General features: G+C 40.5%; 3 protein-coding genes, 1 long non-coding RNA gene and 2 pseudogenes across 4 annotated transcripts; 4 read left to right on the top strand and 2 right to left on the bottom strand.

The window, feature by feature from the left end:
• The first annotated feature begins 39,655 nt into the window (after positions 1-39,655).
• On the top strand, positions 39,656-43,057 carry fdx2 (ferredoxin 2). Its single transcript, XM_034082531.1, has 5 exons — positions 39,656-39,849; positions 40,186-40,237; positions 41,166-41,272; positions 41,363-41,450; positions 41,567-43,057. The coding sequence occupies exons 1-5, from the start codon at positions 39,663-39,665 to the stop codon at positions 41,721-41,723; spliced, it is 591 nt and encodes a 196-aa protein (XP_033938422.1). The 5' UTR covers positions 39,656-39,662; the 3' UTR covers positions 41,724-43,057.
• A 301-nt stretch (positions 43,058-43,358) lies between these two features.
• LOC139433813 (uncharacterized) lies at positions 43,359-45,300 on the top strand. Its single transcript, XR_011643205.1, has 3 exons — positions 43,359-43,506; positions 44,031-44,080; positions 44,678-45,300. It is a non-coding gene; the product is annotated as an uncharacterized lncRNA (long non-coding RNA).
• Positions 45,301-49,279, top strand: zglp1 (zinc finger GATA like protein 1). The gene is made up of 4 exons (XM_034082443.2): positions 45,301-46,006; positions 46,090-46,202; positions 46,740-46,833; positions 47,631-49,279. The coding sequence occupies exons 1-4, from the start codon at positions 45,507-45,509 to the stop codon at positions 47,761-47,763; spliced, it is 840 nt and encodes a 279-aa protein (XP_033938334.1). The 5' UTR covers positions 45,301-45,506; the 3' UTR covers positions 47,764-49,279.
• A 792-nt stretch (positions 49,280-50,071) lies between these two features.
• On the top strand, positions 50,072-51,603 carry LOC117446290 (forkhead box protein D2-like). Its single transcript, XM_034082399.2, has one exon. It carries the CDS (start codon positions 50,168-50,170, stop codon positions 51,041-51,043), a length of 876 nt encoding a protein of 291 aa, XP_033938290.1. The 5' UTR covers positions 50,072-50,167; the 3' UTR covers positions 51,044-51,603.
• An 8,130-nt stretch (positions 51,604-59,733) lies between these two features.
• On the bottom strand, positions 59,734-64,553 carry LOC117452639 (sialidase-2-like; annotated as a pseudogene).
• A 1,781-nt stretch (positions 64,554-66,334) lies between these two features.
• Positions 66,335-71,418, bottom strand: LOC117452645 (sialidase-3-like; annotated as a pseudogene).
• Between the last annotated feature and the right edge of the window lie 671 nt (positions 71,419-72,089).

Here is a 72,089-nt window from a genome sequence, read left to right on the forward strand (position 1 = left end):
AAAATGCCTTGGTGATGACAAATGAGCCTCTTTTAGCATGGATGTGCTACCTCTGAAAAGATGAACAGTCACTTAAAGTTTGTCCATGTTTTTTTCTGTTCGCCTATAAATCAATTTGTTCTAGTCTGTGTTCAAATGTTCTGCAGCAGAGCACAGTATGTGTGGTTTGGAAGAGGAGGATGGGAAGAGGTTGGAAATGGACTTGGAAGCATCGGTGTGACAAAATGTAGTATATGGCAGTGTTGTGTGGGAATTGTTTGTCTGCTTTACAGTCCATTATTCTGCACTTCCGTTCTCACCCAGGCCTCGTTCCCACTTTCTCCTTTCTCCCCCACATCTCTTCTCTGCCATGTCACCTCCCAAATCACTCATGCCTTCTTTTCGCTTTGCTTATTCCTAGATTTGATGATGTCGTTTGAGAGCCAGATGCGCAGAGCAGAGAAAGTATGCAGGATCTGAACCTCCTTCGGCTTTTTATTCTTCATACAACTACTGCTGTCACTGTTCATGTGTACAACACATGCAACATTACGAGGGCCTCTAAGAGATATTGTTCGAAAGTGTGTGTTTACTGTCAGCAGGCTGTTGACCCTGCTTTAGAGCGTGGCCGTTTGGAGCAGCTACTTGTATAAACACTTTAGCATTCAGGTACAGTCAGCTACATCTTAAAAACTTTATTCAAGGATGCCTTTCAGCCATTCCCCTGTTTCTTTCTTTCTACAACCTAACTTTGTAGTGCTGTATCCTTTTTTCGTTATTTCGTCAATCAAGAAACAAATGTCTTAGGAATTTAGATGTGCAACATTGCCATCAGCAGGGATAGCAACTGAAACAATGAAAATATATTCAGCAGATGAAAAGACAGACAGTATTAGTCTGTAACAATCATTTTGAATAAGAGAAAAAACATTCATAGGATCTTTCTTTCCCTAGATTAACACGTCTCGGTCCATCTCTGCAGTATTGCGTCGGTTTGTGATATTTGGATGAGTTTAATGGAAACAGAACACAGATGGTGACCCAATCTCCTTCCACTATATAGCTAAGGACAGCTGACAATTTCATGCCCATTTCTTGACAACTCAATTTTGGTATCTATGCTACACAGAACAAAACAAGGAAGTCACAAAATCTCCATGTGTCTCTTAGTTCAAATACCGTATTAAGTAATTGAATGTGAGAATCACATTGACTCAAAGGCTATTGCTCCCTGCTACTTTCTACTATTCCTATATCTAGACATACATGTCATGCCTGCAGGACATGGAACAGTGATTAAGTGAAAAAAACAGATTACATCTTGAGGCCATGTTTGTGTGTTTTTCCAATTGGGATCGCTTGTTTATTTTGGTTCTCGCTCAAGCATTCCCTAATTACAGATGTGATTTTCCGATTGGTTCTTAACTAGTTTATAAAGATAAACACTTCTTTGTGAGTGACCTACCAGCTTTCTGCAGGAAACTCAAGGGTGAGAGAGTTTTCTGTGATACCTTTAGCCCACTTAGGAAGAATTGCATTTGTTTTTCAGTAACCCTGCCCCAGGCCAGAGAGACAGGTAGAGTCATCGTCTACGAAAAAACAAAATGTTCTCAGGAAACAAAATGTAGCAACAGTATCCATCAACTTTGACCTCAAGCCCCTAATGGTGACTCCTGAGAGCTTGTTTTCATTCTTTACATTTACCTCATTCCCTAACCAGCACCACCCATTCGTGTAAAAACCCCTCATCCAAGTCTCAGGTGTCAGCGTCAGAGTCTTTGTTTAAAGATGTGACCACTTGTTTTCCTCTGCGACCCTCTGCTTTGGCTCTTAAGGGCCGCATTAACATCAATTTGCACAATTAAACTAGAATGCGTGAAGAGTTAGCACGTTGCTGCTCTTAAGCCAAATGTGTAATTGAGCTAATAGCAGCTGTTTGGGCCGGATCTTATAACACATTCACATGTTCCATTAAAGCTGCTCTCGGGAGCCAGCGGTGGAGTGACTGGCTCCAGATGTTGTCCGACAAAGTGAAAAAAGCCACACAGGATACAAAAGGGGAGATGGGGAGATGAGGAGATGTGTTTTCTGTCAGAAGAGAAGGATGAGAATCGTCCCTTGTGAGTTTAAATACCCTAAAAGGATGCATATTTGTACCAGCTCTGAGTCTTATGGGCTGCATTTAATCAGACAGACAAATCCTCCTGAGCAACAATGTCCTCTTAGCTGTCCAAATGATAATCGAGTCATGTTTGTGGTGGGAGGATGTAAACAGCTAAGGTTGATCAAGGGAGACTCTTCTATCAATGTGATTTTCCTGCTCAAGATTTATTGTTGATTGGATGTTTGTTTAGTTGTCTCTGTGTGTGCTTGTCTCACAGCCATGTCCTACGGTGATCTGATCAAATTTATAAATGTCCGTTGTTTGTACAGAGACATTTTCCTCTGATTAGCAGCATGTAAAATGCTGTTGCAGATAAAAATTCTCTCCGAAGCGGACAGCTGTGTTCACAAGGGAAAGTCAGTGTCGTCACCACTCTCTTTATGCAGCCAGTTCATGTAGAACGAAGGATTCAAACTTTTCCCGCATGACTCAGGATTTCTCTTTTCCAACTTTAAGACTTGGAAACTCAAGCTTACTTTGATTCCAGTTATGATTTAGATGATTGTTCATGCATTTATTTCATCCTGCTTGAATAAGTGGATGTCAGCCATAATAATATCCTTTCACAAGCAAATTTACTCAATTCAGTCACCAATTAGTATATCGTCCTGCCGGATTTAAGCTCTGTGGACTTTATAGACACCTTTTAAAAAGCAGGCCTGCCTTCATTACATTTTTCCATTTGTATGGCGGGTTTGTAGTATGTGTGGTTTGGGTCATTTTGTTTTATTACTTTTTATGCACTTCATATAGTGTACTCAGTCCAGTATCCCTAGAAATTATACACCTCATGACTTGCTTTTAATGACAACATTAAGTGTTATAGCAGGAGGTAGTGTGCTCTTTATGTATAATGGTGGAGGGGTGTTGGTCGGATTGGGGGATGGGGGTGTATCACGGCTAACATTAATTCAGGAGTGCATTGTTAATATTTGCATTTTGATCTTTCCTTTATTCAACTGTTTTAGTTAATAATATTTGTCTTAGGTAATATGTTTACAACATGAAATAATGTTGGATTTTGCAAAATTGGCCGCTATTGACATTCTGGCAAGTTCATTTATTAATGCGTTTCAAATTCACCTGCATTGTGTTTTGCTTCTTCATCAGTTATTGGTGGCGTTACTGATGCTGGTTACCTCGGGGCAGTCTTAGGGCTGATGACAGCTCATCAAAATAAGAGAGAGGCGGTGCGATAGAAATGTCAGTAACTGAGAGGGAGGAGAGCAGCACTGTCAAACATTTACAGCTATTAAGATAACACTTTATTTAAAGGAAAGTGTATGTGTTGGGCTATAAATATGATCATGTACGTGTATACTTTACATTACTGATGTTTCCTACCGTCTAGGCACAAATAAAAGAAGGAATCAAATGGTAGAATCTTAGTTAATTTAAATATTACGTAACGTGTTAGAAACCTGCAATGATAAAACATGTTAGAAGTTAACCATATGTTTTGTGAGTACATTTGCAATCTAAGTAAATGTCTTCATATAGCTGTATTAATGTAATAAATAAAGGATAAGAGGTATTGCATGAAATGGAAATACTCCAGAAATGTAGTACATTTTGTTGCTTTCTGATGCAGAGCAAAATAAGGCCCCGGCCACACGAGGACGAAAACGGCTAAACGCATAGGATTAACGCAAACGCAATTGCAAAAAAGCTTCCGTCCACACGCAATATTCACCGGATAGTGTCTGTCCACACGAGACAGCTCCGTTTAGCTCCAACCGCTGGAGAAGCTGCAGTACATATGCAGGAGCCTGTACGTGGCGCTGTAACTTCCTCCACAAAAGCAGCGAAGAAGCATGGTTGTCTTGGTTGCCCTTATGTTTATTCTCCGCGGTGGGGGCCGAGGGAACCGGGCAGAGTTTTTTACCAGTCAACGTGTATTAAAGTTTAAATCTTCCGGACAAAATTATAAAAGTGCCGGTCAAAGGTCTTCTTTGTTATTTATTGAGCTTTAAAAGAAATGAATAACGAATCTATATAATATAATAATAAAATACACGGAGCCTCTCTTTTTCCTCCCTCTCTTCGGACAGCGTCAGTGTCTGTCTCATGCAGCAGCTGATCCAGTAATGAGTGACCCGGCCGACAGTAAAAATAAACATATTTATAACTAGTTTAGGGAGTTTGAGAGGTGTCTCCGTCCTGTCAGATTAGACTTCACTCGCGTTTATGTCCATATCGAGAGAAAGATAAATAATCTGAATTCAGTGTGCAGTTTACTTTGACGCGGGGGTGAGCAGCAGAGGTGGGGAGAGGCGGGGCTATTGCCTCATCATTATCAGAAAATGATCGTATAGGGCAGGGGTGGCCAACCAGTCAGAGGTTAAGAGCCACATTTTTTCTCTGTTACTGCAAAGAGCCACATCAAACACACAGTCACTGATACCGCTTGTTTCAGTTTTTTGTTTTCTGGAGACAAGATTTCAACCACGTCACTGATGCATTTTGTGGCATTGGGATATATTTTTTAACTCCTCTGGAGCAGAGAGAGGAGCTGTGGATTATTGTTATTGATTAATGCATCAGTGTTTCTTAGGGTCAAAAACACTAAACTTACAACTTAAAATGAAAGAGTTTAGTTTATTTAATAAAAGAGCACATGTTCAATGTGAAAAGTGACAGTAGTTCTAGATTATTTGCAATTTGGTGCTATATATATATTTAAAAAAAAAAAATGATATATATAACACCTTGAATTTCAGGGGGGGGGGCGCGGGGCTCCGTTGGCGGGGCGCAGCGCCCCTCCAAGACAATGGTAGGGGAAACACTGGATAGTGTTTAATCAACGATAGGTTCCCCCCCCTCAAAGGTGATTGGTTCACTGAATTGCAGGTATTATTGTGATTGGCTCTTGGGCCACATCAAAATTAGATGCGCTGTCATCCTCTCATGACACCACACATACACACGTAGGGAGAGCCGGGACGAAAGTAACACGGGACGAAAGTAACGGAGCGATTTTATCCGAGCCCAAACAACTTTGACCGGCCAAATTACGTCAGAATTATCAGCATTCAATACTTAACAGACCTACTAAATATCAGGTTTAACTGTCAGGAGTAGTGTTGTCACGATCTCAACATTTTGGTTTCGATACCAAGTCAAGAATTGCGATTCCGATTATTTTTCTTAAAAAAAGGGAAACAGTCTTAAATGTAATTATTGTGATTTATTTCACACCAAAACCATAACACAAACTTTTAAACAATAAGAACAATAAATAAAAAAATGACAAGAATTCGTATTAAATAAAATTAATACATTTCTTACAGACAGGCTCGTGGTGTCCGTAGACTTGCCCTCACTGTCAGAGATATAGCTAAAATACTTCCAAATTTCGCTTCTGGCGTCTTTTTTGTCAACAAGCCGAGGCGCAGCGGCAGTTGTACTCCCACTTGCAGCCATGCTTCTCGTTTTCTCACATGCTCTGGCAGCTAGCGCGTGCACGAGAGAGGGGAGAGACTTAGAGCGTGCTTGAGAGGGAGGGAGTGGGACTGCAGTGCAGGGAGTGGAAGCAGAGTGCTGACACACACGGCTCTTATTAAAACGGCGCTTTCTCACCGGAGTACTTTCCCCCGTCATTCTTAAAGTACCGATACTAATGAAACGGAGGAATCGTAACGTTTTTAACGGCAGGGTATCGCGGTATACCTTTCAAGTATCGGTACACCGTGCAACACTAGTCAGGAGTCAGTGTCTCTCCCCCAAACTCACACATATAAAATTCGATATGAACTGAAGAGCCGCATGAAACTAGGCAAAGAGCCGCGGGTTGGCCACCCCTGGTATAGGGCGTACACACGGAGCCGTTGGACCCCCCCCGTTCTATCCACCTTTGGACCCGTTATCATTTCCGCAGTCGTTTAATGCCGTATTCGGTCGTCCTCGTGTGGCCGAATGGTCTATATGACACTAAACAGTAATGTAAACGACCGTTTTCGTCCTCGTCTGGCTGGGGCCTAAAAAACTTCACAATTTTCATTATTAAGATCCCTGAAACCCCTTAAGTGTTAAAAAAGTATTGCACAAACACAAAAGTGACTCAATTCAAACCAACTCTCTGTCACAGAATCTTTTCTACACAGTGCTAGTTTGGAGATTTCTCCTGTGTCAAGTAATTTAGTTTTTATGAGCCCATCTTCTCATCTGTTCTTCGTTAACACTGGTTGTGTTCTCTTGTGGTGATGGTTTATGTGGCTCTGATCTCTGGAGCTAACTGCTCCTTAAGCAGTCAACTCATCTATAAATCTAAAATGTTAAGCAGATCTTGAATCTAGAGAGGACTTTTGCCACATCATAGCTTAAGTAGTAGGTAATTGAATAAATTGGAGTCTGGGGAGTTTTTTAATGACTCAGTCATCAGGGCAGCATTTGTGCTAAACGATGCTTATGTGGTCCATCTGCTTTCTCACTGTAAAACAAGTCCAAGTTAATGAAGAACTGAATGTATTGTATTTTCGATGTAAACATGAACTGAGACAAAGGAAAAGCAGATGATCATCTTATTTCAATCTCACCGCCTCTCACACGCCACAACACACCTCTTATCTGCTTGGACAAACAGTGGTTTCTCAGACTTTGTGTAAACAAAGTAAAGCAAGATTAGCTAACATATCTGAAGCAAACGGCAAGTAAGCAGCAAAAAACAACAAAAGAAAATGCTTTGGCTGCCTCGAGAGACTCTATATAAGCTTTCAACCAACTGATGAAGACAGATGACCTGCCTCCTTCTTTAACTCCCTTAAAGTGTTTCACTCCCTGCAAGAGTAAGCACATTTTTAAGACAAAGTGTGTGTGGGCAGTGACACTGATCATTGATGACCTTTGTCTTACAATAAACAATGGAGCAACACTGTAATGGTGTCTCAGGATCCTTGGTTTAAATTAACAGTACTCTAAGTAATGTCATGGAATTAGGAATTAATGTAAAGTACATAACATGTTGGTGAGAGACAAGCAGCGACTCTCTCTTTAAGTGATGTCACATCTTCTGTTAATGAACACTTCATAGACATATAAGTGCGAGACTGCGAGGGGAGGGAGGGGGGGGGCATTCCTTACATTCTTCATGCAAAGTACTTTACTTTTCTTGAGGCTATATGTTCATGGTTAGGTTAAGTTCCTCCCCACTAACTCTTATCATTGGCAAACTGTTTGAAAACTCGAATAAATCACATGGAGTTGCGGCTGGTTTTAAACAGCATGACCCACTCTGACCACAGACCCTGGGTTTTAAGGTTTATGTCTAAGCGGTCAATTAAAAAAGATTTCACATGTCTCCTCACACTGTTGATGGGAAAGTAGCGGAGACAGATTGACATCTTTGACTCGAAAGGTCATAACCTCCTAGGGCTAAACCAAACGTCACTGTGCAGAGAGGTCAGATTTTTATCGAATACAGCAATGTCAGATACAATGAATATTAAGAGAGTAATTGGTTGGTTGGTGAGTTCAGTTTTCCTGTTGAAGCAACACCTTCCTAGAGAACTTATTTATGTGAAGTATTGAAGCAACAGAAGTTCACCAACACAGCCATTGGTCACTACGTCACCAACATTTCAGTACCACGACTTTTCTTTGAGCCCAGATCTTTAAAATATAGTTTTTCCTGTGCACAGAGCAACAACTGTGACATTGATCCCCATCATGTCTTGCTGGTGTAACCAGGTAGACAATAACCCTTACAGTGAAATTAAAACAAGATAATAAATATGTCATTTAGATAAGTGTTGTTAAAATATCTAGTTCATGCAAAGATAACGATTAAAAGATATTTCACAACGGTTTAAAAAGGGAAAGTGTAATACATATGCTTAAAAGACAAATGTATAATTATAAATATTGTGTTTTAAGGGTCAAGGGTTGAAGTTGGGAGGAAGTGAAGGCGGGAGACAGAGTGTGCGTGAGAGTGGTGGCTTGACTGACAAAGTCGCGGCACAGAGAGTGAATAAAAGTTGACACTTTATAGCAAATAAGTATGTAGTTAGTTTCTCAAGATTATCAACTCAACAGTCTTCATATGGATTCTTTTCTACATGCTGTTTGCAAGGAACTGATTACCTTTCTACTTCAAGTTTGTCCCAGAGTAATCCACGTGTGTGTATTAGCTCGTTAGCAAATGAGTGTTTGCATTCATTAATACAGTGAATGGACTCTTAAGGCCCTGACACACCAAGCAGTCACCAGAGAACTCGCCGACGCCGACTGTTGCGTCACCGTGTTCTCCTGCGTCTTGGCCATGTGTCGCACTGGAATACACCGCAAAGACTTCAGCCGAGCTCGTACGAACTGCGCATGCGCGAGTGGCAATAACTCTCCTTACCAGCAGGTGGCGGTAGTGTGTATTCGTCATTCAAAAGAGGCAACAACCGGAAGACAGAGAAGAAGAACAGACTGCGTGATCTAAACGGATCTAAACAAACAACAAATAGCGTGTGCGTTCCATTTTCACTCTCGTCCATCAAAAACATGTTCCGTGCGGTACTGCAACTATCAGCCATTGGAGTGTTGCTTGTGGAAGACATTCTCAAGCAACCGTTTCGCTTCTCATGCACTGATTCGCTAGCTGAACAGCCAATCAGAGTGATTTCTTTGTCCGACTGCCTATGGCCATGAAAGGCTAAATAAGGCGTGTCACGGCCGACGGTGCGGGACACACCAAATTGAGTTTGGGCGACAGGGCACGCTTCGTCGTCCGACTAACGAAAACGGCGGATATCGGCCTGGTGTGTCAGGGCCTTTAGCCACGTTATAACTAACTCAGCTGGCGTTATTGGCTTCAGTTCGGGGTTTTTCGGCATGAAAACCCTGAAGACCTTTATCAGTTTTGCTGTAAGTTGGTGACAGTGAGGAGTTTTGGACAATACCAGAGAGCACACCGTCGCTGGACACCTTCCCGCCACCGTTGATCGCCATCTGAGACTGAGGGATCGGTACAGCTGCAGTTTGGGGTTGAAGATGTAAGGTATCGCTCTGGTTTTGTTTCTCATTTGAGTGAAGAAGACAAATAGTTTTGACTTTCAACGCTCTCAAGCATCACATCAGGCCTGCAACGTGAGGGGTATTATTTCATTTTATTTGCCGGCTTGTGTGTGTGTGTGCTGAGTGAGTGTGGGCCCACTGAGTTAAGTGTGAAATTGTATTCAAAGGTGACCTTATAATATTTTGATATGATTAATAATTTCCAGTTAAAGGGATTATTCATCATTACATTACATTACATTATATTGCATTTAGCTGACGCTTTTATCCAAAGCGATGTACAATAAGTGCGTTCGACCAACAAAATACAAACTTGAAGAAAACAGAATCATATAAGTACATCAGGCTTCATAGAGCAAAAACATTTCTACTCAAAGTGCTACTCAACTGGCTTTAGGTAAGCCAGTCCTTTATTAGTATATAAGTGCTTTGTTAATAGTTCTATCGCTCAAAGTGGAGTCGAAAGAGATGAGTTTTCAGTCTGCGCCGGAAGGTGTGTAAGCTTTCTGCCGTCCTGATGTCAATGGGGAGCTCATTCCACTATTTTGGAGCCAGGATAGCAAACCCACGTGTTTTTGCTGATGGGAACTTGGGTCCCCCTCGCAGCGAGCCGTTTGGTTGATGCAGAGCGGAGCGCACGTGCTGGGGTTTACGGTTTAACCATGGCCTGGATGTAGGAAGGGCCAGATCCATTTGCAGCATGGTACGCAAGTACCATTGTCTTGAAGTGGATTCTAGCAGTTACCGGAAGCCAGTGGAGGGAGCGGAGGAGCGGCGTGGTGTGGGAGAATTTAGGAAGGTTGAAGACCAGGCGAGCCGCTGCATTCTGGATGAGCTGCAGAGGTCGGATGGCACATGCAGGTAGACCAGCCAGGAGGGAGTTGCAGTAGTCTAGGCGTGAGCTGACGAGAGCCTGGACCAGACATTATTGAAGGTACATTGACTGTGTATTTCCTGTTTGTTCACAAGTATACAGTAAAATAATTGAGATCTCTATTTCTAAAACTGATTCCAGTGTGATATTTGGTGATTTATATCAATAGAGGTATTTAAACTAATGTGTTTAAGGTAAAGAGTCATTGTGCTCAACACATTTAAATATACATTTCTTTTATATGTCACTCAGCTAAATTGTTCAGTGTGTATATGTTATAGTAGAGTAGACATAATCTAATACTAGCAAAGTTACAGTACTTAAAGGTGCTTAAAGGGACTCAAGATAACACAAAGGGTACATTGGTAAAATATAAACAGGATAATTTAAGAGAAATAAGACAACATTACCTTATGTATTCTTCATTGTAAATTAGATTTATTGAGTTAACGAACTCAGGGCCCTTCCCTGATTAAACTAGGGAATAACTGGGCTACACTGGCAATTTGTGAACCACAAGTTCAGCTCTGAGTCTGTTGGGTGGCTCACTGACCGTTGCCGTAAGGAAAGCAGAAAATCAAGAGACCGGTGAGCCAATCCATGCTGTCATCATAGATGTCTAAGATGCAAGCCGTTAAGCTAGCAAGTCCCACCACTCTGGATAAACAAACTGTGTTGTTCAGTCCTCCTCCTAGACAACTGGAGCCATTACCAGCCACCACAGAAACCCAAGGCTCTCTACTTATTAAAGATTGCCTTCATCCACGGCCGTTTTCATAAGCCTCTCTCTTCTCTCCCGCCTCCTCTCCATCCCTTCCTCCCTTTCTCCTCCAATCTCATTCTTTGTGGGTTTTGGGTTTGGCGAGTGCTAGGCGTCACAAAAATTGAGGCCCACTCTTTCTTTCACCCTCTCTCGATTTTTCTTTTTCTAACTAACCCCCTCTTCCTCCTCTTTCCCTCCTTCCTTCACTCCCTTTCTCGGTACTGGGCGTTCATGCTTAAAAAGAGGGGGGGCTTGCCAAAAGCGCGTGTCAGGGAAAAACAATGAGGGAAGGTTTGTTTGAGAAAAAGCACAGGAAGCCAAGATGTATAAACTTCAACGGACCTGTACCCCGGTAAAAAGTGTGAGCCAGCCAGAGTTGAGTGTGGTTTGTGGGTGCGGTCGACCAGGCTTTCTACCAGGAACAGAGTGATTTACCTCACACAGACAGAACCCGCTGAACTGAACACACACAAATTCACACAGACACTCACCAGAAGAATAATACACACACATTGGAATTCCAAATTCTCCATTTCTGTTCTCTGACTAGATTTCATAAAAAAAACGCGAAGTGTTTCCATGTATCTAAGTGCCTTCGACATGATATATATCCGCAGATACTTAATGGAAACCTGTCGGGATAGATGAGGGCGAAGGGGAAACACACACGCTTTTTACGACTAGTGTTTGAGTGTGGGAGGACAGATGGACCCCTGTAGATGTCAATGAAGGAGGTCTGAATAAGCCTTTGTTGATAACGGTGATGGACGATGTTCTCAGGCTCATGAAGTCGTAGATGGTATCTCTTTTATTCGAGACTAAAGAAGGGTCTGGGGGAGATGGGCAAAGCACCACACTCCATTCATCAAGTGAGGAGAAGAAGAAATAATAAAACAGAAAGAGATAGCAGTGTTTGAACATAAGCTGTGTATGGCAAGTGCTGCTCCTTACATGGGGCTTTCCAAAGGCCTTTCAACAGAGCAACATGAAACACATGGTGGAAATGGGAGTCCGGATAAGAACAAGAGTAATTATTGGCATGGTTGGAGTCAAAAAGTCACGAGGGAGTGCAGTCTGCGTAACTGGCATATCCTCCTGCTCTGTGGTTTAATATGAATCATTAAGAAGAGTTTACAGAGGAATTTCAACTACAGTTCTTACAGATGGTCTTTTTATTAGAGCTCTTGTACAAACTCACAATATAAACCTGCTAAAAGGATACACCGTGTTTTTGATCTGCCTGCTGCTCCTGCTTGCGTGCCGGGTATGGTGGCTCCACGTCAAGCATGCTTCATATTGTAAACAGATGGCAAAGCGCTGACCTCTCTTGTAGAGGCAACCAAAACCAAGAGGCAGAAACTATTCATCCTCTGTGAGGAGGAAACTTTTCAGTAAAAAATGCTTCATGAAAAATGCAGCTTTAAAAAAAAGGCATCTGCTCGTGTTTCTTCATACTGCGCTACATGAGTTTGACTGACAGCTCAGCAACTCTGTGTGCTATTGACATTTGGCACTAACACAGGAAAGGTCAGTAGGGAGAGTTTAAGGGGACAAAGTGCCATCATTAAGGAAACATGTTCCAAGACGGCATGCTGTTGGATCATATGTCTTTTCCTCAAATGTAAAGGTCCTCTATTATACTGTTTTTCTTCAATATATTATAGGTCTCAGATATATACAAACATGTCTCTGAAGTTTTTGGCTCGAAATACCAAACAGATCGAGCATTGTAGCATCCCTGTTTCAGCCCTGTTTCAAAAGTGCTGATTCTCTGTCTGTTACTTTAGATGAAAATAAGGAGCCACTCCCCACGTCCCTCTGAGAGATATTTGGTTAAAAAGAACACAATGGTGCTCTAGGAGGAGATTCAGGTGATAAGGTGGGCGGGGGGGTACCTTGGTTGGTGATTGGCTAATGGTTACACAAGCCAAAAAATCGTTATGACATCATAAAATGGCCAAAGTCTGATCAGCTAATTTTCAGACAAGTTTTTATATAAATGGATCAGGACAAAAAGTGAGCCAATCTTTTTTCCTGAAACTTTCAGAATCTCTTTACACAGAGGGAACACATGGTTATGTATAAAATACATGAAAAAGTGGATTTTGCACAATAGGTGACCTTTAAATAAAATGTGAATTGGCTTGTATGGAGCAACCAAACTGACAAAAAGTAGTTAATACCGGTAATCAAAATAACAATTATAAAATATCATTCAATATATCAATTAATAATATTGTTATTGAAAGAACTAATCAAGACATCAAGACAAGAGGCATGCATCTGAAGAAGATCATGTTATGAAGACACAAGCATGTTATCAAGTTTCACCAGTGAGCTAACATAGCAATATGATCTCAGAGAAATATGTGAAGTGACCGCAAAAAGAAAAGCATGTCCCCCAGCTTAATATCCTCTTAATGTGACACATTAAGGAGACCTCTCAATGGATTATGTGTTAGATGCAATGTTCTTTCCCCAGTTTAAATGTGTATGTTTCCCTGGGTCATTTATGTTGAACACAATCACCCACCTAGAGTAAAGAGGTTATACTCCTTTACTTATACACAGACCCAAAAACGTTCGGCCTCAAATTGCTGAGGGACAGACATTGACGTCTCCACAGTGGCAGAACAGATTGTTAACAATTCAAACAGCAGCCCTTTCCCTATTTTTGGATTTAAAATCTCGGGACCATTTTACAATAAGACTACCCTTATAAAGGGTTTACGAATAGTTTGTAATTCATTTATTAATTAGGTTGTGAACACTTTACAAATCATTAATAAGCTTTTATAAGACATGAGATAAACAGGGCACCTGTGACCGGTGGCTTGCCAAATAGTGAGCCCACATTTATCTACTGCTAAGTCTTATTGAAAATGGTAGTAACTCATTAATAAATGGGAATGTGTTTTACACTTTACAATAAGGTTCCCTTTTGGCAGTTATAAATGTTAGTAACTCGAAAATAAATGGTCATAAAGAGATGCCAAGAAACATCAAGATGGATGGGCAGAATCAACTCAGTGAACAACAGATACCAAGGATGATGGCTGATGAAGAAGACGAAGTAAGCTTAGTTAGCCAATATAAGGCTTAGTCATCTTGCCAAATAGTGAGCCTGAGTTGATGCATGAAAACTACGTTAGAACTGGTTTATAAATGGTTCTTAATGATTAATAAAGTGTTTACAACCTAATTCACAACCTAATTATAAACCCTTTATGAATCCTTTATAAGGGGTAGTCTTATTGTAAAGTGGTTACCAACATCTCTTACAAGAGGACCCTGGGAAAAAAACGAGTTTTACTTTGTAACTTTGCTAGCATTAGCTGGCCAACTAAAATACTTTAGTTAGCCTATTGGGTTTACACAGTAGCCAATACAGCAATACAAACAGTATATTACTGATTACACATGCACTGTCTGGTGTAATGTTATGATAAACTTTAGCTCTAGGCCTAGTGAGTTTAAGTTACCAGTGTTTTACTGTTATTAAGCTAACCGCTAACCCATCCACTCGATTGCTACCACACACAATAATTCTGCACCACTTCATTAGTAAGCTTGCATACTTTGTTATCATTACAAGCTAAAAGGGTTGAACATCGAAAACATGTTGATGAACATAGGAAAAGTTGAGAAATGATTGATGTGTCAATAAAAAAGTAGGACATTATAAAAAAAAGAGATTAAGTAAATAAGCCTATCTTTTGGATTGTTATTCAAAATATATATTTCATTATGGATCACACGGTTAACTATGCAAGCTACTAAGAGAGCCTAGGATATACTTATGGGGAGGAAATGCCTCGAGGAAAGTGAAAGAGTTATTTGTATGAATTCTTCCATGAGAGGGAATTTCCACAGGCTGGTGGGTTTACTATAGACCTTGTCTAATGGTATATCTTTAATGTCAAAGGAATGTTTGTACCTCCATTCCCTTTTATCTACACAACCCTGCTTATGGAGAAAACACCCATGTATTGCATCAACTTTAATACAAAAGTCGGATTACTAAATGGATTATGGTTAATGACTATGTGACCAAAGATTTGGCAGCCATTCTCTGTGGCTAGAACTTCCAGTAAAGATACAGTCATTGACAGTCTTCTTCATGTTTTTATTTGTTGAATTGATTGTGTATTTGTGTGTCTATTCACTGAATTATCTTTTGTACTTATTACATTTTAACTGTCTTTTTCATTTGATTGTGTTGTATTCTTTGTATTTTGAGATGGTGATCTATAAATAAATCACATGACTTAACTTTAGTAATAGCTAGACTGGTGTTTACATGTGTGCCAGTTTATTTTTGTCTCTATGAGGTAATGTGACCAGGTGTTTGTCTTATAGCTTGAAGGATGAGGTAAGGTTTATCGGGATAATTAAAGGACCCCGTTGTATGTATGTATGTATGTATGTATGTATTATGTAGTATGTATGTAGGTATGTATGTATGTATGTATGTATGTATGTTAGTATGTGTGTGTAGCAGAGGGGTTAGTATGATCACTCTCTGTCTGGTCTGAGTCCTTGTTTAGATGTCTGCAGCATGGGTGTGAGTGTTCCTATTCTTGGAATGCGCTATGACTAAACCTGCATTGTGCCATGGCTGGTGCTGCAGTGATAGACACGCACAGCAGTGTCTGACACACCTGTTATCAACACGTCACCTGCTGAAGTGTCTGGTTTTGATTCTATCACCCTTTTATGAGTGGCGAACCCAAGAAAATATACAGTATGCCTGTACGCATCCTCATTATGAGGTAACTACATATGACTCAAAGACCCTCCTGGATGTGGTGCATTTAGATTATATGAAAACATCATAGGTTTGATAGCTAGTGTGCCTTTACTGTATGATTTTAATGTTTGCGTCTACAGGAAACTCCTGGAGTAATAACTCACAACAAAGTGATGACAGGGATGCTGCTGCGATGCCCAGTGCAGATACACCATCTCAAGCTAAAGTGACACCGCTCACAGCTGCCCCTTCTTACAGGAACAACCGCACCAAACCGTTTCATAACTGCCAAGCCCTTATCATCGGCCCTGATTGTACAAATGTGTGTGTGAGTGACGTGACCACTGGTAGGAGAGAAAGTGAAGGATTTAGTTTAAAGAATTGCATCAAATGAAAAGGGGTAGAAGGTAGATATATTTGTGGCTTCATTTCCATAATGCAGACCATTATTCCTGTCCACACAGCGTGAATGTTCCTTTCAAAATAATAGTCTTTGTTTATTCAGTTACTTACAAATGATGACATCAGATGACAAATAATCATCTTGAATGTATAGTAAAGCTGTGGCGGTTCTGTGGATCATACCTCATGTAATAAAATATCTGTTTCATTAAATGTGGTTTGAAGCAGAATGTAATAAGAGTAAGAGTTTTGGTGCCAATTTGAACTAGATGACTTTCCCTGAGTTTGATTTGACCCCAGTTGGGCAATCCCTCTTCTTGTCTTTCACTCTCTCCTATCCATCTCCCTATAAATCTGTCAAGTCATAATCCTCCTCTAGCCCTGCACAAACGCCTGTATTTAAAAAAGAATGAGGGCTTTGTTTAAGTTTGCTTAAGCACTGCTTAAATCTTAAATCATCCCAGCTCTCTTATAGCTTGACGATGAATCTTCCCACATGTATTCAACAGCAGCAGAGCTCTTGGTACCGATTGAGTCACACAGGAAAGGTGCTTGAACAGTTTTAAGTACTTTAAAAAAAAAAAGAATTCATTAGAGAAACAAGCTAAGAACTAAAGATGACCTGTGTGAATCAGGTGCCAAATCCTGTATTAATTAATTAGTCATTTTCAACTGCAACATACCTTTCCCATACCCTTTATGCGTATTACAATGGAAGAATCTGTGTGTGTGTGTGTTGTGTGTGTGTGTGTGTGTGTGTGTGTGTGTGTGTTGTGTGTGTGTGTGTGTGGTGTGTGTGTGTGTGTGTGTGTGTGTGTGTGTGTGTGTGTGTTGTGTGTGTGTGTGTGTGTGATGTGTGTGTGTGTGTGTGTGTGGTGTGTGTGTGTGTGTGTGTGTGCAGGAGACTCCTTCAAGACTGGTCCCAGAGCGTGTCCTGAGTTGTCCCTTATCATCTCTGCGTGCAAAGATAAAACGGTGTAGCTCCAGATGATAACAGCACCCAGGGCAGGAGAACGGCAACCCAAACATGTGCGTTTAACATGCACACAATTCATGCAAAGAAAAACATACACAAGATCCACATATCAGATCCTATACTTTGGAAAACAAAATAAACAATTTACTATACACCACTATAAGTATAATGGTTAGGAACAAATATGGCTCTTTAAAAGCACATGATTTACAAAAAACATGGCTGTTCATTACCTATTGAAAAATACAAAGTGCATTTTAACTATTTCAAGTGTGGTGTCCGTCTTTGGAGAACACAACAAAATGTAAGGACATATTTTTCATTGTAAACGGTGGCTGACTTCAAGTTAAGCAACAACGAAATAAAAAATAATAATATATTTGAGCCACAAACAAAAGGGGTTCGTTTCTCGTGCTGTTTTGAGCCATTTAAGTCTGGGAGCAGCACTGATAACCTTGTTTAGACTGACTATTGTGTGTAGACACACATAACATAAAAGTAGTGCTTGTGTTTTGTTTGGTCATGAAGGGGTGGGGAGATCATTGGAGAGACAGGAGTGGAAAAGAAGAATGTGAAAAAGAGACAGAACGAAATACGCACGGAAAAGCAGAAATTATGAACTAAGTCTTGACCTGTCAGATAGAAGTATAACGCTTTGCTGCTTGGAAGTTGTAACAAAAAAAGAAGGTAAGAATTCAAATATAGTTAACAAAATGAAACAATACGTAACAGAAAGTCAGGAACACGTAAACCTTGATGCCACATGTGGAATGTGTTTTGTTCTCTTTAAAGTTACATTATTATTTTTGCTGTAGATTGTACATCCTTTGAAGACAGGAAAGCAAAGCACAAACTTCTGACTCTTCCGAAGTTCCTCCAGTAATCTGTTTGGTTCAGTCTATTGTCCTCCTGTCTGCACTCTTGGAACCTACAGTATAAGGCCAGACTTGTAGTTGATTTTTTTTGCAGACTGTGGATGTGTTTAAAGACAGAGGCTCGTAAAAAAAACAAACATATTCCATTGGACACTCAATCGATGAGAATAAGAGACCGTGTGAAACAGAGATGCTCACTTTTAGGCAAACACGAACCCTGATCCTGTTGTGTTGGTTTGGCTGAGAAGCTGGATTTAAAGGAGTACTTCACACCCAAAATTACCATTTGTATATCACTTAGATAAATGCTGAGACTTGTAATATACTGCACGAGTTGTGTGAGTGAGTTTTGCTGTTGTTAAATGTAGCCCCTATTCACTTCTCAGTTTTTGGATACTTTGTTCACCGTGGAGGCATGCGAGATAAACAAGGTTTCTTTAGGAGATCAAGGTAAGACAAATTCAATAACTGATAGACATTTGGATAATTTGGGAGTGAAGTAATCCTTTAACACTGCCGTGGTCTTTAATACAGTTTGACGTGGTAATTTAAGAAAGGTTAGTGGTCAACTAACTCCTGCACAACATAGGACTGAGAGGTAGTGTGTGTGTCTGTATACCCTGTTGTGTGGCCAAACTGCCCATTCTCAAGTTTTATTTAATTAAACAACCTCTAAATGTAAAAGCAAACGGACGTGACATGTTCTGAATGCTCATCATTCATTTTGAGATAATTGTTGAAGTATGAATACAATTTATAGCTGCAATGAAAAGTTGTACCCGGATCATGTGGAGTGGAGTGAAACAGAGTCCAGTTTGTCAACGATTTAACACCCCCCGGTTTTTGACTAACGGTTCCACGGGGGCCAAGTCTGGATCACGCAGGGTCAATTACAGTCACTGTTAAAGCCATAATTCACACACTAGCGCACGCACACACACACACACACACACACACACACACACACACACCACACACACACACACACACACACACACACACCACACACACCACACACACACACACACACACCACACACCCACCACACACACACAACACACACACACACACACACACACACAGGAAGTGTTATCAATTCTATTTTAAAGCGCCACATCAAAATGCATTTGCACAGTGACACACACACATTAACACACACACACCAGAACCAACATACACAAGAAGAGAGAGAGAGAGAGATGAAGAGAGAGAAGAGAGAAAGACTGGAGCTGCTCTCTCTCTCCCTGAGGAGCCAATCAATCATTCTGCTGCCATGCCAACAGGAGGAGGCCTGCAGTTGGCTCACAGAATGGCTCAAAATGCAGACGTTTCCCTGGTAACCACTTTGATTGACAGGTATGTTTTCTGATTATATTGTTCTTTTAAAAGTGGTAAAAAAAATAATTAAGGGCTGGATTTACAGAACAAGCCATTTAATTTGATAACTCTTTTCCAATGAAAGACGCTAGCATTAGTTCCAAAAGTAGTACAAAGTTAAAAAGCTAATTTCCATAATTGGCCAAGTCATCCCATATGTATTAGCATACAGCTTTGTGGTTGTGTTGGTTGCAGGCCTGCATATGGCACAAGAGGAGAGGGAGAGCCAATGGATTACTCTGTGCAGCCTTGGGAAAAACTACAATATAATGTATTTGAATATAATTAGCTTTTCTTCTGATGGTCTGAATAAGTATTGTTTGTCGCTTGACTAAAAACACAAAAATGAACACAATGAGCCAGACTATTCCACATAGCAAATAATTCAACTTTTAAAAGGAGATTAACCATATATTTGTGACCTGCTTTTAAAGATGTATCTGCAGTAAGACTTTGGGCTGGTTGTCAAAGACAGTGTAGACTAGAAAGACTAAAGCATTGTGAGTTTTTTTCTATTTATTGGATTTCTTGACAATATTACATATCGATTATCATTTCAAATCCTTTAATGTGACTTAACCGACCAACATATATAACAAAGGTCTATCTCCCTTCAAATTATCATTTTTCTGTGTGCACATACGTTCAACTCTTATCCACAATTCCACTTTTCTTTTTTTAACCAAATTTAGACATAAATAACCACAATTTGAATAGACCTACGACTTCCTTGTTGTGTTTGGATTTGTTGACATGATTCGTTTAACCTCCATGACAGCCAAAGTCTTTGACCTCTGCTCGCAGCCTTTCTCTATCTGGTGTCAAAGGTCAACAGTCAGTGGTCAACTCTGTCTATCACAGGGCAGACGGTAGTCGCTCAGACCACAGACTGATATCACTCAACCAAATCCAGACCTCAAGCTAAAACAAACACTATCACTGCTGCCCGCTGTGCAGCTTTTAATGCTGTGTGTGAAAAAGGTCATTAATTGCCCACAACTCAACACAACCTTGAGCTCAAGGGAGACTCCTAAAGAGTTCCTTTATTTATATGTGTGACACATAATAGAGAAAGTGCCCTACAAGCATTATGGGATATTGACTAATAAGAAGCTGTAACAATGCCAGGGGCCTATGCTACGAACCTGGTTCAACCTAACCTGGATATGTTTGAGTTAGCCGGTTGGCCTAATCCAAAACATACGCGCTCTCGCTAAACTGTCCTACGACGCTGGTTATCAAGTGGATCGCTCAAGCCAGCCGTGTCCTATCTAGTTAGGTGCGCGTTCACATGAAAGGGGTGGTATTTGGAGCATTCGACCAATCACAAACATGGAGAAGCGCACTGACAGCGCAGCGTCATACTTCCTGAATGAAAAGTGAACTTTAATACTAGTCAAAAATGAAGAAGTTAAACTTTAAACATCCATGACTTAAACACTTTATCCAGGATCAAAGCCACATAGCTGCACCTGCAAGGTGAATACAGCTGGAAAAAGAAAAAGTGTTTGAATGCGTACATTAACAGGTTTATGATATCACTGCCCCGTCTAAAACACGATCTGACTTCAATTACATTTGTCTCGAGTGTTTCGTCAACTTAATGTGTTGCTTAAAATAACTTCTGCATACAGTATGTGACACTGTGAGTGTTGCACGGCCAGATACGGCTCAGCTGACTCAGATCAGGAGATATGATACATTATGAAGTGATATGCCGCGGACTGTACTTAATGTACTCTGATCCGGTTACTTATGTTGTGGCCGATATTTAAGTAAGCTTTCTTAACGCTAATGTTATAATAGTCAGATTGCTCTGAAGATGGAGGTGATATTCTATTAATGTTCACGTTCACACAGTCGGTGATTTTTGCCGGCCGTCTTTCCTGCGACGGCAGTTTTTCTGTATTTCCTTTCTCCTGTAATATGACTTGATCGCTTTAAACTCCGCACACTGAGCTCTGATTGGTCAGCAGGCGGTGTTTTCACTGAGTTGAGCTCTTAGCCTGCAACCTAACCTGGTCCCGACCAGGTTAGCTGCTTAGCATATATTACCATGGAGATCTAGCTTGCTAAAAAGAGAACCAGCTTCGGATGACCGGAAAGCCGGAGTTTTCCCTGAATTTAGCCGGCTAAGCGAAAATCCTGCTTCGCAGTATACCCCCAGGTCCCAGACTGCTGTGTTTACTCACATTGATGGCAAGTTTCCCTTTTGTCTGGCTGAGTAACAAACCTTCCCACACAGATCAAGCATGAAAGGACATGGGGGCATTTCTATTTTCTTTACCTGTTTCTATTTAGTTACTCTCAGACATGTGTGTGAGTCATCTGAGAGGGAGTCATGGAGCAGCTTGCACAATGCTGCGCATATACACAACTGCAGGTACACACACGTATATAAACACATACATTCCCACACAAACAGTGATAAAAACATTAAGAAGACATGAAATGGAACTCAGTTTCAGTGGTTCAGACATGTCCTCTTGTCAATACGTCAGCAGGATGGCACCAACTCAAAATGTTGTTTTACATCTAAAGAAGGTCTATGTTCTCATAAAGCTTGGCACAAAGGAAAAGGAAAGTTTGGGTTTTAACTGCTGGCAATTGCTGGCACTGGGCTGCATTGTTCAAAACATTAAAGCTAATGTTGTGGCATGAAACATTCAAACTGCACTCTCTTAAAATATCCATCTGACATCCAACTAACTGAGCAGATTGTTCAAAGGGAGGGCAGTAAAAAAGTGAAATCAAATGAAACAGCTGCCGTCATTCAACCCATGTCCTAATAAAGAACACGATAACTGATGATGTACTTACAGTAAAGCCAGGAACAACATTAAAAAGGGGAACTCAATGTGCATGAAGGCAGTGATGAATCAATCAGACACCCACTATTCGACATTCTACAATCTACTTTGCAACCCCTAGCATATTTGGCTTTATACAAACATATGTATTTCTACAATTCTACAAAGTTCTTGGCCTTTTGAACCCTTTCAAGCCCAAGAAAATGATGTTATTAAGATTATAATGAAACAAAAAAATGAACTTACATTATTAGGAAATCTACAAAAATAAATAAAAGCAGAAAACGTGTCAATAGCTTGCACTTTACTTTTCTTGAGGCTATATGTTCATGGTTAGGTTAAGTTCCTCCCCACTAACTCTTATCATTGGCAAACTGTTTGAAAACTCGAATAAATCACATGGAGTTGCGGCTGGTTTTAAACAGCACCCACTCTGACCACAGACCCTGGGTTTTAAGGTTTATGTCTAAGCGGTCAATTAAAAAAGATTTCACATGTCTCCTCACACTGTTGATGGGAAAGTAGCGGAGACAGATTGACATCTTTGACTCGAAAGGTCATAACCTCCTAGGGCTAAACCAAACGTCACTGTGCAGAGAGGTCAGATTTTTATCGAATACAGCAATGTCAGATACAATGAATATTAAGAGAGTAATTGGTTGGTTGGTGAGTTCAGTTTTCCTGTTGAAGCAACACCTTCCTAGAGAACTTATTTATGTGAAGTATTGAAGCAACAGAAGTTCACCAACACAGCCATTGGTCACTACGTCACCAACATTTCAGTACCACGACTTTTCTTTGAGCCCAGATCTTTAAAATATAGTTTTTCCTGTGCACAGAGCAACAACTGTGACATTGATCCCCATCATGTCTTGCTGGTGTAACCAGGTAGACAATAACCCTTACAGTGAAATTAAAACAAGATAATAAATATGTCATTTAGATAAGTGTTGTTAAAATATCTAGTTCATGCAAAGATAACGATTAAAAGATATTTCACAACGGTTTAAAAGGGAAAGTGTAATACATATGCTTAAAAGACAAATGTATAATTATAAATATTGTGTTTTAAGGGTCAAGGGTTGAAGTTATGAGGCGGAGACAGAGTGTGCGTGAGAGTGGTGGCTTGACTGACAAAGTCGCGGCACAGAGTGAATAAAAGTTGACACTTTATAGCAAATAAGTATGTAGTTAGTTTCTCAAGATTATCAACTCAACAGTCTTCATATGGATTCTTTTCTACATGCTGTTTGCAAGGAACTGATTACCTTTCTACTTCAAGTTTGTCCCAGAGTAATCCACGTGTGTGTATTAGCTTGTTAGCAAATGAGTGTTTGCATTCATTAATACAGTGAATGGACTCTTAAGGCCCTGACACACCAAGCAGTCACCAGAGAACTCGCCGACGCCGACTGTTGCGTCACCGTGTTCTCCTGCGTCTTGGCCATGTGTCGCACTGGAATACACCGCAAAGACTTCAGCCGAGCTCGTACGAACTGCGCATGCGCGAGTGGCAATAACTCTCCTTACCAGCAGGTGGCGGTAGTGTGTATTCGTCATTCAAAAGAGGCAACAACCGGAAGACAGAGAAGAAGAACAGACTGCGTGATCTAAACGGATCTAAACAAACAACAAATAGCGTGTGCGTTCCATTTTCACTCTCGTCCATCAAAAACATGTTCCGTGCGGTACTGCAACTATCAGCCATTGGAGTGTTGCTTGTGGAAGACATTCTCAAGCAACCGTTTCGCTTCTCATGCACTGATTCGCTAGCTGAACAGCCAATCAGAGTGATTTCTTTGTCCGACTGCCTATGGCCATGAAAGGCTAAATAAGGCGTGTCACGGCCGACGGTGCGGGACACACCAAATTGAGTTTGGGCGACAGGGCACGCTTCGTCGTCCGACTAACGAAAACGGCGGATATCGGCCTGGTGTGTCAGGGCCTTTAGCCACGTTATAACTAACTCAGCTGGCGTTATTGGCTTCAGTTCGGGGTTTTTCGGCATGAAAACCCTGAAGACCTTTATCAGTTTTGCTGTAAGTTGGTGACAGTGAGGAGTTTTGGACAATACCAGAGAGCACACCGTCGCTGGACACCTTCCCGCCACCGTTGATCGCCATCTGAGACTGAGGGATCGGTACAGCTGCAGTTTGGGGTTGAAGATGTAAGGTATCGCTCTGGTTTTGTTTCTCATTTGAGTGAAGAAGACAAATAGTTTTGACTTTCAACGCTCTCAAGCATCACATCAGGCCTGCAACGTGAGGGGTATTATTTCATTTTATTTGCCGGCTTGTGTGTGTGTGCTGAGTGAGTGTGGGCCCACTGAGTTAAGTGTGAAATTGTATTCAAAGGTGACCTTATAATATTTTGATATGATTAATAATTTCCAGTTAAAGGGATTATTCATCATTACATTACATTACATTATATTGCATTTAGCTGACGCTTTTATCCAAAGCGATGTACAATAAGTGCGTTCGACCAACAAAATACAAACTTGAAGAAAACAGAATCATATAAGTACATCAGGCTTCATAGAGCAAAAACATTTCTACTCAAAGTGCTACTCAACTGGCTTTAGGTAAGCCAGTCCTTTATTAGTATATAAGTGCTTTGTTAATAGTTCTATCGCTCAAAGTGGAGTCGAAAGAGATGAGTTTTCAGTCTGCGCCGGAAGGTGTGTAAGCTTTCTGCCGTCCTGATGTCAATGGGGAGCTCATTCCACTATTTTGGAGCCAGGATAGCAAACCCACGTGTTTTTGCTGATGGGAACTTGGGTCCCCCTCGCAGCGAGCCGTTTGGTTGATGCAGAGCGGAGCGCACGTGCTGGGGTTTACGGTTTAACCATGGCCTGGATGTAGGAAGGGCCAGATCCATTTGCAGCATGGTACGCAAGTACCATTGTCTTGAAGTGGATTCTAGCAGTTACCGGAAGCCAGTGGAGGGAGCGGAGGAGCGGCGTGGTGTGGGAGAATTTAGGAAGGTTGAAGACCAGGCGAGCCGCTGCATTCTGGATGAGCTGCAGAGGTCGGATGGCACATGCAGGTAGACCAGCCAGGAGGGAGTTGCAGTAGTCTAGGCGTGAGCTGACGAGAGCCTGGACCAGACATTATTGAAGGTACATTGACTGTGTATTTCCTGTTTGTTCACAAGTATACAGTAAAATAATTGAGATCTCTATTTCTAAAACTGATTCCAGTGTGATATTTGGTGATTTATATCAATAGAGGTATTTAAACTAATGTGTTTAAGGTAAAGAGTCATTGTGCTCAACACATTTAAATATACATTTCTTTTATATGTCACTCAGCTAAATTGTTCAGTTGTGTATATGTTTATAGTAGAGTAGACATAATCTAATACTAGCAAAGTTACAGTACTTAAAGGTGCTTAAAGGGACTCAAGATAACACAAAGGGTACATTGGTAAAATATAACAGGATAATTTAAGAGAAATAAGACAACATTACCTTATGTATTCTTCATTGGTAAATTTAGATTTATTGAGTTAACGAACTCAGGGCCCTTCCCTGATTAAACTAGGGAATAACTGGCTACACTGGCAATTTGTGAACCACAAGTTCAGCTCTGAGTCTGTTGGGTGGCTCACTGACCGTTGCCGTAAGGAAAGCAGAAAATCAAGAGACCGGTGAGCCAATCCATGCTGTCATCATAGATGTCTAAGATGCAAGCCGTTAAGCTAGCAAGTCCCACCACTCTGGATAAACAAACTGTGTTGTTCAGTCCTCCTCCTAGACAACTGGAGCCATTACCAGCCACCACAGAAACCCAAGGCTCTCTACTTATTAAAGATTGCCTTCATCCACGGCCGTTTTCATAAGCCTCTCTCTTCTCTCCCGCCTCCTCTCCATCCCTTCCTCCCTTTCTCCTCCAATCTCATTCTTTGTGGGTTTTGGGTTTGGCGAGTGCTAGGCGTCACAAAAATTGAGGCCCACTCTTTCTTTCACCCTCTCTCGATTTTTCTTTTTCTAACTAACCCCCTCTTCCTCCTCTTTCCCTCTTCCTTCACTCCCTTTCTCGGTACTGGGCGTTCATGCTTAAAAAGAGGGGGGGCTTGCCAAAAGCGCGTGTCAGGGAAAAACAATGAGGGAAGGTTTGTTTGAGAAAAAGCACAGGAAGCCAAGATGTATAAACTTCAACGGACCTGTACCCCGGTAAAAAGTGTGAGCCAGCCAGAGTTGAGTGTGGTTTGTGGGTGCGGTCGACCAGGCTTTCTACCAGGAACAGAGTGATTTACCTCACACAGACAGAACCCGCTGAACTGAACACACACAAATTCACACAGACACTCACCAGAAGAATAATACACACACATTGGAATTCCAAATTCTCCATTTCTGTTCTCTGACTAGATTTCATAAAAAAACGCGAAGTGTTTCCATGTATCTAAGTGCCTTCGACATGATATATATCCGCAGATACTAATGGAAACCTGTCGGGATAGATGAGGGCGAAGGGGAAGACACACACGCTTTTTACGACTAGTGTTTGAGTGTGGGAGGACAGATGGACCCCTGTAGATGTCAATGAAGGAGGTCTGAATAAGCCTTGTTGATACGGTGATGGACGATGTTCTCAGGCTCATGAAGTCGTAGATGGTATCTCTTTTATTCGAGACTAAAGAAGGGTCTGGGGAGATGGGCAAAGCACCACACTCCCATTCATCAAGTGAGGAGAAGAAGAAATAATAAAACAGAAAGAGATAGCAGTGTTTGAACATAAGCTGTGTATGGCAAGTGCTGCCTCCTTACATGGGGCTTTCCAAAGGCCTTTCAACAGAGCAACATGAAACACATGGTGGAAATGGGAGTCCGGATAAGAACAAGAGTAATTATTGGCATGGTTGGAGTCAAAAAGTCACGAGGGAGTGCAGTCTGCGTAACTGCATATCCTCCTGCTCTGTGGTTTAATATGAATCATTAAGAAGAGTTTACAGAGGAATTTCAACTACAGTTCTTACAGATGGTCTTTTTATTAGAGCTCTTGTACAAACTCACAATATAAACCTGCTAAAAGGATACACCGTGTTTTTGATCTGCCTGCTGCTCCTGCTTGCGTGCCGGGTATGGTGGCTCCACGTCAAGCATGCTTCATATTGTAAACAGATGGCAAAGCGCTGACCTCTCTTGTAGAGGCAACCAAAACCAAGAGGCAGAAACTATTCATCCTCTGTGAGGAGGAAACTTTTCAGTAAAAATGCTTCATGAAAAATGCAGCTTTAAAAAAAAAGGGCATCTGCTCGTGTTTCTTCATACTGCGCTACATGAGTTTGACTGACAGCTCAGCAACTCTGTGTGCTATTGACATTTGGCACTAACACAGGAAAGGTCAGTAGGGAGAGTTTAAGGGGACAAAGTGCCATCATTAAGGAAACATGTTCCAAGACGGCATGCTGTTGGATCATATGTCTTTTCCTCAAATGTAAAGGTCCTCTATTATACTGTTTTTTCTTCAATATATTATAGGTCTCAGATATATACAAACATGTCTCTGAAGTTTTTGGCTCGAAATACCAAACAGATCGAGCATTGTAGCATCCCTGTTTCAGCCCTGTTTCAAAAGTGCTGATTCTCTGTCTGTTACTTTAGATGAAAATAAGGAGCCACTCCCCACGTCCCTCTGAGAGATATTTGGTTAAAAAGAACACAATGGTGCTCTAGGAGGAGATTCAGGTGATAAGGTGGGCGGGGGGTACCTTGGTTGGTGATTGGCTAATGGTTACACAAGCCAAAAAATCGTTATGACATCATAAAATGGCCAAAGTCTGATCAGCTAATTTTCAGACAAGTTTTTATATAAATGGATCAGGACAAAAAGTGAGCCAATCTTTTTTCCTGAAACTTTCAGAATCTCTTTACACAGAGGGAACACATGGTTATGTATAAAATACATGAAAAAGTGGATTTTGCACAATAGGTGACCTTTAAATAAAATGTGAATTGGCTTGTATGGAGCAACCAAACTGACAAAAAGTAGTTAATACCGGTAATCAAAATAACAATTATAAAATATCATTCAATATAATCAATTAATAATATTGTTATTGAAAGAACTAATCAAGACATCAAGACAAGAGGCATGCATCTGAAGAAGATCATGTTATGAAGACACAAGCATGTTATCAAGTTTCACCAGTGAGCTAACATAGCAATATGATCTCAGAGAATATGTGAAGTGACCGCAAAAAGAAAAGCATGTCCCCAGCTTAATATCCTCTTAATGTGACACATTAAGGAGACCTCTCAATGGATTATGTGTTAGATGCAATGTTCTTTCCCCAGTTTAAATGTGTATGTTTCCCTGGGTCATTTATGTTGAACACAATCACCCACCTAGAGTAAAGAGGTTATACTCCTTTACTTATACACAGACCCAAAAACGTTCGGCCTCAAATTGCTGAGGGACAGACATTGACGTCTCCACAGTGGCAGAACAGATTGTTAACAATTCAAACAGCAGCCCTTTCCCTATTTTTGGATTTAAAATCTCGGGACCATTTACAATAAGACTACCCTTATAAAGGGTTTACGAATAGTTTGTAATTCATTTATTAATTAGGTTGTGAACACTTTACAAATCATTAATAAGCTTTTATAAGACATGAGATAAACAGGGCACCTGTGACCGGTGGCTTGCCAAATAGTGAGCCCACATTTATCTACTGCTAAGTCTTATTGAAAATGGTAGTAACTCATTAATAAATGGGAATGTGTTTTACACTTTACAATAAGGTTCCCTTTTGGCAGTTATAAATGTTAGTAACTCGAAATAAATGGTCATAAAGAGATGCCAAGAAACATCAAGATGGATGGGCAGAATCAACTCAGTGAACAACAGATACCAAGGATGATGGCTGATGAAGAAGACGAAGTAAGCTTAGTTAGCCAATATAAGGCTTAGTCATCTTGCCAAATAGTGAGCCTGAGTTGATGCATGAAAACTACGTTAGAACTGGTTTATAAATGGTTCTTAATGATTAATAAAGTGTTTACAACCTAATTCACAACCTAATTATAAACCCTTTATGAATCCTTTATAAGGGTAGTCTTATTGTAAAGTGGTACCAACATCTCTTACAAGAGGACCCTGGGAAAAAAACGAGTTTTACTTTGTAACTTTGCTAGCATTAGCTGGCCAACTAAAATACTTTAGTTAGCCTATTGGGTTTACACAGTAGCCATACAGCAATACAAAACAGTATATTACTGATACACATGCACTGTCTGGTGTAATGTTATGATAAACTTTAGCTCTAGGCCTAGTGAGTTAAGTTACCAGTGTTTACTGTTATTAAGCTAACCGCTAACCCATCCACTCGATTGCTACACACACAATAATTCTGCACCAATCATTAGTAAGCTTGCATACTTTGTTATCATTACAAGCATAAAAGGGTTGAACATCGAAAACATGTTGATGAACATAGGAAAGTTGAGAAATGATTGAATGTGTCAATAAAAAAGTAGGAACATTATAAAAAAAGAGATTAAGTAAATAAGCCTATCTTTTGGATTGTTATTCAAATATATATTTCATTATGGAGCACGGTTAACTATGCAAGCTAACTAAGAGAGCCTAGGATATACTTATGGGGAGGAAATGCCTCGAGGAAAGTGAAAGAGTTATTTGTAATGAATTCTTTCCATGAAGGGAATTTCCACAGGCTGGTGGGTTACTATTAGACTTGTCTAAATGGTATATCTTTAATGTCAAAGGAATGTTTGTACCTCCATTCCCTTTTATCTACACAACCCTGCTTATGAGAAACACCCATGTATTGCATCAACTTTAATACAAAATCTGATTACTAAATGGATTATGGTTAAATGACTATGTGACCAAAGATTTGGCAGCCATTCTCTGTGGCTAAACTTCCAGTAAAGATACAGTCATTGAACAGTCTTCTTCATGTTTTTATTTGTTGAATTGATTGTGTATTTGTGTGTCTATTCACTGAATTATCTTTTGTACTTATTACATTTTAACTGTCTTTTTCATTTGATTGTGTTGTATTCTTTGTATTTTGAGATGGTGATCTATAAATAAATCACATGACTTAACTTTAGTAATAGCTAGACTGGTTGTTTACATGTGTGCCAGTTTATTTTTGTCTCTATGAGGTAATGTGACCAGGTGTTTGTCTTATAGCTTTGAAGGATGAGGTAAGTGTATCGGGATAATTAAAGGACCCCGTGTATGTATGTATGTATGTATGTATGTATGTATGTATGTATGTATGTATGTATGTATGTATGTATGTATGTATGTGTGTGTAGCAGGGGTTAGTATGATCACTCTCTGTCTGGTCTGAGTCCTTGTTTAGATGTCTGCAGCATGGGTGTGAGTGTTCCTATCTTGGAATGCGCATGACTAAACCTGCATTGTGCCATGGCTGGTGCTGCAGTGATAGACACGCACAGCAGTGTCTGACACACCTGTTCTCAACACGTCACCTGCTGAAGTGTCTGGTTTTGATTCTACCCTTTTATGAGTGGCGAACCCAAGAAAAATATACAGTATGCCTGTACGCATCCTCATTATGAGGTAACTACATATGACTCAAAGACCCTCCTGGATGTGTGCATTTAGATTATATGAAAACATCATAGGTTTGATAGCTAGTGTGCCTTTACTGTATGATTTAATGTTTGCGTCTACAGGAAACTCCTGGAGTAATAACTCACACAAAGTGATGACAGGAGCTGCTGCGATGCCCAGTGCAGATACACCATCTCAGCTAAAGTGACACCGCTCACAGCTGCCCCTTCTTACAGGAACAACCGCACCAAACCGTTCAACTGCCAAGCCCTTATCATCGGCCCTGATGTACAAATGTGTGTGTGAGTGACGTGACCACTGGTAGGAGAGAAAGTGAAGGATTTAGTTTAAAGAATTGCATCAAATGAAAAGGGGTAGAAGGTAGATATATTTGTGGCTTTCATTTCCATAATGCAGACCATTATTCCTTTCCACACAGCGTGAATGTTCCTTTCAAAATAATAGTCTTTGTTTTATTCAGTTACTTACAAATGATGACATCAGATGACAAATAATCATCTTGAATGTATTAAAGCTGTGGCGGTTCTGTGGATCATACCTCATGTAATAAAATATCTGTTTCATTAAATGTGGTTGAAAGCAGAATGTAATAAGAGTAAGAGTTTGGTGCCAATTTGAACTAGATGACTTTCCCTGAGTTTGATTTGACCCAGTTGGGCAATCCCTCTTCTTGTCTTTCACTCTCTCCTATCCATCTCCCTATAAATCTGTCAAGTCATAATCCTCCTCTAGCCTGCACAAACGCCTGTAATTTAAAAAAGAATGAGGGCTTTGTTTAAGTTTGCTTAAGCACTGCTTAAATCTTAAATCATCCCAGCTCTCTTATAGCTTGAAGATGAATCTTCCCACATGTATTCAACAGCAGCAGAGCTCTTGGTACCGATTGAGTCACAGAAGGTGCTTGAACAGTTTTAAGTACTTTAAAAAAAAAAAGAATTCATTAGAGAAACAAGCTAAGAACTAAAGATGACCTGTGTGAATCAGGTGCCAAATCCTGTATTAATTAATTAGTCATTTTCAACTGCAACATACCTTTCCCATACCCTTTATGCGTATTATACAATGGAAGAATCTGTGTGTGTGTGTGTGTGTGTGTGTGTGGTGTGTGTGTGTGTGTGTGTGTGTGTGTGTGTGTGTGTGTGTGTGTGTTGTGTGTGTGTGTGTGTGTGTGTGTGTGTGTGTGTGTGTGTGTGTGTGTGTGTGTGTGTGTGTGTGTGTGTGTGTGTGTGTGTGTGTGTGTGTGTGTGTGTGTGTGTGCAGAGACTCATTCAAGACTGGTCCAGAGCGTGTCCTGAGTTGTCCCTTATCATCTCTGCTGTGCAAAGATAAAACGGTGAGCTCCAGATGATAACAGCACCCAGGCAGGAGACGGCAACCCAAACATGTGCTTTACATGCACACATTCATGCAAAGAAAAACATACCACAAGATCCACATATCAGATCCTATACTTTGGAAAACAAAATAAAACAATTTACTATACACCACTATAAGTATAATGGTTAGGAACAAATATGGCTCTTTTAAAAAGCACATGATTTACAAAAAACATGGCTGTTCATTACCTATTGAAAAATACAAAGTGCATTTTAACTATTTCAAGTGTGGTGTCCGTCTTTGGAGAACACAACAAAATGTAAGGACATATTTTTCATTGTAAACGGTGGCTGACTTCAAGTTAAGCAACAACGAAATAAAAAATAATAATATATTTGAGCCACAAACAAAAGGGGTTCGTTTCTCGTGCTGTTTTGAGCCATTTAAGTCTGGGAGCAGCACTGATAACCTTGTTTAGACTGACTATTGTGTGTAGACACACATAACATAAAAGTAGTGCTTGTGTTTTGTTTGGTCATGAAGGGGTGGGGAGATCATTGGAGAGACAGGAGTGGAAAAGAAGAATGTGAAAAAGAGACAGAACGAAATACGCACGGAAAAGCAGAAATTATGAACTAAGTCTTGACCTGTCAGATAGAAGTATAACGCTTTGCTGCTTGGAAGTTGTAACAAAAAAAGAAGGTAAGAATTCAAATATAGTTAACAAAATGAAACAATACGTAACAGAAAGTCAGGAACACGTAAACCTTGATGCCACATGTGGAATGTGTTTTGTTCTCTTTAAAGTTACATTATTATTTTTGCTGTAGATTGTACATCCTTTGAAGACAGGAAAGCAAAGCACAAACTTCTGACTCTTCCGAAGTTCCTCCAGTAATCTGTTTGGTTCAGTCTATTGTCCTCCTGTCTGCACTCTTGGAACCTACAGTATAAGGCCAGACTTGTAGTTGATTTTTTTTGCAGACTGTGGAGTGTGTTTAAAGACAGAGGCTCGTAAAAAAAACAAACATATTCCATTGGACACTCAATCGATGAGAATAAGAGACCGTGTGAAACAGAGATGCTCACTTTTAGGCAAACACGAACCCTGATCCTGTTGTGTTGGTTTGGCTGAGAAGCTGGATTTAAAGGAGTACTTCACACCCAAAATTACCATTTGTATATCACTTAGATAAATGCTGAGACTTGTAATATACTGCACGAGTTGTGTGAGTGAGTTTTGCTGTTGTTAAATGTAGCCCCTATTCACTTCTCAGTTTTTGGATACTTTGTTCACCGTGGAGGCATGCGAGATAAACAAGGTTTCTTTAGGAGATCAAGGTAAGACAAATTCAATAACTGATAGACATTTGGATAATTTGGGAGTGAAGTAATCCTTTAACACTGCCGTGGTCTTTAATACAGTTTGACGTGGTAATTTAAGAAAGGTTAGTGGTCAACTAACTCCTGCACAACATAGGACTGAGAGGTAGTGTGTGTGTCTGTATACCCTGTTGTGTGCCCAAACTGCCCATTCTCAAGTTTTATTTAATTAAACAACCTCTAAATGTAAAAGCAAACGGACGTGACATGTTCTGAATGCTCATCATTCATTTTGAGATATATTGTTGAAGTATGAATACAATTTATAGCTGCAATGAAAAGTTGTACCCGGATCATGTGGAGTGAAACAGAGTCCAGTTTGTCAACGATTTAACACCCCCCGGTTTTTGACTAACGGTTCCACGGGGGCCAAGTCTGGATCACGCAGGGTCAATTACAGTCACTGTTAAAGCCATAATTCACACACTAGCGCACGCACACACACACACACACACACACACACACACACACACACACACACCACACACACACACACACACACACACACACACACACACACACACACACACACACACACACACACACACACACACACACACACACACACACACACACACACACACACACACACACAGGAAGTGTTATCAATTCTATTTTAAAGCGCCACATCAAAATGCATTTGCACAGTGACACACACACACATTAACACACAACACACAGCAAGAAAGAGAAAGAGAGAGAGAGAGAGAGAGAGAGAGAGAGAAAGAGAGAGAGAGAGAGGAAGCCTGGAGCTGCTCTCTCTCTCCCTGAGGAGCCAATCAATCATTCTGCTGCCATGCCAACAGGAGGAGGCCTGCAGTTGGCTCACAGAATGGCTCAAAATGCAGACGTTTCCCTGGTAACCACTTTGATTGACAGGTATGTTTTCTGATTATATTGTTCTTTTAAAAGTGGTAAAAAAAATAATTAAGGGCTGGATTTACAGAACAAGCCATTTAATTTGATAACTCTTTTCCAATGAAAGACGCTAGCATTAGTTCCAAAAGTAGTACAAAGTTAAAAAGCTAATTTCCATAATTGGCCAAGTCATCCCATATGTATTAGCATACAGCTTTGTGGTTGTGTTGGTTGCAGGCCTGCATATGGCACAAGAGGAGAGGGAGAGCCAATGGATTACTCTGTGCAGCCTTGGGAAAAACTACAATATAATGTATTTGAATATAATTAGCTTTTCTTCTGATGGTCTGAATAAGTATTGTTTGTCGCTTGACTAAAAACACAAAAATGAACACAATGAGCCAGACTATTCCACATAGCAAATAATTCAACTTTTAAAAGGAGATTAACCATATATTTGTGACCTGCTTTTAAAGATGTATCTGCAGTAAGACTTTGGGCTGGTTGTCAAAGACAGTGTAGACTAGAAAGACTAAAGCATTGTGAGTTTTTTTCTATTTATTGGATTTCTTGACAATATTACATATCGATTATCATTTCAAATCCTTTAATGTGACTTAACCGACCAACATATATAACAAAGGTCTATCTCCCTTCAAATTATCATTTTTATCTGTGTGCACATACGTTCAACTCTTATCCACAATTCCACTTTTCTTTTTTTTAACCAAATTTAGACATAAATAACCACAATTTGAATAGACCTACGACTTCCTTGTTGTGTTTGGATTTGTTGACATGATTCGTTTAACCTCCATGACAGCCAAAGTCTTTGACCTCTGCTCGCAGCCTTTCTCTATCTGGTGTCAAAGGTCAACAGTCAGTGGTCAACTCTGTCTATCACAGGGCAGACGGTAGTCGCTCAGACCACAGACTGATATCACTCAACCAAATCCAGACCTCAAGCTAAAACAAACACTATCACTGCTGCCCGCTGTGCAGCTTTTAATGCTGTGTGTGAAAAAGGTCATTAATTGCCCACAACTCAACACAACCTTGAGCTCAAGGGAGACTCCTAAAGAGTTCCTTTATTTATATGTGTGACACATAATAGAGAAAGTGCCCTACAAGCATTATGGGATATTGACTAATAAGAAGCTGTAACAATGCCAGGGGCCTATGCTACGAACCTGGTTCAACCTAACCTGGATATGTTTGAGTTAGCCGGTTGGCCTAATCCAAAACATACGCGCTCTCGCTAAACTGTCCTACGACGCTGGTTATCAAGTGGATCGCTCAAGCCAGCCGTGTCCTATCTAGTTAGGTGCGCGTTCACATGAAAGGGGTGGTATTTGGAGCATTCGACCAATCACAAACATGGAGAAGCGCACTGACAGCGCAGCGTCATACTTCCTGAATGAAAAGTGAACTTTAATACTAGTCAAAAATGAAGAAGTTAAACTTTAAACATCCATGACTTAAACACTTTATCCAGGATCAAAGCCACATAGCTGCACCTGCAAGGTGAATACAGCTGGAAAAAGAAAAAGTGTTTGAATGCGTACATTAACAGGTTTATGATATCACTGCCCCGTCTAAAACACGATCTGACTTCAATTACATTTGTCTCGAGTGTTTCGTCAACTTAATGTGTTGCTTAAAATAATACTTCTGCATACAGTATGTGACACTGTGAGTGTTGCACGGCCAGATACGGCTCAGCTGACTCAGATCAGGAGATATATGATACATTATGAAGTGATATGCCGCGGACTGTACTTAATGTACTCTGATCCGGTTACTTATGTTGTGGCCGATATTTAAGTAAGCTTTCTTAACGCTAATGTTATAATAGTCAGATTGCTCTGAAGATGGAGGTGATATTCTATTAATGTTCACGTTCACACAGTCGGTGATTTTTGCCGGCCGTCTTTCCTGCGACGGCAGTTTTTCTGTATTTCCTTTCTCCTGTAATATGACTTGATCGCTTTAAACTCCGCACACTGAGCTCTGATTGGTCAGCAGGCGGTGTTTTCACTGAGTTGAGCTCTTAGCCTGCAACCTAACCTGGTCCCGACCAGGTTAGCTGCTTAGCATATATTACCATGGAGATCTAGCTTGCTAAAAAGAGAACCAGCTTCGGATGACCGGAAAGCCGGAGTTTTCCCTGAATTTAGCCGGCTAAGCGAAAATCCTGCTTCGCAGTATACCCCCCAGGTCCCAGACTGCTGTGTTTACTCACATTGATGGCAAGTTTCCCTTTTGTCTGGCTGAGTAACAAACCTTCCCACACAGATCAAGCATGAAAGGACATGGGGGCATTTCTATTTTCTTTACCTGTTTCTATTTAGTTACTCTCAGACATGTGTGTGAGTCATCTGAGAGGGAGTCATGGAGCAGCTTGCACAATGCTGCGCATATACACAACTGCAGGTACACACACGTATATAAACACATACATTCCCACACAAACAGTGATAAAAACATTAAGAAGACATGAAATGGAACTCAGTTTCAGTGGTTCAGACATGTCCTCTTGTCAATACGTCAGCAGGATGGCACCAACTCAAAATGTTGTTTTCACATCTAAAGAAGGTCTATGTTCTCATAAAGCTTGGCACAAAGGAAAAGGAAAGTTTGGGTTTTAACTGCTGGCAATTGCTGGCACTGGGCTGCATTGTTCAAAACATTAAAGCTAATGTTGTGGCATGAAACATTCAAACTGCACTCTCTTAAAAATATCCATCTGACATCCAACTAACTGAGCAGATTGTTCAAAGGGAGGGCAGTAAAAAAGTGAAATCAAATGAAACAGCTGCCGTCATTCAACCCATGTCCTAATAAAGAACACGATAACTGATGATGTACTTACAGTAAAGCCAGGAACAACATTAAAAAGGGGAACTCAATGTGCATGAAGGCAGTGATGAATCAATCAGACACCCACTATTCGACATTCTACAATCTACTTTGCAACCCCTAGCATATTTGGCTTTATACAAACATATGTATTTCTACAATTCTACAAAGTTCTTGGCCTTTTGAACCCTTTCAAGCCCAAGAAAATGATGTTATTAAGATTATAATGAAACAAAAAAATGAACTTACATTATTAGGAAATCTACAAAAATAAATAAAAAGCAGAAAACGTGTCAATAGCTTGCATAACCAAAATACATAAATTATTTTTTTCTCAAACTGCTGGCAACTGCAGTGTTTTGCAAGTTCCTCAAACATTAATACTTTTTTGGGGGGGGGCTATTTTTGCATGCGGATAATTACATACAAAGTTGGTATTTACAACTGCAGGATTGCGTGAATGTAGATTTGACTCAAAATAAATGTCAGTGCCCATGGTCATTCTAATGGAGGTCTGTGGCACAAAAATACAAGTTATTTTTATACTATAGCTACACAGACAATAACATCTAGTTTAACAATGTCATAACTTGGTAATGATATTTTCCAAGTGACTAAAGACAAGGCTCAATTCAGTTGTAATAGGCAAGCTGGGAATTGTTTATTAGGTAAAAAGAATAATGGGATGGGAGTGATTGTACGGCACCCAGAGGAATGCTGGGAAATGTTGTGTTTTTCCATGCTGTGCCTGTCCTTGGAAACATACACCGGAACAAAGCGATACACTTACACATGTTGGACTCTGGGGAGATTCAGATGGATCGCTCTATCACTGCAAAAATGTCCACACGTGCTGGTGTCCATGGCCTCTGGGTGAGCTATATATGTTGGAAAAATGTGTGTGTGCGTGTGTGTGTGTGTGTGTGTGTGTGTGTGTGTGTGTGTGTGTGTGTGTGTGTGTGTGTGTGTGTGTGTGTGTGTGTGTGTGTGTGTGTGTGTGTGTGTGTGTGTGTGTTGCGATATGCATGTCTGTCTTAAGAATTGTATTATGTTGTGAGGGGCTTAAGGAAGTATGAGTGTGCATGCAGAGTTGTTTGAGTTATTGTACTGCTTAGTCTTTGGGGAACGAGGAGAGTAATCTGAAGGAACAGCTTGGGGCCACTTCATACTCAAGTCAAGCGTGTAACAACCTCCACCCACCACACCCCTACACACACACAAACACACCTGCACCATACCAGGACTATAGGGCCATGATATAGTAAGTGCTCCAAAACTACAGACTTCCCGGACACACAGGTAAACTGTCCCTGGACACTTATCATGCACAGGTGTGCAAGTGAGAGAGAGTGCATATGAGTGTAATAGTGTTTCATTATGTGGATTTAGAGTATATAAAGTAGAATAATCTATATGCCAGTGAGTTGACTCCCAGAACTCCCTATAAAATAAAAAACTAGACATGAAAGTGCCCCATTTACTTTTTATGACCACGGAAAGAACCCTTGCAGCCAGATCCAGGTGGGGGAGTTTGTATATTATCCTAAAATGCTACTTAAGAGTTGCTTAATCCCTAAAGAACAGATCATTATGAGACACTGAAGGAACAATAAGAAAATATAAAAAATATATATGGTGCCGTAGTACTTTACAAGAGGGTACCGAAGCCTATAAATTACGTCTCAAATATGAACACAATATTCCTCTGAGGTTTTAGAACTCTGTAAAGGGAATATGTGGTTAATAGTTTAGTTTTTTGGTAGGACAACTTCCTTTCTCTCCAAGGGGATGTCAAGGACAGAGGGGAACAGAAAACAGAGCACCTGATTTCTTCACCTGCCGCTAGTCATAATATCACTTCTCTATCTTTAGTGGACAGTCAAACAAAACAGTTTTCTGCTGCCAGCCTCCATAGATTTGTTATCTAGCTTTGTCTTCATCTAGAGCAAACAAAAACATGGCACAACATGCATTCACTGTAGTGTGGTATTGCAATGTTTGAAGCTTAACACTGAATGGGACTATCTGAAATGTTGTATTGCATTCTGATTTTTTTAACTTTGCAGAACTGCTTCTTTAACCATGGGCATAACTTTGAAAGGCACTGTTGAAAGTGAAAATAAAGAGGACCATGGCACTAAATGTTGTATGCTAATAAGAAGAAAACAGCCACAGTGAGTTGAATCTGAATTTTTTTACCCTGCCCCACAAAGAATCGGAATTGAGAACCGTTAAGAACCGGAATCGAAAAGTAAAATCGGAATCGGAATCAGAATCGTGGAAATTCAAACGATACCCAACCCTACTTATGACTGAAACCATCTTGAGAAATGAATGAGAAAAAATAAGAAACCAATCTCAATGCTATCTGTGTTGTCTCTATTTGTACTCTTGGTTTTTACCATATTATTTTGTTATGTAATATTTGTCGGAAATCTGTCACCATAATGGTTCTATTTTCTTTATTTGTTTCAATTTTTTTTTTTAAATAGATGGATGATTGTTCCTAATACCTCAAAACTATGTACAAAATAGCAAACTTGCATCTCACCCATGGATGTATAAGAACCGTCTCCTGTCCGCTTGAAGCAGCAGCGCCCTCTGCTGTCACAGAGGTGCATCACAGCACAGACGTCTCTCCTCCAGCGCTCTTTTGTTATTGGCCGCTTCCGGTCATGTGACCAAAACAGAATCATGGCGGCCTCCGCTGCAGTCCGCTCAAGCATGGGACTGACTTTGAGATTTTCTCGATCTATCCCGGACTGTAGCACATGCACTTTCTATAGGTTAAAGAGCTGTGTGAACAGCGTGGGTAAATTACAAAGGAAGGGTTCCTTCGACAGCTTCCGGACCATAAATCGACACTTGCAGACAAGTATAGGTGAGTGGTGCAGTTTGCTAACATTTAGCCTCAGTCACAGGCTAGTTCTTCTCTCTGGCTATTTGAAAACGATACGTCTAAATAAGTGATAAGTTTTCTATTTTTTCACACCGAAGTTTAAAGTGTTCATGCCCAATTTGGCTCGCTGGTGGTCGGTGGAAAACAACAGTTATTAGAGTCGAAAGTCCGCTCAATAACACTTGTGTAACTTCATCAACATTCTCCGATTGGGTTGTGAAACTTCATGCAACAAGTAAAACCCTTCCACCTTCCGGTACCGCCAGGAAGAGCTGAGATTGCCACTGACAGCAGAAACACTGTTGTTGTTTTTTACAGCTTTGTACCACAGTGAGGAGGGGAGCTCGAATGCAGAGGACCCGGAGGATGTGTAAGTTACAAGGTTTCTTTTATTGATACGTTGTACACAGCAAAGCATTAACAGCTTGTTTATGAACACATGATTGTTTAAATACCCGATAATACTATCAAACATTAAACATGTAGAGTTCAAGTGAGTGGAGGCTAAATATAATTATCAGGGAAACATTCAAGCTTGCTGAGTCATGCTTCATCTGCATTTTATTGTTGGACTACATTCTGAGTCAAAAGGATTCTAAACACGAAGCCTTCATAGCATGCATATGCAGCATTTTACAAAGACAATGTAACGGTGCACATTGATACAATACATTTTAATTTATTTAGTACAAGATCTGTGGCTGATGCGGTTCAGAGCTTGTGGTTTGATCCTTTGCTCCTCCTGTACACATGTAAGAGTGTCCTTCAGCGATAACACTGAACTCTGAATGGCACCAGATAGTGGAGGTGTGTCCTTGGAAGCAAAAAGCACTATGTTATTGCCATTTCATATTGGTAGTGTCTAAAATTAAGTCTAAAATTGGTAAATGTCTAAAGTCCTGTCCATGTAATTTTCGGACTCTGTAATATTGACAGAGGGTTTTTCAATCTCCTGCAGAATCCAGAGGTTTTCTGTACTGGATCGCATATAACCATGTTTGCCTTCTCTCACTGCAACTTTCAGCAGGAAACTGCTTTGTTTACCTACATGATGAGTAGCAGTTGGAGAAATGTAATATAGTTTGAGGAAAACAGCCTGTGCTCTTGAATTTAGGCTTCTCAAGAAGTAGTCGTATTCACTGTAGAACTACAGTCACATAAGACGTTTTGTTGTGGGATTTTTTGGGGGAACAGAAACGTTTTTTTCTTACATTCCACTGGAGTTCTGTTTTATCTTTAAATCATGATTTAAACCTTGCCAGTAAGGCTAAATTATTTTTGAACTTCCTGTTGTTTAGAGTAAACGTGGTGTATATCGACCGCTCTGGCCGGAGGGTCCCAGTTAAGGCCAAGGTGGGAGATAACGTCATGTATCTCGCTCAGAGGCATGGAATTGAATTGGAAGGTGAGAATATATATGGTCAAAGCTAAATAATTATTTAATGCATGGTTTGAGGATATTATTACACATTATTTTTGTTTCTCTTTCTTTCAGGATCCTGCGAGGCCTCTCTGGCCTGCTCAACATGTCACGTCTATGTAAATGATACTCATTTTGACAAACTGCCAGAACCCGACGAGAGGTAGTTCTGCTCCAAATGATAACTTTCTGAACCACACATTTTGAATTTTAACAAATGTATGTGATGAGGTTAAAGCGAGATCGCTGTAAATATTGACATATCTCTTTGTGCTCTAGGGAAGATGACATGCTGGACATGGCACCCTTGCTTCAGGAGAACTCCCGATTAGGGTGCCAGATCATTCTCACTCATGAGCTTGAGGGCATAGAGCTCACCTTGCCCAAAGTCACCAGGAACTTTTACGTGGACGGCCATGTTCCCAAACCTCATTGAGAAGGAGAGCAGATGACTAGAGCTGGAGAAAATTGGAGGGTGGCACTGCAAGCTATACACCATGTGTGTTCGTTGAGTGAGGGGGCACCCATAAAGAGATGCACGGCTTGGATAGTAAAGTCTGTAGCAACTGCTGAGACCTCTTGCAGACTGACAAATTCCACAGTTAACCAATGACAGTACAGGCCTGCAGATGACATCCTTATAGTCAGACTCTACAAGTCTCTCTGAAGGGGAAATGAATGGTTACTTCCCAAAAAAAACGTTGATAGTTTAACTGACTATATATTTATTAACATGGGTTGTTGTTCTCAGGCCAGTATCAAGACACCATTACATCTTGCAAACTGTTCTTTGTTAAAAACAATTTCAGAGAGATTTTATTTAACAGAATACTTTCTGTTTAATGGAACATTCCTTGTTACAGCTCATATACGCACAAGTATGACAAGATGATGTTCTTAGTCATTTCTGTAGGTCCATCATTGTCACACTGTTTCACTTGTCAGATATTGTATGCATAGCATTACTTTTAATATTTTCATCTTGTACCAAGTTGTGTAGGTGTTTTGATAGCTTATCAGTAACTACCCACTGAATTGAGCTCCCCCGAAGTCAAACATGTTTTCTTCTGCATGGTACTGAAGCCAGACATAGAAGTATAAGCCATATTGTCTAATGCAGTGTATTTCAAATAAAAAAAGACCTGCCGCTTAAGAGTTAGACAATTGAAACTTATATAGCATTCACTATAACAGCAAAACAATCGGGCTTGAAAGATCTCCTGGTAAATGCATCTCAAAGCACTTCCCCAGGTGCAAATAATTAAGGTTTGATTAGTTGATCTGGTTCAGCTGTGCATTTTACCGAGCAGCATGAAGGTTGAGATGAGTTTTGAAGCATGTGGGCTTCATGTTACCATGGATTGAGTTTTCTACATCTACATTTTTACTTGTTAAGTCTATTGTACTTGTCCTTACGCACAGAAGTCAACTGTGTATCATGTCTTTAAATTATAAAGTATTTAAAGTTGTGCAATAAAACGTTCTTAAAAAGTTATGTTTGAACACTGCCATCATTACCAAGCAGCCTCTGACACTTACTACCAGGACTCAAAGGGGACAAACCAGACTTGCCAATGCCAACCTTGAGACCTCAGAAATCGGGAGCATTTCAAACCACCGCGGGGGGGACCAGAAAAGGAGTGGGCAGACGAGGGTCGAATTGTCAATTCTTGTTCTGTTTTTCGGTGACTATCTAGTTGCGTACGCTACTAAAGAGACGCTACCATGGAAACCAAACAATGGTGTAGCTGTAATAAAGTCAGAGTGGAACAGTCGTGTGTAAATCTGATTTTGTCAGAAATGCGGGAGAAATATGACACCGGGAGAGGGCTATGAAATCGGGAGTCTCCCGCGAAAATCGGGAGCGTTGTCAAGTATGAGACAAACATGTCACTTTTGATTATTTTAGCCAAACTTAAATAAACAAATGTAGTTCACTGCATTATTAGCAGGCTGTCATTGATGGTAAAATCTCCACCTTGACCCAGAACACATCTGAACAGGCATTTATGTTGATGTGTGCAGCAGCTGCAAACTGAAACTGTTGGGCAACACTTTTATTACTCAGCAAGTGTAATCTAACAAACCCAAAACACCTGTGTAACTCCTCCCATGGTCCAAAAAAAACAACCCAGTCATAGCAACCAGCTCCAGCGATTTGAATTCCCAGTAAGTTGGCACACTCATCATTTATTTGATAATCGATTTGGAGATCTAAGGTGAGCATTAGCTGAAGATCCCAGGTGGACTGTAGCCTACTCGACTGTTTCAAACAGTTATCTTAAGGCCCTAATGTTAAATACGTGGTTAGCCATAGAAGGCATGGCATGTCACAAATAAGGAAGGATCGGAAAACTTAATTTTAGAGTGAATACAGGATCAGATGAAAGAGCGATCATGCGATCATTGATCTTACAGAGTGCCGATAGAGTAGATCTACAAACTAGCCTATGAGCAAACTGTAGAGTAAATACATTACATAAAATGTCGTTTTTCCTAATTGTTGTTGTTGTCCCAAACATTGAGGCCTAAGTGAAGACACAGCCTTTCGATGCAAATATGAGAGAATTAAGAAAATTACATCAGTAGGCTAATACTTGTGATTCGCTGTAGCTATTTCTTTAAATCTTGAATGTATAAGATATCGATCTGTCTGGCTTCTGCGCTCGTGACATTCGAACGCCGCAAAAAGCGCGAAAATATTTGACATTCTAGAACGCAAAGCATACATTTTGTGTTCTAGAACTCTTTTAAACGACAGGAAAAGCTCGACGTTTTGCAACATTCCTTCCGGTAAGTTACATACGTTATATTTAGATTTTTTTTAAAGGCTCTTTGTTGATACAGGCGGGTTTATGTAATTTACATTGTCAATGACAGCTCTGTATTGTTAGGCTTTTAAATAAAACAAAAATGACACTAGCTGAATATTAGCCCATCTTTTATATTTTGATGTCGGCCTAATCAAACCCTTTCAAGGAAAATATTCTAAAGTTCATCTTTTCTTTAGTCTAACTGTCCAATTTTTGTCACAGTTGGGAAACAAAGAATGTTAAACACTCCAATTGCCCTCGCTTATATATGTGTTTACTGTGTTTTTGAATACACCGTTAGCTTGTGTAGCAATACATTTTAGCAGCTACAGGTTTAGACATAAATATAGCCCAGTTAACGTATTATTCAATGTTGTGCAAATCCTTTATATTTCATTCAGCCTCTAAACTAGTGGTCGCCATTTTTTAATTGTGAAGTCTAAATATGAAGCAATTATTAATGTCCACCTCTACTGAAAATAAACAAAAATATTGTATAGCAAGCTGTTTATGTAGCGAGCTGAAGGTTTGATTGTGAAGTACTGATCTAAAAGTTGTTTGTTTTTATAATTGACAGACACTTTCTCAACATGAGCACAAGACCAAGGACACAAGCTGCCTTCATCCAGGGAAACCAGAGTGCAATTGAACATGAGGGCTCCCACTCAGCACTTGTCTACCTTTTCCAAGAAGTTTCAAAGCTAGCATCCCCCATCCACAACAGTTTCCTGGACATCCATCCACCCTCCATGTGGCTACATGAGACTTCTAGTCAAGATTCTTTTAAAGTTAAAAAAGAAGAAGAGGATGCACATTTTTTTCAAATCTCTAATAGTCCCTGCCAGCACAATTTGTCTTGCATGTCGTCCTATAATCAGGTGAAAAAAGTGAAGGAGGAAAGTCACAGCAACAATGTCACAACTTTGGTTGAGCCACATCTGAAATACAGCAGCCCTTGGAAAGTACTGAGCCTAATCAATCTGCAGTGTGAGAGGCTTCTGCATGTAAAAGATGCGGAGGAGTCAGACCAAAATCAGTACAATGTAACCCAAAATTGGGCCATTCAATAGACAAATCGTCGACTGCAGCACCAGATGTAGCAGATCTGGGAATCGGAGGTGACTGTGTAAGTATGGAATGCACTTTGAGACCATCTCTTCTAATCTACGGGAGACAAGAAATCCCACAGGGGCTGTGTGAAAGACTTCCAAGGTGGCTGCTGTCTCCAGTCACAGATTGCTGAAAAAGCAGACCCTTTTTCAGTGTTCAGTGTTAACAGAAATGTTGAAACAAACCAGCATTGTTTCTCTTCTGAAAACAATCATTTGCGTGAGCCCTTCTCTGATCCCTATGCATGCCTAAATGCCCAGACAACTTTTAATTCAAATGAAGATGCAAGTGTGGCTATGTCAAAGCGAGCGCTAACACTAGACCACAATGCAAACCTTGCTTTGTCTATAGAGCCCCTATGTGACACCCAGCTGTCACCTCTGAGCTCCATCATGCCTTCTTCACAATCAGCATCACTTTTATTTATCAATGCAGATAAATGTCAGTCATGTGCAAAGCAAGATGACAAAATCACAGCATTTAAACCAGAACATACAAATGCTAACTTAGAGGGGAAATGCCCTCCGGTTGCACAACTACAAACCTCAAGTTTTAATGGAGAAACAAACTCCTCACATTCTGCAACATTAAAACTAGAAGCCAGGTCTGTGCAAAAGGAGGAAAGTGCTCCTCCATCTGCCCAGCAGTGGAGAACCAAGACTCTGAGAAAACAACTTCATCCCAGGAGAAGTGCTAACATACAAGACCCAGACTTCCAGGGAGTGACGTTCAGGATGGACACAGAGCTGGACGACAACGGGGAACAAAGTCGGCTCCTCATAACTTCAATGTACAGGTAATGTGAAATTCATTACATGTTGACATGATGACAAAGTTTAGTCAAACCCTTTGATATTTATGTATTTGTTTTTGCTGCAGTAAGGAGCTCCGCAAGAGTGTGAGAAAACGGAGGCTGAGGACACGGACGTCACAGATATCCCTTAAAACCAGCAGCTCTGATGAGGAGAGTTCCTGGATGACCAGTGTTTCCAGTGAGTAACACTCGAGTGCCTCCACCAATGTCAGTTTATGCCGCAGAGATGTGGAGCTCCTGCAATCTTTAATTTAGTTATCTCATTATAAATTAGATCATGTAGAGTCAATTGTATTTACAGTATAACGTCCTAAATAACACGTTTGTCTCTGAAGACTTTTACATCTGTAGAACATATGACCCTCTCCATCTTCAGACCCTTGGTTTAGCATCCAGAAACACACAACAAACACAAATGTGTTCGTATGTATTTGCACTAAATTCCTATTTTCTCCACTAGATGACGCCAACGCATCAAATCTAGACTTTGCAGCATTCCTCAGGAAAAGCATCCTAATACCATTTTAGGCTCCAATTTGTTCCTTGAATAACCAGAATATACCAGTTCTTTTCAGTATAACTTTTTTCTAAAATGGAGTGTTTATTTTAAGCAAACAATTGGTTCTAACCACAAGCACTTCCCTTTTTTGTTTACACACTCAGTTAAAAAGTACTGTACAATAACTAAAGAGAGGTTTTCTTTCTGTTTCACCAGAGGGGAAAGTATGTGCGTCGTGCTGCACCACGAGGACCCCGATGTGGAGGGACGCAGAGGACGGGACCCCACTCTGCAATGCCTGTGGAATAAGGTATCTCATATCAACACTGATATGTATGTCACATCAACATGTAATGGTACTAGTCATGAATTTTAAGCAGACATTAAGACATATAACTTTTCTACAGTATAACTTTTTTTGGATTGGCTTAACATTGAGGTCCAGAATGAAATAGTACATGAAGATTCATTGTTTTTGTTATTATCACGAAAAAACAATAGGATCCAATAGGGCTGCTCAATTAATCGTAGTTTAATCGCGATTACGATTATGGCTTGCAACGATTACGAAAACAACGTAATCGAAATAAAACGATTATTTTTGTATTATTATTACTTTTTTTTTGCATTACTCTTTTTTCAGTTGAATTATACTTAAAGTTCATGGTAATAAACTGTTAAAAACATACTGTTCACATTTTTTTCTCCAATAAATGGATGTTTTCAAAGACAATGAATAATCGCATTTAATAATCACAATTACAATTATTGACTCAAACAATCGAGATTATGATTTTTGCCATAATCGAGCGGCCCTAGGATCCAAAGACTAATACTACTGCACTGTTTTGCAGTGGTACATTTGAAGGTTAATCCATTTAAAGTGTATGAACGGCATACATACTCTATGACGGCCATATTAATCGCTTAATATGAATATGTTGATTGGCTTGTTTACATCTAGCCTGCATAAATAAACACCACTTTGCATCTGTGTAACAGTGATCCTTGATTGACAATAAACTGGGACACATATACATGTCATAGATAAATGCCACCGAAGAAGAAAGTTTAATTTGGCTGTCATTTTCTTCTTCACTCTTGAAGGTATAAGAAGTACAGAGTGCGCTGTGTCTACTGCTGGCATATCCCGAGGAAAGAGGGCAACTCCAACTCCTGCTGCCTCAAGTGTGGAAACTTTGTGAGGCTGACCACAGCTCAGCGCAAACAAAGCACCTAGGGAACAGTGTGACAAAGCTCTACACACATTTGCAGATTTGAACACTTTTGTCCACTACGATGAACTCCAGATGGGACTGCATGAGAGAGGAGCAGCACGCAGCGTCTTATGTGACCCCGTATTTAAATTAGTTTCACTGCTACAAGGTCGCACCTCAGGCAACAGAGACAATTCCCTTTGTGTCTATGGCTGCTCTAGACGTGCTGTATACAACAGTAAACTAATCTTGAGTCTAAACATTTTGAGGACATCCACACTTCAATCTTTACTTCACTGATCCTATGCTACCTTCTAACCTCGTTGTAGCGTGAGAGACCATTTATTGTTGGGATTATTTCCCTCCACACAGGGTTACAGGGGGACAGTCACTTATCTACTGAATTGATAAAGCACAATGTAGTTTTATTCCGGCCCTGAAGGGCTGCTATAAGAATTGGACTCATTCAGTAGATAAGTCATTGTCAAACATTTAAATAATATAATAAAAAGCTTCAGTGTTTCTCGTGTATAATGGTTGGCTGTGCCAGATTGCTGAAGTAGAAAGTTATTTCTGTACAGGACCAAAAGCGGCAACTGTTGTGTTTACTGTTAACAACTGCAAAACAATTTATTTACTTTTGACCTTCCCAGCTGACTGCTATGTTCTATAGTTATTCACTTTAAATTAAGGTCCTTATTTTCTTTGTCATCGTTTCTAAATATGCTTGTTTTTTCCTGTTTTGTTTGTTTGGGTTTTTGCCGGTTTTATTGATGCACTGAAAAAAAGGGTTTTGGTATGTAATACATTTAATATGAAACTTCCCATTTGTGTCCTGGTTCTTTGTAGGGATATTATACGGACTGCTCTTTGTATAAATCCCTGAAGAAAATGGCTGAGATTATAAAATAGTGGAATAGTTTCAGATGGATAGATATCATATTAAACTAGAGGTACAGGGAATAATTGTTCGTTAACGAGACTTCCCACAGTTTCCTCAGCCCACCCTGCAGTGCAGGTCGTTTGCCAAGTGGGTGGTCTCTCATGGATTGATACAGTGCAGCTATTATTTCAAAACGCATTACGTGTCCTCTTATTTGAAACAGCCAGTGTTGCCTCTGTGACCATGTGCCAAACCATATATAGGAATGTTGCTATGAGCAACACCGAAGGAAATGAGCGCTGTGTAAGCCAAAAACATAAAGATAGAAACGAGTTCTATAAAATGATTGTGCTTACTTTATATTAACCTTCAGCATATTTGAATGTTTACAATATCACCTGCTGTGGTAACTTCAACATCAACAGGAAACCCTGATGAATGTTTGAGCCAGAATACAACAACACAATAAAACATCTAGATGGCAAAACAGATATGGACCAGCACATTTGAAATGCATTAAGTGTAAAGAGAGTCATGTATGCAGCTGCACTGTTTTCAGTTATGAAAAGTAATTAAGGCCTTGTGTAACCGAGTGAAAATGTTGTATTTCTCATGCCATCAAACTGTTAAATGGTATGGTAATGAAAAAAGTTGCTTTCACAAGGCAGTGTTTCCTTATTTATTGCAAACTAAGGAGCAGTTGTGCTCGAAACGTCTTGGTGCAATAAAAGAGTGAACATTAGGGCCTATTTATTTGTTTATTTCACGATTGCTTGCTTTCTGCTCAGCACCTACCCTCTTTGGTTTGCATGTCAAATCCTTGTTGAATGTTCAGGATAAGTCAATAGAGATCATTTTAACCACTCATGATGATGGCTTGATGCACACCAGGACGTATGTAATGCTGTCCCTTGATGTACATTGTGCTATGAGGGTGCATGTTTGTTGTTATTTCATGTGCCGATGAAATCTATTCTATGCTATCTCATATTTTAATCTGTGTGGTTTGGTTGTCACATGGCTGCAAGGTGCAGGACAAATGTCCCACTTGGGATAATACATCAAAGTTGTAATTAAACTATCAGAAAAATAAATAATCCAGAGCAGCATCTGATAATGCGTGTATAAAACGCCTTTGACATCTTTGTGATCCAAGTATGATCATTATAATTGTCAAAGTACAATATTCATTAGCCAAAGTATTATTTAGTTAAAACCAAAGACTGAGTATTATTTAGTTAAAACCAAAGACTGAGTATTATTTAGTTAAAACCGTTCAAACCTTTAGAGCTCCCTGGTCACGTGTCTGCTGTTGTTTTGATGAAGACATACTTCTTGCAGGCGGAGGAGGAGGAGGACGAGGAGGAGGAGGAGGAGGACGAGGACGAGGAGGAGGAGGAGGAGGAGAAAGTTTAGAGTAGGCTGAAAAGTCTGGTGAGAGGCGCAGCTTTTTTTGTGAATGAAAGTTGAGAAGGTGGTCTGTTCTGTCCAGTCATGCGAGATCATTGCCGGTCGGGGCCGAGGTGCCACCGGACTTCCGGACCATGACCTCAGACAGCAGACTCATGGATGAGCCCGACATTGACGTGGAGGGACAGACGGACGGAAGTAATGCAGATTTGTCTGTGATCAATATTCATGTTGTTGAGCAAAGCGCTCCATCCCTCACACATGGAGCTCGTGAGGAGGAAGACTCTGCAGAGCGGCTGCAGGATAGTCCGGGCGAGAGATCCACCCCGGTGAAGCCCCCGTACTCATACATCGCTCTCATCACCATGGCCATCCTCCAGAGCCCGAAAAAGAGACTCACTCTGAGTGAGATATGTGATTTTATCAGCCAGCGCTTCGCGTATTATCGAGAGAGGTTCCCCGCATGGCAGAACTCTATCCGCCACAACTTGTCTCTGAATGACTGCTTTATCAAAATGCCCCGGGAGCCTGGGAACCCTGGCAAGGGGAATTACTGGACCCTGGACCCCATGTCGGCAGATATGTTTGAAAATGGGAGTTTTCTTCGGCGAAGGAAACGCTTCAAGAGGCCACATTTTAATTTAGGGACAATGAAGGACTCTAGGGTTAAGGAGAGCAGCCCCTTCTTTCCTCTCCTCGGGACGCACATGATTCTCCAGGGGCAGGATTTGTACCAAGATCTGGGTTTAGGAAGTGGATTTAGTCCCCTCGCGAGATCTAGCATCCCACCTGTTAGCAGCGTCATACCTGCACTCTCCTCGCTCCTCTCCAAGAATTTCCCCTCATGTATAACTTTTGAACAATTCGACCCGGGACGCTGCGCTGCTGTCCCATCTCTGGCTCCAAACTGGCTTCACACCCCCCTGCACGGAATGATACCCACCTACCCTGTTTCTCAGCTTTCTAATTTCCCCACTCGGATCATCAAATTATCGTCTAATTTATGTTAATGTTTGATTCCTGCCTGTCTCCTGTAGGCCTATATCCTTCCTCTCAGCATGAGAATATGGTACATTTTAAATAAATGCAGTTTTTATAGATGGCATGCAAACAGGCGTCCAACCATATTTTGTATTTGTTTTTCACAAACCTATTGTACAGTCCTTAAATATGTTCGAAATAATTGAATTAACTAAGTCTGAGCAAATTTATAATTACACTTTCAAATAATATATGTAACTACAGCAATACATATTACAACATTTTACTTTTATTGACTGTATTACAAATGCCTGGTTGCTGTCTCTTTTATTTGAACAAAATATAAATTGCAAGATGTGCTCGAAATACAAAATAATCAAATGAGCAAAAATGATTCCATATCCTTAAAATAATTCCACACAGAAACAAATGTGGCTTTACAGTTCATTTTTTGGGCAAACAAAACACTTAATTTAAACATCAGAATGTAAATACAAATATATATTATAAGAAATAGCAAACATAAAAAGTAGAAAAGTATTATGCAAATATGGGAAATATAATATGCAGCTCTTTTCTGATAGGCCTTGGATTTGCTCAAACAGTAGGCCTACTTGTCTGCAAAGGGACTTGACATAATTAATTAATTAATTAATTCGGATGACATCGATTGATTTTTTGCTGTGGATGAAAAATATGACCACAAGTGAGCACATTTAATCTCACCGGCCTTTCTTGTTTATTGATTTTCTTAATTGAATGATTTCCTCCACATTGTGTGCGAAAGAGGTCCAGCCGATAATTATAATTCAACACACGCTGGTTTTGTCTTCATCTGCAGATAAGTGGCATGAACGTATAGCATGTGTTCAAAATCAGGCGGATGTACGGTGCTGTTTTTGTTGATTTGTAGAAATGTGAGCAGTACAAATTGCCCCTTCTTTTAGGAAGTTGGGTTCAGCTCATTCAAGTAAAAAAACATGATATTTAGTCAAGTAGTCTATTGTTAACGTCTTAGCAGTAAAACGAACCCTCGTACAATTACAGTATGCAGTATTTTAGAGATGTGTCATCACAATTTAACTTTTTTTTCTGTCTGTTCAACAAACAAAAATCTCATATGTTGTGTTATTAGTTATTTGTAAATGAGTGAGGGACTGACTTTATGTCTAAAGGCTTGTATAAGAGCATGTAAAACAAGTTGAGTGTGTGGTTGTGTAACACTAATTTAAACTGTGGACAGATATCAACACTGGTAAGAACAAGCAGTAAATTAGAGGTTAGAAAACCAATCTGCAGTGTAATGATTATTAATACCCTGCAGTGTCTAATCTCATCAATGCAGAAAAGAAAAGCATTGCTCATTACAATAACATTACAATGCAATTGCTTCTATTTCCCAGTATTTCTATAACATGTGAAGGGGCAAGGCATTAAAACATGTTTTACTGCTAAAAATAAATGTGTTCATTTACAATATTCAACTAAGATGTAGGTACCATTTTACTTTTATCTACTCCAGAAGAACACTGGTTTAATGGTTTAATCCTGGAGGACATCTCTTCCAGGATGTAGCTGCTGGTCTAAGTGTGCTGTGGCTCATCTGAAAACCGCTTTCATTTCCTGGCACTCTTGGCCATATTTGAATTTGATTCAATTACAGTGCACATGCCAGCATGCCAGCCCTGCACACCTATTTGAAAAATAAATCATTACATCAGAGTGGGGCTCAATAAGGTCAAAAGAGTGAGTGTATTGCTATCGTAAAGGAATCATTTGTTATAAAATAGTTTTTTAAAGTCAACCAACAATTCTTACAATCTCATAATTACATTGACATTGTTATATTTTTTTTAAACCAATATAATTTATTAAAAACACAACATAACTTATGTTTTCTTTAACAGGCAAAAAACAGTCTCTCCCCTTTGTGTGTGTGTGTGTGTGTGTGTGTGTGTGTGTGTGTGTGTGTGTGTGTGTGTGTGTGTGTGTGTGTGTGTATCTCACTCACTGACTCCAGTCGCAATGCTTGTTACAATACGCAATTTGATTGGCTAAGCAGCATCACATGAGATGATTAACAACATGTGCAGTTCATTATGAGTTTCCTGGGTAACTCACTAGTTCTTTAAAGGCTACAAAAGCCATGATTCATCAAAATTGAATAGTTCTCAATCATTTACCGTGTATATGTCTCAGGGATGATGGAGAGGGAAGGCAGGTTAACAAGAGGGAGGTCTTTTGGTGATTTAGAAAAAAAGCAGGATACTGACCTCTCTCATCCCCCTCAAATAGCCTAGCTGGTAGACTAAACCACCTTGCCATCAACATTCATTAAATAGCAACCAGGTTTGGCATCCTCTTCAAAAGTGGCCTCTGACTTATCATCCGTCATTACCTCAGACTTTTTTCTTTAATAATGTTTTAATCCCCAGTGTGGAAACCCTTGAATGTCTCCCAAAGGTAAGGCTTTTAATGAAGGGTTTTTCCTGATGGTTAAATTATTACAGATGACTTATTTTCTACTTCTCTTCTTATTTCCCCTGATCCTCCTCCCGAGCAACCAAGTTGAATTCACTATTAAAAGGTAGTCATATATCAGAGGCCATCTTTTGGCACCTCTCCTCGAGGGCTCTGGTTTTGCCTGGAGGTCATCATTGTTCCCCTGGAGTATGTTGTTCTTTGCTTGGACTAAGTTATTATTCTCCTGAAGTACTTGTTGTCTGTAGACGCTGGAGACATTTTGGAAACGGGGCCGAAGAGGTTCAAGGTTCCAGTTGTTGACCTCTTTTGCATACATTATTTACCTGCAGATCTCTGTTATTTTTCTAAGGTTCTCTTTTTTTTACTGGAAGAGGCTTGTTATCATACTATAGGCGCCCGTATTCCAGTTTTATTTGTATCTATTTTGAGATATGCATTCCTCCATAGGAGCATATTTTGTTCAGGCAGACTCCTGAAGTGGCAGATTGGCATCAGCTGCTTTATTCATGCGTCCCTAAAAGTGGATTATATATTTGTTGTTTGGCTACCAGCTCACTATATCGTGAAGTCATTGTTTTCTCTACAGTGCCTAAAGATCAGGCAATAAAGCAGGACAAAAATGTTATCCTGTATCTAGCAAGTACGTGCATATTTTTCAATAGTTCTGAACAGTCACAGATGTTTAAATGACCGCAAACCAACTACCACATACAGTAAAACACAATTGTTTTCCCACGTTACTGTGTATCAATTGAATACAGGAAACAGACGTTTCCTTTGATTCAGGATTTTCCCTTCTCTGATAAGTAAACCAACTGTAAAGGTTTAGTTTTTTCATCATGAATACCTTGACATTTGATTCATTTATCATTCATAGTTTTCTGGGAGGTTAGCATATTCATTATGCCAGGAGTTATGCTCAACATCACTCAAGCTCAATACCACAAAAACTTGTTTTCCAAATAGCTCAGATTAATACGTTATTCCCAAGTCTATCTCTACAATTACAGTCAGTTTTAAGGAAACTTATTACAGGATTTTTCTTTTTTACTTGGAGAAATGCCAGGAAAGCATGTTTACTTCAGAAATTGATCATCCCATTGAATGCATATATCGTTGTCATAGGTCATTACAACCATTTACTACAATTAAAAATGGAACATCAGGCTGGATGAATGTCAACAAACCTACTGCATAACAGGAAAAACATGAAAAATAGAGAAGAAATTAAAAGGCAAAATTAGTAGGATTTAAGAGCAGCAACATAATATGTCAATAAGCAAAAGTTAGAAAAACCAATGCGTATATTTCCTGACATTTTTCTTGGCCTAAAAGTAAATATGGTCTAATCTAAGTTAAACTCACCAAATCAATTAGGAATCAAACCAGAGGTTACAAATCCCAGACTTTCAAAATGTATTTCTAAAGAAGACAACTTAAGTGGAAATGCCCATATAGAAAAAGCAGTATAGGAACTAATTTTCTTTGAAATGTTTGCCTGTTCTGCAAAACTTGTTCCCATTTCTTTGTTTTGTCAGCACTACTCAGTTTACTGACACTAAAGCTTTTCAACTGCTTCATTTAGCTGAGTATGTGCCTTATCAGAGGCAGACAAATACATGATGGCATTATCTGCATAAAATGGATAACCTTATTACAGAAAAATAAAAAATAAAACACTTATAAGGATATTTCTTTGTCAAAATGTATGTTTTATTAGTTGAATAATTGACACAAAGTGGTAAATGTAAATAAAGGTCATACATGATTGGTTTGATTGATGTGAATCATTAATACATTACATTTCATTTAACTGACGCTTTTATCCTAAGCGACTTACAATAAGTGCAATAAAGCATAAAGATACAAACAAAACAACGAGACAGCGGGTATATTCGCTTCAAATAAGCCAAACTATTGTGAGTGCTGGTGGATTAATTTGTAATGGGCTAAACCCTTTAAGTGCTAATACTTTTTAGAGGTTATTAGGCATGTTAACTTTCTGCACATTTTATATTCAGAAGTTATGAATGGGGCGAAGCCTGCGAGCTAGTTCAGGCAGTGAACTCGAGCACTTATGCTGCATTCATACATAACGCCCCTTGCCACTCTACAACCAACCAAACAGAGTCTCCTTAATATGCCGCTCTATTTAACCTGCCAGATCTCTCTCCATGCATTGCTTGCTGTTGATATTGCCGCAGCTACGTCGCTGCTGCTTGGCTGCTGCCACTGCTGCGTTCACTTGCTATTGCTGCTGTGTTTCATGTTGCTGCTGCTTGCCTGCCGGTGCTGCCCTTGCAAATGTCTATTGCAATCTCCGACTCTGGAACCGAATCATCATACGCAAGAAGCCGTAAGAAATGCCTCATTCCCGAAACACAGGCTAGCTCAGAGCATGGTTCAGACGCCGCTGGAACGCAATAGAGTCTGTCTGCAGACCGCAGCAAGGAGGCGTTTCCTATAGGGGCGTTTCCTATAGTGAACGACGGGAGCCGGCTCTCGCCCGCGAACGAGACGTTTTTTGTTTTGTTTTTGCGGAGGGATCTAGATCGGCATGAAGGCACATTATGCAATGTGCAATGTGGACATTATCCCGCTTATTACACATGGCCACATTCTCAACAAAGTAACGACATGACTCCCAATAATAATTGAAATGCTTTTATGGATTTAGAAAAAGATTTTATTGATTTAAAAAATAGTTTTTTGTATTGATTTAAATTGACATGCATCCGCTAAGAAAAGTAGTCAGTTGTTACTGTTTGAACTAACGTAACAACGGCAGGAACTGCTTCTATAGTGTTTTTTGAGGAGCTTTTTGATTAAGGATTTGAAAACATCGTTGCTTGCTTTAAAAGTAGCACAATTCATTATGTAAAACCTTGAAAGATATCCCTGCCCTAATTCCAAAAGTAACTGGCAACTGAATATATGTCGCCGTAGCTATGATGTCTATGTCTGGACCGCTGCGTAAAAAGGAGGGTTTCTGACCCATTACTTCTCTTCCTACTTTTTGTCCCCCTCTTCTCCCCGCTGCAGCCTAGCAGTTGATCTCAAAGCACGCTCCCCTCTCCTGCAGGGAGAAAAACTATATTTATATACTTTATATAGGTTGATACAGTAGCCCCTTTTTAAAATAGTTTTTATAGGTGTTGCCATCTGTTTGTGTGTAGCGTGGTTCTACAAGCAAGTCAATGCATTAATTGGTGGTGGTATCAGAGAGTTACACGGGTCTGTAAATGCAATGAAAACAATTGGCCACAGCAAATAATTTATATTAAACATGTAATTTTTACTTTTGAATACTTTAGTACAAAGGATGTCTTGAATAATTTAAGTGATATATGTGTACACATATAAATCATTAGTTAAAACAGCGCTACATTTGATTTAATTAAAAGGTATAATATGTGGTAAACTGAAGAGCCCTTTGGGAGCCGAAAGAGCCGGCTCTTCTTGGTGAGCCAAATGATCCGGCTCAGCAAGAAGAGCCGGAATTCCCATCACTAGAACAATGACTTCTTCTGCGAGGATTTATAAAAGCAGCTGGATAAAAAAAGTTAGGAAACGCCCCTATAGGAAACGCCTCCTTGCTGCGGTCTGCAGCCAGACCCATCTCCTGGAACGAGCCACAGCTCCCGCACGACACACATTCAGGTGTCCCTTCCGTCCTCATTTGGAGTAACTTTTAATATCCTTTGGGCCAGAGAAAGTCCCGAGTTCTACGCCAGCTCCGGGAGCAACCCCTTTCTTGTGTGTCAGCTAAGAGTAGCACTGTCTCTCGGTCGGTGGGTATTTAAACACCAAAAAAGGCAGGAGCAAGCTGACTCCGGCATTCCCAAAGTACCTGCCTTCCTGTCCTACCTTCTCGAAGTAAAATCAGCGCTTGAAGCCTTTAATTGCACGATATATTCCGTGAACAAACTCGATTTCCTCTGCTGCAATGTAAACAAATGTTTCTACTTCCGCGTTCAACCACGTTGTGCCCTGACGTCACACTCCCGAGGATTCTGGGAATTGGAGTCCCAGATCCAGCCACGAGTTCTAGCTTCCTGCCCCCTGCAGCAGCAATTCCTTAGGAATCGCATCTTGGCAGGTATATATAATACTATTCTGCATAAGCAATGTTTTATTATGGAAATATTTGGCCTGCAGTAAGTCATATTTGAGGCAATTATACAGAAGTTGTGTGTATAAGTATTTATACTACTATAAATCAATGAAATTAATAATTTCCATCACGTGAATATGAAGGGAAGCTCGATACATTTTTGACCATCATTTTAGACTTCAATCTCCTACAGTGTTTTCTATGAATACCATGAATCATTCTCTGCCAAGCGGCCATGTACATTTAATCACCTACCAAAGAAGAGTTTTTCCTCACAGGAATTAAGCTCTACCTGCAATATCTGCCCCTCGCTGGGTGTGCTCATGCTGCAAATGTTTCCAAGCTCTTTCTAATCACAGATGTTCGTCAAATGACCTTATCACAGGCTTAAATCAAGGTTTCTTAGCAGGTTATGCTGGCTCCCAGGGACCCATGTCTGTTGAAACCTGCACTCAAGACTGAAGTTTGCACTGAAGGAGCCAGGAGTATTACACGTGCTGCTATTTAAACGTTTAAAAACACGACAGGCACCTAGCCTAGTGCTAGGAGCAATTATTCTAGCAATGTTTCTGAGCCGTTATAGTTCCTCACGATTATTTCTGTCAAGAGTATTAATAACTACTAAAGATTTTTTCCCGTATGCTCTGTAGATGACATGGCAGGGGAAGCAGAACTCCCATATGCCTTCTGTGGCATATATATTTTAAGGTTTTACAATCAAATGTGGCATTTGGCTGCCATAGTAGCCCACATTCTTTGACACCTCATCAGAAGCATTATGCTGGATTCTCTGCAACACCTGCAACACCCTTCGGTGTCCATCTTTTAACCATTTCCTAGTTAACTTTCCCCAGATAAAAACTCAACAGCTAGACCTACCTTCTTTCAGGACAGGAATTGGAAGCCCTAGGCTCCACATGTCTAGAATTTCTCGGTATCATTCTCGATAGTGTGCTGATGCAAGCTTCACTGCCAACAGACAAGCTGTCCCGCATCAGAACTGCCATAATTACAATTCATGTTCTTTATTTAGCGCCTTCCAAATGTTCAAAGTGCTCTACGTCATACTACATATTAGACTTGTAATACATTCAATACTGGTTACTGCTTTCAATTATGTTCTCCCACTGGTAGTCTCTCTAAAAGAGATGCTTTTATATTTATAAGGAACAAGCGCTAGCTTTCTGTTCCAAACCTTAAGGCACCATAGTCTGTAGGTTCACGTTCACACCGGCTTGGTTAGTACATTACATTACATTGCATTTAGCTGACGCTTTATCCAAAGCGACTTACAATAAGTACATTCGACCAGGAAGATACAACCTTGAAGAAAACAGAATCATATAAGTACATCAGGTTTCATAGAGCCAAGTATTTCAAGTGCTACTCAACTGGCTATAGATAAGCCAGTCCTTTATTAGTATATAAGTGCTCTGTTAGCAGTTCTTTGTTAGTATTATATCGCTCGAAGTGGAGTTCGAAAGAGATGAGTTTTCAGTCTGCGCTGAAGGTGTGTAAGCTTTCTGCCGTCCTGATGTCAATGGGGAGCTCATTCCACCATTTTGGAGCCAGGATAGCAAACCCCACGTGTTTTTTGCTGATGGGAACTATGGTGTCCCTCGCAGCGAGGGTGCAGCGAGTCGTTGGCTGATGCAGAGCGTAGAGCACCGCGCTGGGGTGTACAGTTTTAACCATGTCCTGGATGTAGGAAGGGCCAGAATCCATTTGCAGCATGGTACGCAAGTACCAGTGTCTTGAAGTGAATTCTAGCAGTTACCGGAAGCCAATGAAGGGAGCGGCGTGGTGTGGGAACATTTAGGAAGGTTGAAGACCAGACCAGCAGCTGCATTCTGTACTATTGAATCGGTCCCTGTAGCGTTAACCCCTTGATGCGGTTCGTTGGATTGGTGTGGAAGCAGTCCGATACCTCTGCTACTCCGCCTAAAAGAGGTGGTCTCGGGTCGCTCGCTAGCAAACTCTGGAGAGGGTCATTGCTGGAGTGATGTAGTCCGCATCAAAACATGGGGAAACAACTATTTGCGTGTCTTCGCTTGTTTTTCTATCTATGCTGTGTGCAACATCCAGTAACCTTTAGGGTCATGCATTCATTCTGGTGACTGCTTACCTCACTGGTCCACTGTGTACAGAGAAAAGGCAGTGGTACAATCTCATCAGAGCCACCTGTCATCGGTGAAACCTCCTCATTGCATAACGTCTCATTATGTGTTATAATGTTTTTAATGCACGTTGTCTGATTTATAATCCTATGCGCCGGCCGCTGAGTCTGCTGATGCACTCTCCAGATTAACAGCAGCATGAAAATAACCTGCCAATGCTCGATGATGCAGGCTACTGTAGGAATTGCTGGGATCTGCATTTTATCCGCTTAATGTCCCGCCAATTGTTGAAAAAGCATCTCCGTACAATGACTTTAGTTTACAGTTCATAGTCTGTTTGAGGTTGCCTGGGTGAACGCAAACCCAACCTTCTGCAAATGAAACAATGTAATACACTTGCGTCTGGTGTAAAGAAGCGGACTATTCGGCATGAATGCAACCTTAGAGATGGCTATTGCTCAGGTCTTTGGTCCTTAGCCCCTCTGCGACGAGTGGAAGGTTATGTTCATTCTTTTATAATGACCTTGCGGTGTCTTCAGATCCTCTCTAGTTACTTACAGATGCTGCGCCTTCTGCTGGTTCGGGGGATTTCACAATGAGTGGTTGCCCCACCAGCTTGCCATGCCCTTCGTTCAACCAAATGACTCTGGATCTACACGTCAAGCCCCTCAAGAATTTGATTCAAAGCATACAATTCAGCTTGGTACTTTATCTTCTTCTATCCCTCCTCTGTGTACTTATGCAATAGATATAATAGTCGTTCATGCATTATATATAATTGTATTTTCATTCGAATCCTGCAATCTTCAAGTGCTATTAAGCCACGCTAGAGTTCATTAATTTGCTCCTCAAGGGCCTTAAGAAGGCACGTCCTCCACGCAATGATAAAGACTGCCTCTTAACTTTGCACCCGGGCAAAGGTTAATGTATAAGTTCAGGCAAAGGGGTTTCACTATACATTGATGCAGATGCAGTTGTTACAGCTTTCTTTGGTTTCTCAGGTGGCAAATATACACAGACATCTCACCTTTTAATCCTCAGCATAATCTCCCCCTTACTGAATTAACTTTGGAGATCAAATATACACACTGTTTTGAAACATTCAATGTCTGACAGTTCTGTCTGGGGAGTCAAGGAACCCCGAATAATCTTTGCTAAAACTAACACTGTTTTCTTTGTCCTTTATCTTCCATGCTGAACTTCTCGCATCATTGCCCTCTGACACATGGGTCGGCACCCATGTTTATTCGATGACTGCAAACCCAACGACGAGGGTTCTCCTCAAAGTTGCGTGATCTCTGCCTAAGCTGCGACCTGCCCCCAGATCGCTATTCCCACTGTTTAAGAATCTGCACAGCCACAACCGCAGCTCTATATCCGCCTACCTCAACCCTGAGTATCCTGGGCCGTTGGTCATCTTCTGCCAGAGATGGAGTACTCGAGTCCTGGACTCGGACTTGAGTGCCGATTTTCGGGACTCGTGACTTGACTCGGACTCGCGCACTGATTGACGCGACTCGGACTTGGACTCGTGAATTCTCGCACAGGATAACTTGGACTCGGACTCGGACTCGTGAATTCCCCCCCCCCACGATGACTCGGACTCGACTCGTACATTGACGCTCCGACTTGGACTCGGACTCGAGCACATTTTCTCTGGAGTCTGATGTCCTCTATCCTGTATGGCGAGTTCACGTACTGGGCCCCGCTGTTCCAGTCTAGAGATGTCTACAGACACACCCCGCATCGTGCTGTAGGCTTTCACACATTCTGCTTCCACATTGGAAAAGAGCAAAATGCTCGTTATGTGGAAACAATATAGAAGAGCAGGCTCCGTAACACATTACTCTAAGGATTGAGTTCAGACATATAGGCTGTCTTGAACACTATCATCAGAGTAACGTGATCTAATCAATAAATAAAGATTCAGCGGATAACACGAAAGCACATGGCTACTTAACATGCATAATGACATCATTTTGCATGCTAAGTAGCCATGTGCTTTCTGGAGCTAAATCTTTATCAGTAAACTGATTTAACCCGTAAAAGTTCCTTCAACATAAGAGTCCCGATCTTATTACTATCAAAATAAAAGTGCAAAACGAAAAAACTTTACCATAGGAAAATATTGGCATACAAATATAATCACTTCTCTAAAAGGTAACTCATTTTAAATATAGTTTATTTATATATAATAATATTAATATTAGAAATAAGCTTTATATTTGTATAGCACCTATTACAAGAATTGTAGCCAAACTCGCTTCACAGCAGTTCAATAGACAGGATAACAGCAATGTAAAGGAGCAGCTACATTTCAAAACATATATCCACGAAGATTAATACATGAAGACTTGTGACTCGGACTTGACTTGGACTCGAACACAGGTAATGATGACTCGGACTCGACTTGGACACTCCTTGGGTGACTCGGACTTGGACTCGACTACGACTCTCCCTTGGTGACTCGGACTCGGACTCGAAGAGTGGTGACTCGAGGGTGACTTGGACTCGTGAATTGGTGACTTGACTACAACACTGTCTTCTGCCCACCAGCGCTATATCATGCCTCACATGAATGAGATCCTTTCAGCACAAACAACCATGAACTCTTGCACTACTCGATGATGAGTAACGTTCAAAGATGTATATCTGTAGAATTATGTTATTGCATACCAGGTGGTTGCTGGGTTAGATTATATTTATTTCATTATAGTATATTCCCCTCATAGCTGCATGCTTGGGGGGGGGGGGGGGGGAAAGCTCATTGTCGCTGCCTCAAAGACCTAGACACAGCAGTCTTGATAGGTAGTATATTCCCCTCAAAGCCGCGGTGCTGGGGGGGGGTCGGCACTGGTCACTTCCAGGCCTACACATAGAAGTCTCTCTAGGTAGTATAGTCCCCTCAAAGCCGTGGTGCTGGGGGGGGGGATGGCTTTCGTGGTGTTCCCGGGCCTTCACATAGCAGTTTCACTAGGTAGTGTATATAGGTATATTCCTCTCAAAGCCGCTGTGCTCGGGGAAGAATCAGCTCTGGGCTATTCCTCAGGCCTACACATAGCAGTCTCACTAAGTAGTATATTCCCCTTAAAGCCGCTGTGCTTAGGGGGAATGGCCACATGGCAGCTCGCCAGGCCCTCTACTTATCAGATTTACATCACCAGCGTCAGGCTCGGGCTACGCAGTTTTGGGGGATAGTATCTAATCTCCACGCAGTTTTGGGGGTTAGTTATTTGATCATCACTCATCGTGCTATGTATATCTATGGAATGATGATGCCCGAGCCTAGTCGCCAAACTCAACTATATGCTGCTTCTAATAAACATGTTAAAGAAACACGTGAGTTGTCTGATTGAAATGGGATTTCAGTGCAATAGTATTGCATTATTGCATAGTATTGCATTATTATATCTTGTGGAGATGTATTCACATACACTCCTAAATTCAATCTTTCGGATTTATGACTCGGGTGGGTGAAGTGCAGTCACTTGTTTTGGTTCTGCCTCGATTCCCCCCCCCTGCAATGTCATCTTGATCTGGAAATGAGACAACACCTGTTTCTACAAGATTTTCACCACCACTCAGCTTGGAAAAAACTTCTCCTTTGTTATGACAGCTCTGTTCTTCACGATAACTCCCCTTAGTGCGTGCATTGCATAGATAACTCTTTCCCCCCTATCATCAGCAAACTCTGCCATTTGACATTCAAGTGACTCATTTTCAAGCATTGTGCCAAATGTCCATGTTTCACCCTCGTCGTCACTATACAGGGAGACTGCATGTAGGGCAGGGAGTGAGCCAGAGCTAGAAACATCAAATCAAGTTTTATTTATATAGCACAAAAACGACACCCTCTATCCTTAGACCCTCACATCGTACAAGGAAAAACTTCCAGAGAAAACCCAAAGTTTAAGGGGAAAAATGGGAGAAACCTCAGGGAGAGCAACAGAGGAGGGATCCCTCTCCCAGGACGGACAGACGCGCAATAGATGCCGTGTGTAAATCGAAGAGATAATACATTTTACAGCATATAGACCGAATGTTAGGAAATGCATGTGTCTGTAATAAGAAGATGAATCCACGAGGATGTCAGCTACAATCCTGTGGAAGCCATCTGGGAAGCAGCATGACGAGACCCAAGGCAGGACCGCAGAGACAGGTTCAACATAAGCATGAACTGGGACGATCAATCTTCCACTCTCTGTTTGAAGACCATGGCCTGGCCCGATAGCAAATGTGGACAACTGTTGGACTTCATCCAGCGAGTCAGTCAAATCCGTCACGTCGCTCCAACTTTGACCATTATCTGTAGTCTTAACATAGCAGAGACGAGCTTTGTTGGTGGCATTATCTATCTGCCACTGCTGTGTGTTTCACACGGATGAAAAACAGGAAGAGTGTTTTGTTGGTCTTCTCATAAAGAGGGCACGGGTTCATAGGACGGTATCCAACAGGACATTTCTCGATCAATGTTTTCTGCTCTGACCACTGAAAGAGATATTACCCAAAGGTTACAAATAATGAACATAGCATGGATGAGTTCAAAAAATAACCGTCACAAAGGATATACCAGGAAAACAGTTGCTTGGCATAATTACCTCGATTGTCACTTCATGGTTTTCATCATTCTTCATCTTTGCCGTCTTCATTACCAATGCCTCTGTGCTGGAATCATCTTCAGTCTTCCTCTTTTCTGCAAAGGCTATTAATGTTTTTTCATCTCTATTGTAGAAGAGAGCAAGAATCCTGTAAACTTTGTTCTCCAGGGAAAGAAAGATGGTTTTCCTTTCTTTCTTCATTTTGAAGGGAGAATTTGTTGCCCATGGTTGCGTAAGATAATACAATCAAAAGGAAAACATGCAGCTTTTTCGGGCCAGGGTTATCAAAGTTGGCCTGCTGCTTTTATTTCAGGTTGGGTGGTGCACATTTTCAAATAAGGGAGGCGCTTTTAAACACAGGTCTGTTGAGTGATAAGAGGGGGTTGATATTTTTGTATTGATTCTCTAAGAAAGCAGAAGACAGTCCAGAAAAGAACAGAGTCACAGATGTTTAAATGACCACAAACCAACTGCCACATGCAGTAAAGCATAGTTGCTTTCCTATGTTACTCTTTATCAATTGAAAATAGGAAACAGAAGTTTCCCACTTTCTTTGATTCAGGAATTTCCCTTGTCTGATAAGTAAACCAACTGTAAAGGGGTTTTTTTCTCATCAGGAATACCTTGACATTTGATTCATTTATCATTCATAGATGTTCTGGGAGGTTAGCATATTTATTCATTCATTATGCCAGGAGTTATGCATCAAGCTCAACATCACTCAAGCTCAATACCACAACAACTTTAGTTTTCCAAATAGCTCAGATTAATACGTTATTCCCAAGTCAGTTTTAAGGAAAGTTATTACAGGATTTTTCTTTTTTACTTGGAGAAATGCCAGGAAAGCATGTTTACTTTAGACATTGATCATCCCATTGAATACATATATCGTTGTCATAGGTCATTACAACCATTTACTACAATTAAAAAATGGAACATCAGGCTGGATGAATGTCAACAACCTATAACAGGCAAAACATGTCAAATAGAGAATAAATTAAAAGAGGATTTAAGAGCAGCAACATATGTCAATAAGCAAAAGTTAGAAAAACCAATGCGTATATTTCCTGACATTTTTCTTGGCCTAAAAGTAAATATGGTCTAATCTAAGTTAAACTCACCAAATCAATTAGGAATCAAACCAGAGGTTACAAATCCCAGACTTTCAAAATGTATTTCTAAAGAAGACAACTTAAGTGGAAATGCCCATATAGAAAAAGCAGTATAGGAACCAATTTTCTTTTAAATGTTTGCCTGTTCTGAAAAACTTGTTCCCATTTATTTGAACAGATTCAACTTTGTTTTGTCAGTACTACTCAGTGTATTGACGCTAAGCTTTTCAACTGCTTCCTTTAGCTGAGTATGTGCCTTATCAGAGGCAGAAAAATACATGATGGCATTATCTGCATAAAATGGATAACGTTATTTCAGAAAAATAAAAAATAAAACACTTATAAGGATATTTCCTTGTCAAAATGTATGTTTTATTAGTTTAATAATTGACACAAAGTGGTAAATGTAAATAAAGGTCATACATGATTGATGTGAATCATTAATACATTACATTTCATTTAACTGACGCTTTTATCCAAAGCGACTTACAATAAGTGCAATAAAGCATGAAGATACAAACAAAACAACGAGACAGCGGGTATATTCGCTTCAAATAAGCCAAACTATTGTGAGTGCTGGTGGATTAGTTTGTAATGGGCTAAACCCTTTAAGTGCTAATACTTTTTAGAGGTTATTAGGCATGTTAACTTTCTGCTATCCTGATACAACACATTTTATATTCAGAAGTTATGAATGGGATTTCAGTGCAATATAATTACACAACAGGCAGTTTGTTTTACCCTTTAATTTGATCATCACTCATCGTGCTATGTATATCTATGGAGTGATGATGCCCGAGCCTAGTCGCCAAACTCAACTATATGCTGCTTCTAATAAACATGTTAAAGAAACACGTGAGTTGTCTGACTGAAATGGGATTTCAGTGCAATAGTATTACACAACAGCCAGTTTGTTGTACCCTTCAATGGCCTGATTGACCTCCTTGTAGCTAAAGATCTCAATGGCAATCTGTTCAGTGTAGTTCTCCTCTCCACACTCCATAAGACATGCAAACCAACCCTCATCAATGTAAGCCAGGTCTGAGTAACCACTGGGTCCACAGTTAATGGACCAGGGAGCACTCCATGCACTTGGGTCTTGTGGAGATTTATTCACATACACTCCTAAATCCAATCTTTCGGATTTATCACTCGGGTGGGTGAAGAGCAGCCACTTGTTTTTGTTCTGGCTCATTTCCAGATCAAGAGGGCATTGCAGGGCTCCCCCATCTTGATCTGGAAATGAGACAACATTTCCTTGACAGCCATCTTTTGTTTCTACAATATTTCTACTACCGCTCAGCTTGGAAAAAACCTCTCCTTTGTTATGACTAGGGTTGGGTACCGAGAACCGGTTCCGGTTCGGAACCGGTTCCAACATTTCGATTCCAACGGTATCATTTAGAAATGTGAATTTCGGTTCCGCTTTTCGATTCCTGAGGAAATGTTTCTCGCCGCTCTCCGTAGCCTACTGCATGACTGCAGCGGGGCGGGAAATGTAGCGTTGTATCTACATTTCCTACAGTGTAACCTGAAACCAGGGCCGGCCCGTCGCACTGGCATTATAAATGTTCGCCTCGGGCGCCAGATCTGTGGAGGCGCTGCGCTGACAGCTCTGGGAGAAAAAAATAAATGTTTTGACTGTTGGTGCTCATCCTAATTTTCGGCCTTGATGTAACAACATTCATAATTAAGTAAATGTAACACCCTTTTCACCCCGGTTACACTTTTCATTTGCCCTGTACGATGGGCGCTGCAAGTGATGAAAATGGGGGATGTTGGCTTATCTGGCAACCGCAGCTCACAGCCAAAGTGCGCGTGAGCGAGGGAGAAAGGGAGGGTGCACTGGAACCGGCGCTGTTGTTATTAGCATCTGGTGCTAGCTGCTCTAGAAAGAAGAAGATGTTTCTACAATGATGTGGAGGGAGAGTCCTCTCCAGTCAGACTGAGAGGCTGATAACTTCAGCTCAGTGAGGTAAAGGACTCTGAGTGTTTAGATAGTTCACTTTAGTCTAAGTTATCTCAGTGGGTCTCAAACGGTTTGGTCACAATTTATGTAAACACATATTTCCAAGGCACTCTTTTATAATTGGGATAAAACAGGTTTGAAATCATTCCAATGTATACTATAGGACAGTAAACCAGACATATCGTTTTAAACTGGAGAGATAAAAAAATATGCATAAATAAAATAGTAAAATAAGATATGAATGAACAACAAAAATAAAATGCATTACATGTAGGCTATTTGTTATTTAATTATTAAAATGTAAACCGATCTTTTTCATATGGGTGTTTAGAGTTGTACCCCCTAGATCTAGTCTCTAGTAATTCTGCTTAAAGTGCACCAGATTGAAGCATTTTACTTCAAAATGTTCAAACATTTCTTCCCGGTATGCCTGAGAGGCAGATATGCTTGTTTTTCTCAACAAGAACTGTTTTTAAAAGTTGGACTGTTGCACTGTTGTAGCTTCAGTGGTTCTCAGGTTAAAGTTACATAGCAGTGAATATAAACAGACTGATTAATGTGAATATTACTTTAAACTAACCTGTGTAAAAGTTTCTCGAATAAATGTAATTTTTTTGGTGGAAGAAGCATGTATAATTTTTTTACCCTGCCCCTCTAAGAATCGGAATCGAGAACCGTTAAGAACCGGAATCGAAAAGTAGAATCGGAATCGGAATCGGAATCGTGGAAATTCAAACGATACCCAACCCTAGTTATGACTGATGTCTTCTTCACGATAACTTCCCTTAGTGCGTGCATTGCAGTAGATAACGCTTTCCCCCCTATCATCAGCAAACTCTGCCATTTGACATTCAAGTGACTCATTTTCAAGCCAAAGTGCCATGTTTCACCCTCGTCGTCACTATACAGGGAGACTGCATGCGGGGCAGGGCTTTTGCCAGATATAGAAACATAAGCATAACTGTTGGACTTCATCCAGCGAGTCAGTCAAATCCGTCACGTCGCTCCAACTTTGACCATTATCTGTAGTCTTAACATAGCAGAGACGAGCTTTGTTGGTGGCATTATCTATCTGCCACTGCTCTGTGCATGTGTGTTTCACACGGATGAAAAACAGGAAGAGTGTTTTGTTGGTCTTCTCATAAAGAGGGCACGGGTTCATACGACGGTATCCAACAGGACATTTCTCGATCAATGTTTTCTGCTCTGACCACTGAAAGAGATATTACCCAAAGGTTACAAATAATGAACATAGCATGGATGAGTTAAAAAAAATAACCGTCACAATGGATATACCAGGAAAACAGTTACTTGGCATAATTACCTCGATTGTCACTTCATGGTTTTCATCATTCTTCACCTTTGCTGTGCACGTTTTCAAATAAGGGAGGAGCTTTTAAACACAGGTCTGTTGAGTGATAAGTGGGGGTTGATATTTTTGTATTGGTTCTCTGAGAAAGCAGAAGACAGTCCAGAAAAGAACAGAGAATGGGATAAACCAATAGGGTGAAACATCTACTTATGCATATAACAGGAAATAATGAGGAACAGATTTCTCAGTTTTAGCCAGAATCTTTTTTTCTCTTCATAAACATGAATGTTGTATACTATGAATTTGAAGAGGAGTAAACATGTACATGTTGTTCAAAAAAGGCATTATATCTGGTCCAAATGTTTTGCCTATTCACACATGCTGATTTGCAAATTGATAATTGGAGTCATAGTTTAAGCTTTGCTTTTGCCTTTATGAATAATACATGTATATATCTTAGATGGACAACTTAAAAACAACAACATTGAAGGCAGTTGCCCTGCACTGGATGAAAGAAAAATGGAAATGTGTAGCTTCTGGAGTGCCATACAAACGGTGTGCTGCACCATGTCCCACCCTTCAGTCCATAAATATCACAAATATCCCCCTTTCCTCTTCTCCTCCCACTTCCCTGCTTCTCCTCCCCTTATAACCGCTCCACCCTGCTGCTCAGTATCCAGTGCTGCCTTCAGTGCTAATAAAAAAGCTGACAGGTGCTGGAGACCCAAGCCAGGGAAACAAGAGTTGGAGGGATCATTAATGAGCTCTGACTTGATAACTCTTGAATATTTCTGGATCAAACCAAGCTAATCTTTCCAAGTACAAACACATAAAAAAACTGCCATTACATTCAAACTGACTGTTTAAACAGTTTTATGCTTTGGCAGACAAAAGGGGGAGACCTGAATCAGCGAAAAACCAACAGCTGTGAAGTGTTTTGAATGTGTTTGCAACAAATGCATTTTTCAGACCTCACATTATGGGTAGCGGGACAGAGTTGGACGGTTCTGTGTCCGCTGCATTTGGGAAGAGTTAGAATTATTGGGATGACTTGGAGGTTTTTTTTATGTTGGGTGTTGTGTTGATAAGCCTCCCATCTGAGCATGCAGCTAAGGACCACCCTAGTTGATTCAACTCTCATAAAAGCTCACTATACCCTCACCCACACTCGGTCGTCATGAACTTCTGTTTTCTTCTTTGGCTGCCTTGTTCTCTTTTTTCAGTTCTTCTGTGTTCATCATGCTGGTGTTCATGAATGTTGTGCTCCATGAAAAAAAAAATCTGTTTAATAGATATTACATGTAATGGATTTGTTGGTGATTGTAGAAAATTAAAGGCTTTAGCATCTTGGCACCAAGCACAGCTCAGCAGTTGGGAGTTACAATATTAACTCAGAGGGGTGGGGTATAGGATGGGTTTATAAGATCCCATTTGAAAAGCAGTTCTCTTGGGTCATGCAAAAGAAGAGGGACCAGGGCACTAACAATCAATTTATATCACCAATATCAAAAGGGTGCAAGGGGCAAACATCTTTAAGTGGGAAGAGGAGGACATCTGAGTGTAGCTGAGGTCTTTACACTGGCTTCCTGTCTGTCAAATAATTGATTTCGAAATACTGCTGCTGGTTTATAAAGCATTGAATGGTTTAGGGCCAAATTACATTTCTGATCTCCTGCTGAATTATGGACCATCCAGATCTCTCAGGTCTTCAGGGACTGGTCAGCTTTCTGTCCCCAGAGTCAGAACTAAACATGGAGAAGCAGCGTTTAGTTATTATGCTCCAAACATCTGGAACAAACTACCAGAAACCTGCAGGTCCTGCAACTCGTACTCTTAGATCCAGGCTGAAAACTTTTCTTTTTGCCGCTGCTTTTAATTGAACTATTCATATCTTACACTGCACTGTAACTTTTATTCATGTATTTTATACCCGTGCTATTCTATATTAGCTTATTTTATGTTTATTTTATTATCTTTGCTTTATAATGACTGTTCTTAAAAGCCATTTCATAATGTGTTTCAGCTGCATCATTTCTTAATGTTCTTAATGTCTTTCATTTTTGTTAAGCACTTTGAATTGCCTGGTGTTGAAAGGTTCTGTATAAATAAACTTGCCTTGTCTTGCCTGGGCAAGCTGGCAGGCTTTGATTCATTTCCTCATGTCTCAATCATGTCACTCTATATTTACACTGAACACAAATATAAATGCAACACTTTTGTTTTTGCTCCCATTTTTCATGAGATGAACTCAAAGATCTAAAACATTTTCTATATACACAAAATAACCATTTCTCTCAAATATTGTTCACAAATCTGAAAAAATCTGTGATAGTGAGCACTTCTCCTTTGCCGAGATAATCCATCCTACCTCACAGGTGTGGCATATCAAGATGCTGATTAGACAGCATGATTATTGCACAGGTGTGCCTTAGGCTGGCCACAATAAAAGGCCACTCTAAAATGTTCAGTTTTATCACACAGCACAATGCCACAGATGTCGCAAGTTTTGAGGGAGCGTGCAATTGGTATGCTGACAGCAGGAATGTCCACCAGAGCTGTTGCCCGTGAATTGAATGTTCATTTCTCTACCATTAGCCGTCTCCAAAGGCGTTTCAGAGAGTTTGGCAGGACATCCAACCGGCCTCACAACCGCAGACCACGTGTAACCACACCAGCCCAGGACCTCCACATCCAGCATGTTCACCTCCAAGATCGTCTGAGACCAGCCACTCGGACAGCTGCTGCAACAATCGTTTTGCAAAAAAAAGAATTTCTGCACAAACTGTCAGAAACCGTCTCAGGGAAGCTCATCTGCATGCTCGTTGTCCTCATCGGGGTCTCGACCTGACTCCGGTTCGTCGTCGTAACCGACTTGAGTGGGCAAATGCTCACATTCCAGCATTCCAGCAACTTGGCACAGCCATTGAAGAGGAGTGGACCAACATTCCACAGGCCACAATCAACAACCTGATCAACTCTATGCGAAGGAGATGTGTTGCACTGCGTGAGGCAAATGGTGGTCACACCAGATACTGACTGATTTCGGACCCCCCCAGACCCCCCCAATAAAGCAAAACTGCACGTTTCAGAGTGGCCTTTTATTGTGGCCAGCCTAAGGCACACCTGTGCAATAATCATGCCGTCTAATCAGCATCTTGATATGCCACACCTGTGAGGTGGGATGGATTATCTCGGCAAAGGAGAAGTGCTCACTATCACAGATTTTTTCAGATTTGTGAACAATATTTGAGAGAAATGGTTATTTTGTGTATATAGAAAATGTTTTAGATCTTTGAGTTCATCTCATGAAAAATGGGAGCAAAAACAAAAGTGTTGCATTTATATTTTTGTTCAGTGTAGTTGTGTTAC

The sequence above is a fragment of the Pseudochaenichthys georgianus genome, chromosome 1 (genome assembly GCF_902827115.2).
Source record: "Pseudochaenichthys georgianus chromosome 1, fPseGeo1.2, whole genome shotgun sequence".
In the NCBI taxonomy this organism is placed as follows: domain Eukaryota; kingdom Metazoa; phylum Chordata; class Actinopteri; order Perciformes; family Channichthyidae; genus Pseudochaenichthys; species Pseudochaenichthys georgianus.

Excerpts from the sequence above, each read along its gene's own strand:
- fdx2 (XM_034082531.1), top strand. The coding sequence starts at position 39,663 with ATGGCGGCCTCCGCTGCAGTCCGCTCAAGCATGGGACTGACTTTGAGA. Across the intron at positions 40,238-41,165 it reads GCAGAGGACCCGGAGGATGT|AGTAAACGTGGTGTATATCG; the intron begins GTAAGTTACAAG and ends CCTGTTGTTTAG. Across the intron at positions 41,451-41,566 it reads CTGCCAGAACCCGACGAGAG|GGAAGATGACATGCTGGACA; the intron begins GTAGTTCTGCTC and ends TTTGTGCTCTAG.
- zglp1 (XM_034082443.2), top strand. The coding sequence starts at position 45,507 with ATGTCAAAGCGAGCGCTAACACTAGACCACAATGCAAACCTTGCTTTG. Across the intron at positions 46,007-46,089 it reads CTCATAACTTCAATGTACAG|TAAGGAGCTCCGCAAGAGTG; the intron begins GTAATGTGAAAT and ends TTTTTGCTGCAG. Across the intron at positions 46,203-46,739 it reads CTGGATGACCAGTGTTTCCA|AGGGGAAAGTATGTGCGTCG; the intron begins GTGAGTAACACT and ends CTGTTTCACCAG.
- LOC117446290 (XM_034082399.2), top strand. The coding sequence starts at position 50,168 with ATGACCTCAGACAGCAGACTCATGGATGAGCCCGACATTGACGTGGAG.